The 70399-nt window shown below is 36.1% G+C and overlaps 6 protein-coding genes and 1 long non-coding RNA gene across 12 annotated transcripts in view; 3 read left to right on the top strand and 4 right to left on the bottom strand.

Moving 5' to 3' along the window:
* Window positions 1–24382: 24382 nt before the first annotated feature.
* Window positions 24383–27650, top strand: LOC130713612 (uncharacterized). Its single transcript, XM_057563389.1, has 2 exons — window positions 24383–24937; window positions 26160–27650. Exons 1-2 carry the CDS (start codon window positions 24624–24626, stop codon window positions 27448–27450), a joined length of 1605 nt encoding a protein of 534 aa, XP_057419372.1. The 5' UTR covers window positions 24383–24623; the 3' UTR covers window positions 27451–27650.
* Window positions 27651–29641: 1991 nt separating this feature from the next.
* On the top strand, window positions 29642–47714 carry LOC130710613 (DNA (cytosine-5)-methyltransferase CMT2-like). 2 transcript variants are annotated; one of them, XM_057559943.1, is made up of 25 exons: window positions 29642–30103; window positions 31011–31214; window positions 32625–32828; window positions 38027–38323; window positions 38550–38584; window positions 38700–38802; window positions 39790–39894; window positions 39976–40095; window positions 40244–40337; window positions 40812–40984; window positions 41098–41163; window positions 41255–41500; window positions 42366–42424; window positions 42503–42569; window positions 42658–42987; window positions 44328–44396; window positions 44487–44573; window positions 44822–44909; window positions 45294–45412; window positions 45489–45590; window positions 46282–46325; window positions 46400–46469; window positions 46541–46644; window positions 47026–47213; window positions 47335–47714. In XM_057559943.1, exons 1-25 carry the CDS (start codon window positions 29888–29890, stop codon window positions 47370–47372), a joined length of 3228 nt encoding a protein of 1075 aa, XP_057415926.1. In that variant the 5' UTR covers window positions 29642–29887; the 3' UTR covers window positions 47373–47714. The 2 variants fall into 2 exon arrangements, with proteins under 2 accessions (XP_057415926.1, XP_057415925.1); XM_057559942.1 differs by having other exon boundaries at window positions 40782–40984.
* Window positions 47715–52409: 4695 nt separating this feature from the next.
* LOC130715907 (uncharacterized) lies at window positions 52410–55161 on the bottom strand. Of its 4 annotated transcripts, XR_009011810.1 has the most exons (4): window positions 54472–55150; window positions 53660–53773; window positions 53165–53240; window positions 52410–52718 (listed from the first exon to the last, which is right to left on the bottom strand). XR_009011810.1 is itself a non-coding variant. In XM_057566058.1 (3 exons), exons 1-3 carry the CDS (start codon window positions 54819–54821, stop codon window positions 52671–52673), a joined length of 540 nt encoding a protein of 179 aa, XP_057422041.1. In that variant the 5' UTR covers window positions 54822–55161; the 3' UTR covers window positions 52410–52670. The 4 variants fall into 4 exon arrangements, 2 of the variants coding, with proteins under 2 accessions (XP_057422041.1, XP_057422042.1); XR_009011809.1 differs by having other exon boundaries at window positions 52410–53240; window positions 54472–55143; XM_057566058.1 differs by lacking the exon at window positions 53165–53240 and having other exon boundaries at window positions 54444–55161.
* A 721-nt stretch (window positions 55162–55882) lies between these two features.
* LOC130712115 (uncharacterized) lies at window positions 55883–56752 on the bottom strand. The gene is made up of 3 exons (XR_009010856.1): window positions 56630–56752; window positions 56231–56413; window positions 55883–55937 (listed from the first exon to the last, which is right to left on the bottom strand). It is a non-coding gene; the product is annotated as an uncharacterized LOC130712115 (long non-coding RNA).
* A 94-nt stretch (window positions 56753–56846) lies between these two features.
* On the bottom strand, window positions 56847–58406 carry LOC130712506 (replication protein A 70 kDa DNA-binding subunit A-like). The gene is made up of 7 exons (XM_057562339.1): window positions 58257–58406; window positions 57916–58183; window positions 57732–57828; window positions 57510–57634; window positions 57324–57408; window positions 57090–57222; window positions 56847–57005 (listed from the first exon to the last, which is right to left on the bottom strand). Exons 1-7 carry the CDS (start codon window positions 58404–58406, stop codon window positions 56847–56849), a joined length of 1017 nt encoding a protein of 338 aa, XP_057418322.1.
* Window positions 58407–58662: 256 nt separating this feature from the next.
* On the bottom strand, window positions 58663–64192 carry LOC130712505 (uncharacterized). Its single transcript, XM_057562338.1, has 5 exons — window positions 63766–64192; window positions 62733–63177; window positions 61698–62632; window positions 60528–61607; window positions 58663–60326 (listed from the first exon to the last, which is right to left on the bottom strand). The coding sequence occupies exons 1-5, from the start codon at window positions 64190–64192 to the stop codon at window positions 58663–58665; spliced, it is 4551 nt and encodes a 1516-aa protein (XP_057418321.1).
* A 3245-nt stretch (window positions 64193–67437) lies between these two features.
* Window positions 67438–70399, top strand: part of LOC130711594 (uncharacterized) — a 5590-nt gene continuing 2628 nt past the window's right edge. The window contains exons 1-6 of one of the 2 annotated variants that reach the window (XM_057561274.1): window positions 67438–67830; window positions 67900–67965; window positions 68412–68592; window positions 69066–69262; window positions 69403–69453; window positions 70221–70312. In XM_057561274.1, the coding sequence (XP_057417257.1) occupies window positions 67543–67830; window positions 67900–67965; window positions 68412–68592; window positions 69066–69262; window positions 69403–69453; window positions 70221–70312 (875 nt within the window). In that variant the 5' untranslated portion in view covers window positions 67438–67542. Of the gene's footprint in view, window positions 67831–67899; window positions 68017–68411; window positions 68593–69065; window positions 69263–69402; window positions 69454–70220; window positions 70313–70399 lie in introns of both variants that reach the window. The other variant, XM_057561275.1, reaches the window with a different exon arrangement.

Raw genomic sequence — 70399 nt, 5'->3', positions numbered from 1 at the left:
GCCTCAGTCTGTCCGCCACCTACCTTGTTCAGCCTAGCAGTCTGATATTACAAGATTGTCACTCCAACGGATAAAACCCTAGCAACGGCTACATCACAAGTCTTGGAGTATATAAAGGCTGAAGAAAGAAGAAAGAGACTAAGAAAGTTTGCTGAAATCATTCAACTCATACGAACCAATTTCTTAGCATTATTTCTTCACTGTTCTTAAACATCTGAGTTTACTATTAGCTTTTTAGAAGCACTCATTGTAAACCCGAAACCTTGTACACTACATTGTAAAGTTCCTCAGGAGACCAAGGTTGGTCGGATCTTGAGAGGACTGAATCAAGGTTGATTCAGTGTTTAGCTAGTCTTAAGAGGATCGGTAGATCAGCTTCTTAAGATGATACTAGTGAGAAAATCAGTGTATTGATAGTCACTTAGCAGGTAGCAAAGTGTAGTTGTAACACTCATTGATTTTAGTGAATTGCCTTCATCAGAAGAAGGAAGAAATCACCTTCACAGGTGGACTGGATTAGCTTGAGCTTTTATCTCAAGTGAACCAGGATAAAATACTTGCGTGCTTTACTTCTTATCCTTCAGCACTTTGTTTTTATCCTTGAGTTTTGAAAAAGTTCTAAAAGTATACCCTTTATTCAAAAACTCTATTCAAACCCCCCTTCTAGTGTTTTTCGCACCTTCATCCTTTTTATGTATCTTTTCGTTGTTTCAATACTCTCTTGAATGCATGCAAGTGCTTGGATTTCTTCTTGCACAACGGTAGATAGTAAGGATTAGGGAACCATGAGATTGAATTGATTTGTTTACTATCACTTAGGTATAAGGGTGGAAACTTATTGTGTTAGGCTTAGCAACTGAACTTGAATGATTTACTCGATTAAGGTATTAGCAAGTAGAGGTAGCTATAGCATCATAGAAAGGGTTCTAAAGTTCATATAAGGATTTAGTTGTAAGAAACATAATTAGACTAAGTGAAACTTTGCCCAGGGTACTTCTTTTTTCTGAATTACAATTCTAGCTTTTGATCACAAGTGTGTTTTACACAACAAAAACTCAAAATTATTTTGTTTTCTTTTTATAATTATAAACACTAAACTCATAGAACAATTTGATAAACAACTATCCCTGTGATTCGATATCTTTGTATTACTTCGGGCAATATGTATGCTTCCGGATTTGCTATCATCCTTTCAAGACTCAATCATAGTATCACATCGAGTATTGTTATATCAGTAGAAATTATGGTTTAAATATCAATTTAGCTAGTTTTCTACTAGAAGGACAATTCAAATTTTGAAGTGAATTTTTTTTTCTAGGTTTTCAATAAGGAAAAGTAAACAACGAAAAAAATGAACCAAGTGAAAGTGAAGAATAACAAAGAAAGACATGCTAACAATATGATCTCATAACCTAATCCTGTGGTCATACATATCTCAATCACCTATGAGTTATTTCCAATTACTCGTGGTGCCGAATCTAGTTATACACTTACTAATCTTTTAGCTAAGTAAAACTACCAATTGAAAGTAAAAGAGTCAATCCCTTAACCCAAAATACTCAATTCAAGCCAATCACAACTAGACATTGCTCTTATCCCTAAGATAGCAAAAATCTCAATTAACTCATTTCAAAAATCCTAACCCAAAACCATTTTCCAACAAGACATGGATTTGATAGAAAAAAGTAAAACCACTTGTAATTAGCTACAATAAATATTGGGAAATAGAATCATGAATATGAAAGGAAAACTCATAAATAAACTGAATCATAATTATTATATATTCATACAATCAACAAAGTCACTCCCTACCACATGAGTTTAAACTACACATATATACTGGAGGGATATACTGGAGGGATAAGTAGAAGTAGAAATCAAGGAAGTCATATTCATGATTTGAGAAGACATCTCGAGCTCTAACAAAGCTCCATTGCATACATTCCACTTCCCAAGAGCCTCCAATAGGTTTGTCCTAGCATCACAAAATAAAATAAAATAAAAAAGAGAAGAAGAAAGTGAAAAGAATTCCTAAACTCCATGTTTTGTTGTCTTAAAATCGAGGCCATTGCTACTTTAGACACGATCACACCCAACAATTAATGTGTTTGCACCAATTCTAACATCATTGAGCTCCCGTTGTAAGATGGTTCGTACAAATTCGTTAATCGTTGGATTGAGCTGAAATTTAAATATGTTGTTCTCAACACATAGATTTTCAATCTAAACGGTTGGTTTGTCAAAAAAATGTTTGTGCGCAATGAGTAAACCCACACAAGAAGTAGTCATGTCCCTATAGTGAAACTTGTAAATAAAAAAAAACACATGAAAAATTCTAAAGAAAATCAAGAAATCCTAAAATAAACTATACATGCACAAATGCATAAACTTAGACTAAAAATCTTGACTCCTTCATAAAAAAGCTTTAAAATTAAAAAAATAACCTCCTAACCTATCATAAAAATCCATGAAAAACACCATAAAAATTCAGCTCAATACACCCTTATATTAAGACGACAACTTGTCCTCAAGTATAAACACTCAATTCAAGCTCTGTCAGCAACCCATAAGAACCACTAATCTACAGGTATGGTTGTGAATAATTTTTAGGGTGCCACTCCATTTGGCAGCATCCACTAATTCAGAACTTAATTTGAAAGCCATATTTCGACCCGGACATAGCAATATTTTAAAAATTTAATGAATGACTCAAAGTAAAAACATGACGCCCACAATTTAGTTCACAACATTTAGGGCTCCTTTGGTACACTGTATTCTGCATGATACTATAAGCTTATACAATACATTATGAGTTTATTCATTGCTCAGTGCTAAAATTGTATTGTATAGGTTATCCATCAATCCAATTCTATAAATTAAAATGATATATTTATTAACTCAGCATATAGATGATGGATAAGGTGGGGTGGTAGCGTGTGCTTTGGGGTATGTCTGGTGGCTTCGAGGGCTTGTTTTCCTCTCTAGTGTTTTCTGGCTTTGGGGGTTGCCTTCTTTAGTTTGGGTTGTTTTTTGTATTATTGACTTTTTGATCCCTTTTGATGAAGGTTTTAAATCATTTGACTATATCCTCATTAATATAATTTTCCTTTTGAAAAAAAAAAAATAGATGATGGATAAGGCCTGATAAGATTGTGTTGTATAAGCTACATGAAATTATTTAATCCACTACCATAACCACCACTATCGTTGCCGCCATTGCCACAACCACCGCCACCACTGCCACTATAGTCGCTGCCACCACCACCACCGACGATGACCGTTAGTAAGTAATAAGCATTTTTCTTGTGGTGTTAAGTGTATTAGAATTGGAAGACCTAACTCAATCCAAAAGCTAACTCAATAGTTAAGGGTTGCTCTACCATTTATAAATGTTATTCGTCATATTGTTAGCCAATGTGGGACGTCTAATACATTCCCTCATGACCAGGGCTGGACATCTAGAGCGTGAAATTTGCAGCACTGGACATCTGTAGGGTGCCCAAATATGGGAGGTCTCCACCAACAAACAGATTCAGGATAGACTTTTATACCATGTTAAAATTTAGAGGCCTAACTCAACCCAAAAGTTAGCTCTAGAGTTGAGGGTTGTTCTATCCTTTATAAAGGTTATCTATGACATATCTCTAACCAATACGAGACTTCTAATAAAATAAAAAACAATTGGCTCGTATATCATTGCTTAAAAAATTTGATCTTACTTTTAAAAATATAATTGATTTTATTTTAAGTGATTTTTTTGAAAAGTATAAATTTATTTATGTTTGTTTGTAAATATAATAAGTTCTTTTAAATTTATTGAATAAAAAAAATCAAATCTAGAGACATTTTATCATGTAAAATATTAAAAGAGTGTTATGTTTTATTCCTTTCGTTATACCATTTTCTACGAAACCAGAGTGTCATGTTCCGTGAACCTTATGTTATGTTTCATTCCATCTCACTACAAAAAAAACGCTATTTAGTGGGGTTTTTTTTTGCATTTAGCGGGGGTTTTCAACCCCCGCGAGTTACTTAGCGGGGGTTTTGAAAAATCCCGAAGTTACACTCCCCACAAATTATTAGCGGGATTTTTTAGCAAACCCTAGTACCTGCATATGGATTTAGCGGGGGTTTTAAACCTCCCTTATCCGCAAGCTTTTTTTTAACGGGGGTTTTCAACCTCCCTTAGTTGCAAGAGATTATTTATAGTTTTAAACCTCCCTTAAACCTTCTTGGCTACTAGAGGTTATTCTAGGAACATTTTTAACCTCATTTAATTGTTGAATACACAGTTATTGAATATTTAAATGCACATAATATGAATTAATAAAGCTCTATTGCAAATAACTAATGTAATGTGATATAGTTTAAAGATTCAAATCCAAACAAACATCCATAGTGAGAAACTTAAGTTGCAATATCCAAAATACAAAACACTAAATAAAATAGCACTACATGTTGCTAGCATTGTATGACCCGCTTGTTAAGTTCAAACGTGTTACAACGTGTTTCAATCTTATTTTGATCCTAACAATTTTTATAAATACCTTTCTATACTAAAATCTAATTCCAGATGTTAATGACATTTTTCAGGAAATATATATTATAAGGTCGCATGCTTCAACGAATATGCCTAAGCCTTATAAGGAAAAAGAAGTTTACACAAGAAATGATCGCATCGTCCAGTAAACACGGAAGACACTTATTCTGTATCGTTCTATGCCACGTCATACCTCAGAATTTCAGAAGAAGTCTTTGAGCGGGAAAGTCAAAATTGTTTCTCAACTATTTGCCCCATGCTTTAGTCAGAAGGAAACTAATCTGGTCACGTGCAAACTGATTTATCTTTGAAGAGAGAAATCTCGATGACCAATGAAGAGGAAAAAGGACAACACGTCAACATCACTTTTCCAAAATGTCTCTCTTCTGCAAAGTAGCCCAAAGCTATCACCACCTACTAGCTGACAAAGTACACCTTTTTGGCTAAAGGATAGTTTTGAACAGCAGCATGCATTTAATGAAGCTACCAACCGGAGATTTGAATCAATGGTTAGATGACACAACGGCTACGAACAACGGCCAGATTTTGTGTCTCAACGGCTACACAACTAGCAAGGTCATATATAAAGGACATATCTGAAGATTGAAGAAATAGAACAAGAGAAAAATTCATTGCGAGAAAAGAAAGAACTCAGAGCAGTTAATCAAAACATTCTTCAAAGCATTAAAAGCTCACAGCAGATTTCCTAAGAGTCAAATCCGATCTCATACCTCTGCTAAATCAAGAGAGAATACCAAACCTTAAAAGAGTCAAACCTCTTCCCTTACTTCTCTCTTAGATTCTGAACTCCTGTGTGTTCCAACGTCTTTTCAGAACCCAAAACACTTGAGAGTTCCAGTGCCATAAATTGTCTACACCAACTCTTTTGAGAAGAGATTTCTTGTAGAGCCAAACAATCTTGTTGATTGTAGGAGGAGTCCTGTACAATACTTGGAGAAGTCCGTGATAATACTAGGAGGAGTCCTGTACAATACTTGGAGAAGTCCGTGATAATACTAGGAGGAGTCCTGTACAATACTTGGAGAAGTCCGTGATAATACTTGGAGAAGTCCTGTCTAATACTTGTATTGGAGAAGTCCTTGATACTTGCTAGTGAAAATCTTGGTGGTGGCCAAGTACTGGACGTAGCCCAATCGTTTAGGGTGAACCGGTATAAATTCCTGTGTGCTGATCGTTCTGCTTTATTTACTTACTTCCGCTGCACTAAACAGTTTTTGAAAAGTCACCAGAACAATTTTCTTAAGAACTTATCTTCTTTTCATAAACTAAAGTTTTAACAAGTAATTTTTAAGAACACAATTCAAACCCCCCTTTCTTGTGTTACTTATTTACATATCAATTGGTATCAGAGCTTAGGCTCTAGAACTAACATCTTAACAGGTGTAGAGTAAAGATCCATGGCAGAAGATCAAGCTATCGCTACGGGCTCATCCACCAACAAGCCTCCTTTCTTTGATGGAACCGAATATCCCTACTGGAAGACGCACATGCAACTTTTCATAGAATCCTCAAGCTACAAGTTGTGGGATATCATTGAAAATGGCAACATCGTCCATAAAGATGACGCTGGTGAACCCATCAAGAAAGATCAGCTGACAGAAGCTCAACGCAAAGACTATCAACTCAATTCAAAGGCAAAACTATTTCTCTTATGTGCCTTAAGCAAAGCTCAGTTGGACAAAGTTGATGGACTCGCAACTGCCAAAGAAGTATGGGAAGCTCTAGGGCTTGCCTATGAAGGTACAACAAATGTACGTCAAGCCAAAGTAAGTTTACTAGTGGCTGAATATGAAACCTTCAAAATGAAGGAAAATGAAACCATTGATGAAATGTTCGCAAGATTTCAAACCATTATCAATGGTCTTCGAAATCTCGATCGCACATACGCACACATTGATCAAATCACAAAAATACTGAGGTGCCTTCCTAAAAGATGGAGACCCAAAGTTACTGCTATCCAAGAAGCAAGAGATCTTAGCACACTAAAACTTGAAGATCTTCTGGGATCTCTGAAGGTTCATGAGATTGAACTTTCTCAAGATGAAAGTCTAAAGAAGCAGAAAAGCATCGCCTTCAAAGCTAACATCTCCAAAAACAGTCAGACGACAGAAATGTCTGATGAAGAAGATTCCTCAGAAGAACTGTCCGATGATGAGCAAGCACTGTTCAACAGGAAGTTCAAAAAGATGTGGATCAAACAACAAAGAGGAAAAGGCCTGAAGAAGGACAACAAAAGAGAATCAAGTCAGAAAAAGAAATCCTTTCCACACAAAGGTGAAAGCACCTCAACTGCAGACAAAAGCAACATTACATGTTTCGAATGCAAAAAGCCAGGTCACATCAAACCAGACTGTCCTAGACTAGCTAAAAAGCCTGTCAGGAAACCATTCTACAAGAAGAAGAAAGCTCTAGTAACTGGCTGGGATGATTCTGAAAACAACTCTGAAGATGACGAGGAAGAAGAAGATGAAGAATCTCTATTCGCTCTCATGGCTTCAGTAGATGGATCAGATGACGATGAAGATGATGAGGTAAGATCTGAAAATCTTGAAGAAGAGTTTAATGAACTGCTTGAACATTCTTACACTTTATCTGAAAAATACAAGAACCTGAAGAAACAGTTTTCCAAGTTGCAAAAAGAACATGAGAAAGTTTTAAAAGAAAAAGATTCCATTATTCTTGAAAATGAGTTTTTAAAGAAACAAGACTCCACAATGGAAGTATCTGCTTTAAAGAAAAGAATCAAAGTTTTGATTGATGATTTATCTACTTTCACAATAGGGCATGACAACTTAGTTAAACTATGTGGAAACAGTAGAGACTTATATGATAAAAGTGGTCTGGGTTTTGACAGCAGTGAACTGTCTAATGAAACTATGTCTGATATATCGTTTACTTCTTCTATTGATAGTGAATCTAAATTTGTTGTGAACTGTTCAATAGAAAGGGAAGGAAAGAAAATCTTCTATGAGAAGAAGATTCCTCCCAAGCGTGCAACTAACCCTATAGGACCCAAGAAAATCTGGGTACCTAAGAAATCAATAATTCCTGTTGCAGATTTACTTAACAGAACGAAGGAAACGCCAACAATGGTACCTGGACAGTGGATGCTCGCGTCATATGACGGGAGAAAAGTCTATGTTCCCCAAGATTCGAGTTAGATCTGATGGTGGATGTGTAACCTTTGGTGGAAATCAAAAAGGATTCATTGTTGGAGAAGGTACTGTTGGTAAGGAACCTCTTCCAGTAATTAATAATGTCTTATTAGTTGAAGGGTTAAAACATAATCTACTTAGCATAAGTCAATTATGTGATAGTGGGTTCACTGTTTCTTTTAATAAAGTGAAGTGTAGTGTTACTGATTCCGATGACAAAATCATCTTTGAAGCTCAGAGACAAGGGAATCTATATAAGACGAACTTGGAAAACCTAGCAAATCAAAATGTAACTTGTCTAGTATCATCAGAGGATAATACATGGCTTTGGCATAGGAAGCTAGGGCATGAAGGTGTGAAAAACGACTAGAAAGGGGGGGTTTGAATAACGTTTTCAGTACAAAACTACCACCTTAAAGATTTTAACAAATCTTTTCGAGAACTAAGTGCAAAAGATAGAGAGAAGAGAAAAGCACACAAGTATTTTATCCTGGTTCACTTGATAAATCCCTCAAGCTAATCCAGTCCACCCGTTAAGGTGATTTCTTCCTTCTTAGAATGAAGGCAATCCACTAATCAGATAATTGTTACAACTGCACTTGAAACCTACAAGTGACTAACAATACACTGACTTAGCTATCACTAAGATTCACTCTCTTAGTCTTCTCTAGGATCCGATCAACCTTGATCTCCTAAAGGAATCACCACTAAGATTCACTCTCTTAGTCTTCTTAAGGATACTGACCTACCCGGTCCCTTAAGGAAAATCAAACAACTGTTTGAGGTTGGTGTTTACAAAGGTTTGCTTCTAAATAAGCTGAGTGTAAACCAAATAAGAATAGATGAAGAAAGTAGAGGCTTGAATCTTCTCTTGTATTGCAGCTCTTTGTTTTCTCTCGCTCTTCTCGCTCTCTTAGTCTTTCTTCTTTTCTTCAGCCTTTTATAGTCCAAGGTGCAAAGGATATTTCTGTTGAGAGAATATGACCGTTGGAGGGCATTTCTGGAACTTCCAGAACCTGCTGTGGCTGAACCTTGGTAGGTAGGCATTTCAGAATAGTACACTGCTCTTGTACTTCTCGATAGAGACCTTTGCCTTTAACCATTGACCTCTGATCAGAGTTATGCTTCGTGTTGGAACTTGTGAAGCTTGGTGATCAGAGTCAGAGGGATGCTTGGATCCTCTGACCTTCGTAACTTCTGCTTCTGGACCTTCAGAGCTTCTGAACCTTCAGAGCCTCTGGTCCCTCAGAGCTTCTGGTCTTCAGATCTTCTGATCCTCAGATCTTCTGATCCTCTGATCTTCTGATCCTCTGATCTTCAGATCCTCTGATCCTCAGATCCTCTGATCTTCAGATCCTCTGATCTTCTGAACTTCTGACGAATATATCTTCTGGTGTCAGAATCAGAACCTGTTTGTCAAAACACTCAAGACAAACATTAGAGTATCATAGTTGTTCATCCACAAATAAATACTTGTTATCATCAAAACATAGAGTTGTACCACATGACCAAATCTTGATCTAACAATCTCCCCCTTTTTGATGATGACAAAACCATGTATTTTGATGAACAACTCTAAACAAATAAACTGAATACACTCAGAGTATAAGGTATCAGAGTTAAAACTTATCCTGATGTGTATAGTTTATCTTGCTCCTTCTGAATCCAAGACTCGTGCTTGATTCTGAGCTAAGCTCCCCCTGAATCTAATACTTAATATCAACGTTAGTAATATCTAGATTCTGAGCTTAATAAAATAGGAGTTGTCAAGATACTATAAGTTCTCCCCCTTTTTGTCATAAGCAAAAAGAATGAAGGTGGAGAGAAAAAAAAAATAAAAAAAAAAATAAGAGCATAAGACGAAATACTCCCCCTCAGAAGGAATACCAAGGGATACTTGGCTTCTGATTAGCATATCTTCTGATGAGAGCAGAAGTGTGGTTCTGGTGACATCTCCGTTCTGGACAAAATTTCATCTTTAGATACTTCAGAATGAGAAGCTAGGAGCCTACTCTTCTTCTGATGACGCAAGTCAGAAGTTGTAGTAGCATCTTCTGATGTTGTTGCTTCTGGTTCGTCAAGTTCTGAGTCTTTGTTACTTTCTGAACCGGTCATGCTCATCTCTACAAGCTTTTTCAGCTAGCTTTGACTTGTCAGAGTCAAGCTTATCATTAATTCTAACATGAATAGCGTTCAGAATATCAACAGAGGGGTTCATATCAAAAACCAATGATTCCTTGACCAAATCTTGCTCTACTGATGCCTCCAAGATCAACTTCACCTTCAGGTTCAAGTTTTGGATCTTGGGACATATGCCTTTCTCCCGTCATGTGTTGCTTGCATCCACTGTCCAGGTTCCACGGTTGGAGTTTCGATGGACCTATTGAAGATATCTGCAACATATATAATCTTATCCCTAGGTACCCACTTTCTGGGTCCTTTCTTGTTAGTTAGCCCAGAAGTTCTGACAACTTTGGGTCTTTCAACAGGATAATATAAAGGAATTTTAGCATGATATTTTGACATAGAGAAAGTTCCTTTTATAAGAGGAGGTTTAGCAGCTTCAGCAGGTACAGGGTCAGGCAATATGGTACTAGAGGGAACAAAGCATTCATACAAAGATTTAGCTTTAGGCACAGAGGGCTCATTTCTAATTGGTTTAGAATAGCCAATGCCATGCATTCCATTTCTGCTTACGCCATAGATCATAGAAGCCATTAAGCTTCTATCTACGCTTTTAGCTAGGAATCTTTGAAAAGATTTTTCATACTTAGATTCATGCTTACTATCAGAGGCATCGCAGGCAATAACTTCTTCTAACTTAGCAATTTGATTCTTAAGCACAGAGTTAGAATTAACTAAAGCATGGTTATCATTTTTCAAATCAGATATGATTTTCTCATGTTCAGAAGAAGTTTCAGAGGCAGCAGAGAAATTCTTTTTCAACCTTTTATGCTTAGTCAAGAGAGAGCTATATTTATCCATAATTTCAGACAAAGCATCTTTAAGTTCAGAAGTTGAGAAAGAATCAAATACCTCATTTTCATCGTCAGAGTCTGGATCTCCTTCTGATTCTGAGTCAGAGTCAACAGCTTCCTTTGACTCTGCTCCTTTGTCTTTGACAATAGCCACGAGTCCTTGGACTTTACCATCAGAGTCAACATCCTCTGATTCTGATTCATCAAAAGTCACCATCAGACTTTTCTTTGGTTTGAAATGCTTCTTTGACTTTTCGTCCTTTGATGAACCTTTGTATTTGCTCTGCCTGTGCTTCCAGATGCAGTTGAGCTTTCTGGATATAAGAGTCAGCTCATCTTCATCAGAATCTTCAGAGGCTTCTTCAGATTCTTCTGTTCCAGCTTGGAGAGTCTTAGCCTTTTCAGATTTGGATTTCAAGGCAATAGACTTCTTCTTGTGATCTTGATGTTCAGCACGCTTTAATTCATGACACTTCAGTATGCTTATGAGTTCTTCCAAACTCATCTGCTCAACATCTCTAGTTAGCTCCAAGGAAGTTATCAAAGGCATCCAGCTTTCAGGAAGACCTCTAAGGATCCTCATGACATGATCCGCAGTGGTGTAGCTGTTGCTGAGGGGTCTTATTCCAGCTACGAGCAACTGAAATCTGGAAAACATATCCTCAATGGATTCGTCAGGTTCCATTTGGAAGGATTCATACTGCTTGATTAGAGACAACGCTTTTGTCTCTTTCACTTTCTTGTTTCCTTCATGAGACATCTGCAAGGATTCAAAGATGCCCTTGGCGGAATCACGATCAGTAATTTTCTCATATTCTTCATATGAAATGGCACTTTGCAGAATAGATCTTGATCTGTGATGATCTCTGAATTCCTTCTTTTGATCTTCACTCATCTTCTTCCTTGGGATCTTTACACCATGTTCATCGACAGGAGGGGTGTAGCCATAAACAACAAAATCCCAAAGATCAGGATCAAAGCCAAGAAAGAAGCTTTTGATTCTATCTTTCCAAAAATCAAATCTCTGACCATCAAAGATAGGTGGTCTTGCACTGTATTGATATTTGCTTGTAGTAGTGGTGGAATCCATGAGTTTTTCACACTGGCCCGGATCTACTGAACACTGTTAAGTGTGGTAATCAGAACTTGCGCTCTGATACCAATTGAAGGTGTGAAAAACGACTAGAAGGGGGGGGTTGAATAGCGTTTTCAATATAAAAACTTTCCCCTTAAGATTTAAAGTAAATCTTTTCAGTTTCTCTAAGATAGATGGTGCAGCGGATAAAGATAGAGAGAAGAGAAAAGCACACAAGTATTTTATCCTGGTTCACTTGATAAATCCCTCAAGCTAATCCAGTCCACCCGTTAAGGTGATTTCTTCCTTCTTAGAATGAAGGCAATCCACTAATCAGATAATTGTTACAACTGCACTTGAAACCTACAAGTGACTAACAATACACTGACTTAGCTATCACTAAGATTCACTCTCTTAGTCTTCTCTAGGATCCGATCAACCTTGATCTCCTAAAGGAATCACCACTAAGATTCACTCTCTTAGTCTTCTTAAGGATACTGACCTACCCGGTCCCTTAAGGAAAATCAAACAACTGTTTGAGGTTGGTGTTTACAAAGGTTTGCTTCTAAATAAGCTGAGTGTAAACCAAATAAGAATAGATGAAGAAAGTAGAGGCTTGAATCTTCTCTTGTATTGCAGCTCTTTGTTTTCTCTCGCTCTTCTCGCTCTCTTAGTCTTTCTTCTTTTCTTCAGCCTTTTATAGTCCAAGGTGCAAAGGATATTTCTGTTGAGAGAATATGACCGTTGGAGGGCATTTCTGGAACTTCCAGAACCTGCTGTGGCTGAACCTTGGTAGGTAGGCATTTCAGAATAGTACACTGCTCTTGTACTTCTCGATAGAGACCTTTGCCTTTAACCATTGACCTCTGATCAGAGTTATGCTTCGTGTTGGAACTTGTGAAGCTTGGTGATCAGAGTCAGAGGGATGCTTGGATCCTCTGACCTTCGTAACTTCTGCTTCTGGACCTTCAGAGCTTCTGAACCTTCAGAGCCTCTGGTCCCTCAGAGCTTCTGGTCTTCAGATCTTCTGATCCTCTGATCTTCAGATCCTCTGATCCTCAGATCCTCTGATCTTCAGATCCTCTGATCTTCTGAACTTCTGACGAATATATCTTCTGGTGTCAGAATCAGAACCTGTTTGTCAAAACACTCAAGACAAACATTAGAGTATCATAGTTGTTCATCCACAAATAAATACTTGTTATCATCAAAACATAGAGTTGTACCACATGACCAAATCTTGATCTAACAGGGCATGCATCCTTAAGGACCATTACTAAAATCATAAGTAATGACTTAGTACGTGGTTTGCCAAAACTATCTATTAAATCTGATGCTACATGTTCTGCATGTACTCAAAGCAAACAGCATCGTACCTCCTGTCGTGCTAAAAACTTTGTCAGTACTAGCAAACCTCTGGACCTCTTACATATGGATTTGTTTGGTCCCACTAGGATAGCTAGTGTTTCTGGAAAAAGATTTTGTTTTGTCATTATCGATGACTACACAAGATTCTGTTGGGTCTACTTCCTAAGAAGCAAGGATGAAACATTCCAAGCATTCAAGATCTTCAGCAAAAGAGTTCAAAATGAAAAGGGCTACTGCATCACAGCCATTCGCAGTGACAGAGGAGGAGAGTTTGTGAATGAAGATTTTGAAAAATTCTGTGCACAAGAAGGTATCAGCCATCAGTTCTCAGCTCCAAGGACACCACAGCAAAACGGTGTAGCTGAACGAAAGAACAGATCACTTCAAGATATGGCAAGGACAATGCTCAGTGAAACTTCCCTACCAAAGTATTTCTGGGCTGAAGCTATTGAAACTGCATGCTACATTCAGAATAGAATATCTATGCGACCCATGTTGAAAAAGACTCCATATGAACTATGGAAAGATAGAAAGCCAACTGTATCGTACTTTCATCCATTTGGATGCAAGTGTTACATTCTCAACACCAAGGACAACATCGGAAAATTTGACAATAAGTCTGATCAAGGAATTCTCCTTGGATATTCTTCTCACTCCAAAGCCTATAGAGTTTACAACTCAAGAACAAAAGTTGTTGAAGAATCTATCAATGTCAAGTTCGATGATAGTTCAATCAAGGCCGTTGATCGTTTAGAAAGAGATTTTCTCAATCTAGACCTATCAGATCATGATGAAGCAGATGACGACACAACAAGAGCTCAACCATCAGAATCAGTTCATGAAGATCAATCTCCGTCACCTCTTGGTACTATTCCTGAACAGTCTGACCAAGTCATGACTTCAAGCGGAATCTCACTTCCAAAGGAGTGGAAGTACAGAAGTGATCATCCACCAGAGCAAATCATTGGAAGTGTATCAGAAAGAGTAAAGACCAGATCAGCATTCAGAGAAGAATCAAACAGCGCATTCATCTCAGAGATTGAACCAAAGAACGTTGAAGAGGCTCTACAAGATGAAGGATGGATTCTGGCTATGCAAGAAGAACTAAATCAATTTGAAAGAAGTCAAGTATGGACCCCAGTTCCAAGACCAACTGGAAAATCTATCATTGGTACTAAATGGGTCTTCAGAAACAAGATGGATGAAAATGGGAAAGTCACTAGAAACAAAGCGAGACTAGTAGCACAAGGTTACAACCAACAAGAAGGAATTGACTACACTGAAACGTTCGCACCAGTTGCAAGAATTGAAGCAATAAGGATACTCCTAGCTTTTGCATGTCAACATTCCATCAAGCTATATCAAATGGATGTCAAAAGCGCCTTTCTGAACGGAGTAATTGAAGAGGAAGTCTATGTGAAGCAACCTCCAGGCTTTGAAGAACCATCCACTCCAGACTACGTGTACAGGTTGAAGAAAGCTCTGTACGGTTTAAAACAAGCCCCAAGGGCTTGGTATGATCGTCTAAGCAACTTTCTCATGAAGAATGGTTTTTCAAGAGGAAAGATTGACAACACCCTCTTCAGGAAGCAATTGAAGGACGACTACATCCTTGTACAATTGTATGTTGATGATATCATCTTCGGTGCAACTAGCGATAAACTGTGTAAAGAATTTTCCACTCTCATGCAAAGTGAATTTGAAATGAGTATGATGGGAGAACTGAAATTCTTTCTGGGACTTCAAATCAAGCAAGAGAAAGACAAGATCTTCATACATCAGTCCAAGTACATAAAGGATATGCTCAAGAAATACAACATGCACAAGTCAAATGAGATGAGTACTCCTATGTATCCCAACACTGTTCTGGACAAAAGTGATGAAAGCTCACCAGTTGACCCAACATCGTACAGAGGGATGATTGGTTCACTTCTTTATTTAACGTCCAGCAGACCAGACATAATGTTCAGTGTTTGTCTATGTGCAAGGTTTCAGGTAAACCCACAGCAATCTCATCTTAGTGCTGTTAAGCGAATCTTTAGATATTTAATTGGTACTGCTAATCTTGGTCTATTATATGAGAAAGGTGAAGATTTCAGGTTGAAAGGATTTTGTGATGCGGATTATGCTGGTGATCGAGTTGAACGGAAAAGCACTAGTTGAGGATGTCACTTTCTGGGAAACTGTTTAGTATCCTGGACAAGTAAACGTCAAAGCACTATTTCCTTATCCACTGCTGAAGCTGAATATGTGGCAGCAAGTTCTTGTTGTACACAACTCCTATGGATAAAGCATCAACTTGAGGATTACAACATTCATGAAAACAAGATACCTCTTTTATGTGATAACACAAGTGCCATCAATATTGCCAAGAATCCAGTTCAGCATTCAAGAACAAAGCACATTGAGATCAAACATCATTTCATTAGAGACCTTGTGGCAAAGGGAAACATTGATATATCTCATATACACACAGAAGATCAACTTGCTGACATACTCACGAAACCTCTTTTAGAAGGCAGATTCTCAGATCTAAGAACAAGGATAAATATGCTCTCTGCTCAATAAAAGGTATGGAAACAAAGGTTTCTATTTTGCAGGTTTCGTTCTTCGAAGAACATCCGCACTGTTCTGTCTCCTCACTGTTCAACCAGTAGATCAAATCGTTCAACAACTCTCTGTTCAATGAAGTTGCTCTCAGGAAATCTATATCGTTTGGTTAACAGCTGGCAAAGACATTGTTTAGTTCAATGCATCATTACTCTTGCACGTGCTACAACAGTGAACTTTGAAAGGTCCCATCACATTAAATGCGAAGCAGTTATCTCTCTTACTTTTAACGCGCGTGGTCTCAACTGCTCAATTGTTTAATAGTTTCTCACTCATGAAAAGAAAACCGCCATCTGCACACCATCCAAAACTGCCATTCCTTATTCCAAATCAAATATATCCAAAAGATTTCCTTCTTTCTCTTTCACCTCACTTCATTTGACACTTACTCTCTCTCTCTCTCTTCCAAGTAAAGAAACCCTAAGCCTTCTCTGAAACTTCCTCTCATTCCCAAATGGCCGGAGTTCTTGCTACCTCTTCCAAAGCCCCTTCCGAATCTAAGGCCCAATCCAAGAAAGGTGGTAAAACACCTTACTCTGCTGAAGAAATGGAGATCATCCAGAGGAGATCAGAGAGGATCAACCGCCAACGCTCTGTTCAACTCAAGGAGGTTGGAGCCGTGAAAACTGAGAAACTGGGTGACAACTCTCTTGTGTCCCCAAGGTACTTTGATCTGAAGGTGTTTGCCTTCGTGAAGATGGCTGGGCTTGCAGACTTACTTCATCAGGACTGGGAGACGGTGTACACCATGGCTCAGCGAGAAGTGTATGTGCCTTTGGTAAAGGAATTTTATGACTGTGCTGTTGTGATAAATCACAGACAAGTCATTAAGTCCAAAGTAAATGACAAGATCATCTTAGTGACTCTCAACGACATGGCTGAAGCACTGAATGTGAAGTTGGAAGTTGGTGAAAAATATTCCCCAAATTGGTTTGCGAAAGTTGATGACTGGAAGTGCATTTGGAAGAACCAAGAGGAACCACTGACTGTGGAAGTGGGCAATCTCATTGATGATGTCAAGTTCAACAATGCTGTGATTAGCAAGGTTGTCTTGCCAAAGGATGGTGCAAGAAATTATGTAAATGCGCACGCAAGGTACGCATTGTACAAGATCTTGAAAAGAGTGAAAATTAACCCTGCACACTTGATGTGGAACTACTTGATAAACTATCTGGAGAAAAGCCAAGGATACCTTCCTTTTGGCTCGCTGCTGACTGTCATTTTCGAAAAGAAAGGTGTTATCAAAGAGTTTCTGGAATCAAAGGATCGCTTGAATGAAGATGTGATCTTTCCTTCACCGATCAGACTGGGAGATGTGAGCAAAATGCACATTCCCTTTGATGCCTCTGAAGTTCCTGAAGAATACTTGCCCAGAACAAGGAAAAACACCAAAGGAAAAGAAAAGGTATCTGCTGAACAGACTGTCCAGACAAGGAAGAAAAATCTGACAGAACTGTCCGATGTGTCAAAGAAGGAACCGTCCAAGAGAACTGTTCCTGCATCTCTCCGCATCGCACCGTTCCCTGAGGACGAGGTAGAACAGTCTGTTAGAATCAAGATTGTGAAGAGTGGTGAACCATTGCAGTCTCAATCCAACCCCATCGCTTCAAGAACCAGATCAGGAAAAGGTTCTCCGCCTGTCAAGAAGGCTGAACCCAAAAAGCTAAAGAGATTGAGGAAGCAATTAGAAGAATCTCAAGTTACTGTTGAACCACAACCTGCATATCAGAAAAGGAAGATTCTCTCTGCTGAACCTGAGGAGCCCTTCTTTGATGAGGACATTTCTCTTCACACAAGGTTAGCAAACTCTCTCTTACCTTATCAAGAATTTCCTTCTGAAATGTCCAACAAAGAATTTCTGGATTCACTGTATGTTGACAATACTCAAACACCACACTCCTCTCCAACACATTCACAACACCACACTGAACCATTGCCAAAACTCCCACCAAACACAAACCTCAATGAACCCTTGACTGAAACAACAAATGAACCCCTCACATCTCAACCAAACCCTACCATGAACACTGCTTTCATCTCTGACCAAACTGTCTTTGCACAAGAGAATGCCTCTGCATTCCAACTTGTTCAATCTTTGCCTAAGTCATTGATTGCTGATGAGCATATGACTTCTACTCCCAAACCGTTCACGGAAGCAAGCACTAAGAAGGCAAGCAGATCCGGTACTGTTCTCTATTTTTCTCAAGCAAGAAAGAGGCGCCTTCAGACGCAAGTGTCCTCTGCTATCCAACGCAGACGCACCTTGAGGACTACCAAGGGATCGTTCAAAAGCTACCTGAACCTTCTGGCAAGAAAGATTGACAAGTCTTCAAGCAATCAGCTCACCGCCACATGGAAACGACAAGAGGATGACAACTACTTGTTCCAACTTCACGCTTGCAAAGTTCCTGATCCAGAGTTCTGGAAATTGAGTGTCCCTGAGGGATATGTTGGTACTCTGCCATATTCTCTCATGAATCGGACCTCCGCGCTCTCACTGAAATTTGGAACTTGGGTGTTTGTACTCCTACCCACTCACATTCCTGAAGTTGTTTCTCATCCTACGAAAGCCAACGCTGACAAAGGAAAGGAGAAGATGCTTGAAGAGGCAGATGATACAGAGTCACAACTGAACAGTTCTGCTGATGAAGATGAATCTGAGGGACTTCAAGCTGATTTCAAGACTGAAGGTGGAAGCTCAAGTGCTCAAGTCTTGGCGACTCAATTTGTCACCAGAGAAGACTTTGAAGACCACCGTGACCACATCAACCAGCAGTTCATGACTCTTGCTCAGAAAATCGATCAGCTGCTGACACGCTTTGGCTAATGGCCAACTCTCTATCCTGAACAATTCGCTTTTACTTTTATGTTTTCAGACAATTGTTCACTGATTATGCATATCTTTATCGTTCCATCATGCTTATCGTTTTATAACTAACGTTTGCCATGTTTACTATGCATATTATACCTTTCTACTATATTCTTTTCCCTTTCTTTTTAATAATGCCAAAGGGGGAGAAAATAGGAATTAGAAAAGTTTAAGATCAAGTTAACACCAAAGTTTTATACAACTCAGGGGGAGTAATATGATTTGAATAAGTTTTTTTTAACTTTTATATTACCCAATTTAGGGGGAGCATAAATTCTTTTTACTCTTGATCATTATCCTTTTCAATAAAAATTGTCATTATCAAAAAGGGGGAGATTGTTAAGTTCAAACGTGTTACAACGTGTTTCAATCTTATTTTGATCCTAACAATTTTTATAAATACCTTTCTATACTAAAATCTAATTCCAGATGTTAATGACATTTTTCAGGAAATATATATTATAAGGTCGCATGCTTCAACGAATATGCCTAAGCCTTATAAGGAAAAAGAAGTTTACACAAGAAATGATCGCATCGTCCAGTAAACACGGAAGACACTTATTCTGTATCGTTCTATGCCACGTCATACCTCAGAATTTCAGAAGAAGTCTTTGAGCGGGAAAGTCAAAATTGTTTCTCAACTATTTGCCCCATGCTTTAGTCAGAAGGAAACTAATCTGGTCACGTGCAAACTGATTTATCTTTGAAGAGAGAAATCTCGATGACCAATGAAGAGGAAAAAGGACAACACGTCAACATCACTTTTCCAAAATGTCTCTCTTCTGCAAAGTAGCCCAAAGCTATCACCACCTACTAGCTGACAAAGTACACCTTTTTGGCTAAAGGATAGTTTTGAACAGCAGCATGCATTTAATGAAGCTACCAACCGGAGATTTGAATCAATGGTTAGATGACACTCACAACGGCTACGAACAACGGCCAGATTTTGTGTCTCAACGGCTACACAACTAGCAAGGTCATATATAAAGGACATATCTGAAGATTGAAGAAATAGAACAAGAGAAAAATTCATTGCGAGAAAAGAAAGAACTCAGAGCAGTTAATCAAAACATTCTTCAAAGCATTAAAAGCTCACAGCAGATTTCCTAAGAGTCAAATCCGATCTCATACCTCTGCTAAATCAAGAGAGAATACCAAACCTTAAAAGAGTCAAACCTCTTCCCTTACTTCTCTCTTAGATTCTGAACTCCTGTGTGTTCCAACGTCTTTTCAGAACCCAAAACACTTGAGAGTTCCAGTGCCATAAATTGTCTACACCAACTCTTTTGAGAAGAGATTTCTTGTAGAGCCAAATAATCTTGTTGATTGTAGGAGGAGTCCTGTACAATACTTGGAGAAGTCCGTGATAATACTAGGAGGAGTCCTGTACAATACTTGGAGAAGTCCGTGATAATACTAGGAGGAGTCCTGTACAATACTTGGAGAAGTCCGTGATAATACTAGGAGGAGTCCTGTACAATACTTGGAGAAGTCCGTGATAATACTAGGAGGAGTCCTGTACAATACTTGGAGAAGTCCGTGATAATACTTGGAGAAGTCCTGTCTAATACTTGTATTGGAGAAGTCCTTGATACTTGCTAGTGAAAATCTTGGTGGTGGCCAAGTACTGGACGTAGCCCAATCGTTTAGGGTGAACCAGTATAAATTCCTGTGTGCTGATCGTTCTGCTTTATTTACTTACTTCCGCTGCACTAAACAGTTTTTGAAAAGTCACCAGAACAATTTTCTTAAGAACTTATCTTCTTTTCATAAACTAAAGTTTTAACAAGTAATTTTTAAGAACACAATTCAAACCCCCCCTTTCTTGTGTTACTTATTTACATATCACCGCTTTCATCCGAATGTATGTCGGATGTACTTCCAGTATCATTTACCTGAAATAATAAATTCAAATATTTAGTAGATGATAAAAATACTTATAAGAAGAGTGATAAAAAGAAATACACTAATTAGCATTACATATAAGACAACAAGACACTCTAACAAGTTTTACAAAAGTTCATGCTTAACTGCTTATACTTAACCTGCATAAATATGTTGTGTTCCTAGGCATATGAGGCTGTGTGAGCATACATCTCATTTTCAATTTTGCTGCTAATTCACAAGAACAACAAGCTTACATAAACCAGCTTCAGTTTCTTAACCTTTGATATTGGTCCTTCTGAAATATGTCACAGTCCTTTCTAAGGTTTTCCAGATCCTCAGGCAACAAAGACTTGATTGTTCCACTCATTAGATAAAGTCTTAATACACAGTTACCATTGGTCCTCTACAATATCTAAATCATAACATGCTTAATCTGTCTCTACATGATTTGATTGATCTTTTGGGTTAATTTAAATTCAGCAAAATAAAATGATGGAACCAATCACTGACAGTTACCATTCAGACACAAACCAACAACAAAAAATCAGTTATTGATTTCTATTCTAACTAATGAAAAACTCCTTAAATGTACTTACTTATAGCACAATGTTTCTAGTTTCTACAATTGATTATGAAGAAAGATAAGCTGATTAAACATGCAGATTAATGTTAATTTTGAGAAAAAAGAAGCATTTAAATGCCAAAAGTCACTCACTATCCTGAACAACCGCAAATTAGTGGTTGTTTGGAAATTCAGAATTGGCTCTGGACTGGACCCCACCCTGTTGTGTCAAAACAGAAGTAGAGAAAAAGATAAGGCGTCACGAGAGAGAGAGAGAGAGAGAGAGAGAGAGAGAGAGGGAGGGAGGGAGAAAGGGATAGGACATTAGATGAAAAGAAGTTAGTTTCATGCACAAAAGGGAATTTTGACAGACTTCTGATATGTATTACTAGTTGTAATTTTGACAGACTTCTCAGTGCAAATCCATTCAAACAAGCATGCCAAACTAAAATCATAAATAAAGCTTAAGAATTTAAAATCACATACATGTGATTCAGGAGCAAAGAATTGAGCCATTTCTTCAGGGATCTTAAAATAGCTGATATAAAATGTGGGATTTATATTGTATGAAGAAAGTGAAACTTCTCATACAAAAACTGTCATTTTGATTCATCCAAGATATACATTGTTGTTAAACAGCATAAAAAGGAGATAATCAAACAGCATGTTACATTCTCACAGTGTAAAATGGGGAAACCAAAAGCTACAAACATATAGGACACTAAGATGAACAGTAAGGGAGACAAGACAAACATAGGAGCAGGACTTTTCTTTAAACACACAGACTTGAATGCGATGCATTTCTGTTAAAATAATAGGAGTGACTCAGATCCTTGGGTGAAATTAATTTCTATGAGCTCTCCTCTAAAGTCTTGGAAGAATCCTTATGACTGCTGGAAATTAATGTAGAATGAAAGAGACATGAAATATAACTTTTTTCATTTGGGGGTATTTGTGTTGGGGGTTGGGAGGATCAACAAGTTTAAGATGCCTTGGAGCCAACAAGGCAGGAGAAGATAGCTAGAAGATTCAATATCATTTGTTTTCTCTTTGACTTTTGTTGCATTATATTCTCTTATTCCCCTTGCTATCTGATCTTGCATATCTCAATATGTATTTTCATTCATGATATGCTTTTAATGATATGTAATAGTGAAGCGAACAGCACAATTAAAGGACAAGTTACTCAAACAAAATCATGATATGTTGGATTATAAAAAGCAAGAAAATATAAAAAGCACCAATGATTCAAAGCACAGGAAGATAAAGAAACAGCCATCAGCAATGCTGTCAAACAAACAATGACCAATATATAAAACTCTGCACATCAGCACATTCAAAGCACATTCAACAAAACAACAAAATTCACTCTCAGCAACCACAATGTAACATTAATTTATGCTTTTACACTTAAGATCAATGATTCAAATCACTTGTTCAACGCCAAATCTGAATTTTATCTAAGAAGCTATCCAAAGATACAACTCTGCACATCATCATATTCAAAACACATTCAACACAACAACAAAAATTCACTCTCAGCAATAGCATCCACCATATAACATTCGAATTGCAGTCACGGTCAAGTCACAAACTGAGATAGTAAACATTCATGAAAAAATATTACCAATGTGGCCATAATTATGATCACTAAGACCTCAAAATTCTCTACCTATCCTAGAGGATCAACATGAAAAAAATAACAATAAAGAAATAAGTCAAAGCTTCTTCCTCACTTGGCCAATTAAAGGATATCCAATTGGGCAAAGGGAGAATTACTTCTAAACAAAGTATCAACAACCTTAAATTGATCAACAGTACAAAAAAATAGCTAGATAAGCACTTTCCACCCTCCTGTTCTTTTAATTGATTCTTTGACAACAAAATGAAGGCAATGGTTCTGCAACACATCGTATTAACTCCTCACATGACCCTTGTTAACCTTCTACGCCTTGACATGACAAGAAATCAGAGAAACAGATCCTGTATATCTCATAAGTATCCTTCCAAGAGCATCCCTCAACTACATATAGAATATCTGGAGTTTCACATCTGCATAAAGATCAATTCTACTATACACAAAAACCTGTTCAAGTGCACACTTAATCAACAAACCCAAGAGGAACAAACTCCTCAAACCAGTAACAACTACCCACTTAATCTGACTTGCAAACCAGACCCAATTTCCCAAATCAACTAATGAAAACCTAATTTAGAAATCTGAATAGGTTAATTAAGAAAAAATCGGTACCAGAGAATGCAGCATGCGACGGAGTAGAAGTTGTTGAGTCTCTGAGCGATGGATCCATGAGAAAATGGCAGAGAGAACTGCGAATGAAGAAGAAGAAACCGTTAGTCAGCTTTTGAAGCAAAGAAAAGCAAAGGTGAAAAAGAGATCAAATCGGTGGAAAACAAGGTCATACCGACGGTGGAGGAGACTGTTGCTACGGCGGTGTGCGGTGGTTGAAATCTGTGGAGGTTGAAATCGGTGGAAATCAAGTTGCAATCGGTGGAAATCGGTGGAAAACGAGATCAATAGGTTCAAAACGAGAACAAATCGGTGGAAATCGCTTGAAATCGTGAGCTTCCATGGCGAACGAGAACGAGAACGAGACTGAGAAGTGAGAGTTCTGAGAGTGAGAGTGCGAGAGTGAGAGCGTTAATGAATAAAAAAATTGCGGGGGTTATTAAAACCCCCCTTAACTATTAAAAATTACCCACATTTACGGAGGTTATCAAAACCCCCGCTAAATAACCCCCACTAAATAGCGTTTTTTTTGTAGTGTCTTAAAAACATGTCTAACAGGGAAGAGAACCTGTAAGTTCAGTTCTGTTTTGTTCTCACTTGTCTACCAAACACTATTTTGAATCCACTATACTTGAGTGAGATAGAAAGAAACGAGAGATACATGTGAGTGATAAAAAATACAAATAGATTGAAAAAAAAAAGAATAAAAAAGAGATAAGAGAGAAAGTGAACGGTAAATAAATCGTTGTCATTTCCCTTAATATTAAGTTATATTGCTGATCCTATGTCATTTTAAATACCTAATTAACCTAACATCTTTCTTATTCAAAGGTTATGTATTCGTTTAAAAAAATCCATGATCTAAGTAAATCCTTGTATACATATTCTTTTGGTGCATGATATATATGTTTTTATAAGTTTTTCATAAAGCCATATCAAATTCATGCCAATATTTTTTTCAACGAGTTATATTTTATTCTGTTTTGTCCTGTCCACTTCCTATTTTATTTGGTTGCATTGCATCCCCTCCTATGCTACTCATATAAACACAGATGTGAGAACGATTATTCCAATACATACTTTGACAGAACAAAGTTCACCAGCTTGCACCCTCGAAAGTTTCGTTAACCCAGCTGTGATTTGCACGGTGTCAACCAGCAGTTAATTCCTCTGTCACCTTTCACTCACCATTCTTAAACACCTCTCTTCTCACTCATCTCCCCATTAACTCTCCGATTTTGTTCTAGCTAACATCTCTATAATTTCTTCTTTATTTTCATCCCAAAATCACTCACTACACCACCACCTTGATGAAGCAAGCCACTGTTGAAGTTGATGGTGGCCAAGAGCCTGCTTCATCATCTTCTGCTGTACAAGGCTTGAAAATTTACCCACCCAAAGAGTCTAGTTATGATGACTATGAAGGAATAGGAGAGAAACCATCAAGGTTTGAGGTTTGGGGATGGTATCTCTATGAGTTTTGCTCCTACTTTGTTCAGACTGTTATCATCCCTGTTCTGTTTCCTCTCATAATCAGTCAGCTACAGCAGCTTCATATAGACCCAGTTCAGGAGTGGCACATCAACCACCCTGGCATGACTTGTGGAGAAAAGCAAATTCAACTGTAAGTACATGCTTTCTTGTTTCCTTTTTGTTCATAATTTGGGTTGTTTAACTTTTTATTAGTATATTCATTGGGACCATATGTGATTCCTCTGTGTATTCTATGCTGCAGCATTTGCATGAATTTTTTTAAAATTAGTTTATGTGTTTTGGTGATTCAAGAAAGTTTGAATGGCCATGAGTTTGTTGAAAGTTGGTAGAAAAATGCTGGAGGACTATTTCCGATACAATCTCTCATTATAGTTAAAATATACACGGACTTTACTAAATATTGAGTAGTATTCACTCAATCTTAGAAGTCAGTTTTAGCTTGTTTGAAGTATGACTACTAGTTTTGTATTCTTCTCAATCAATTTTAAGATTCAAACATTACAAACATAAACTTCTCATGAGAATTGAATCCGACTTTAGAATCAATTTGTATAAGAATTTACAAACATGTACAATACAATTCAGGTGATATCACTTGGTCAAAGGATGCATGTTGAAAGGAAACTATTAACAAAATATTGCTACAATTTCTAATGAAAAATGGAAAGGGTGCACAAAAAACAGGTATCCATGAATCCATGATCATATAGTATTAGTATGTAATCATGAAAAGCCGTGTTTTTTTTTGTGGTGATTGCTGTTTACTCTTGTTCTATAGTGAAGATTCCTCCTCATATTGACAGTATTTTATGCATGTTTGGTTAAAAAAATTCTGGCCCGTGAACGTGAAAATGTAGAGTCTCGATGTAAGTCAAGAGATAGGTGTTGTCAAATTGGGAGTGATATGTACAGTCTTGAACACAAACCATTTTATCTTTTCACCATGTGGAATCAAAAATCGCAACAAAAGTAAATGTGAATAAGTATCACCGATATTCAGTGCTTCAAGCCTACAGGCTACAAGTATCGTTTCTCCATTGCACTTATAAAACACATCTCATACAAAATTAACTTTTTGCATGGTTTCTTTCAATAAAATTATGGGATTTGTCTAATAAAACTTACTTAAACCCACTTTTAATACTTTTACACTGTTTAATTGAAATTCAAGAGGGTCTCACTAATTTTAAAATGAGATCCATATTTTTAATAGATACATGAATTTCAACAAATCAATAAGAGAGTTTTGAAACGAGTTAATAAATCAGTATTGCTTGCATTTTCCTTGCAAGCACAACATGCTTTGGATGAAACTCATTTTTAACATGTATGTGCAAATGGTTCAATTGCAGACACAGCACACTCACAAAACGTACCATATCAGTGAGTGGTTCACACTTCTCCTCCCTGGAATGGACCTCAATCGGATGGGCTACTGGTCTAGTCCTTGCCATTCCATCCCTCACCTTCATCTCCTTCCACCTCGACGGGATCCTCCAAAACCTCATCACCGCCGCAGCCACCGGTGTCGGAGCATTCTTCTGCCTCCCAGCAGGCTTCTTCAAAACCACCAAGATCTTCATCCCCTACATCGCCGCCATAGTCCTCGCCAGCACAGTCGCCACCGCTTCCCACACGCGCCACCTCGGCCTCATGATCCGCGCCCAACTATCAGGGCCAATCAACAGAACTCAATTCATCAAAAGACAAGGTGTCTCTAGCAAGCACTCTCTTCATGCCACTGCTGCTGGTACTTTAGGTGCAGCCATTGTTTCATCCTTCATTTACCACATGCTTAGAGAGCCCCCTGATCGTGATTTCATCAGTCTCTGGATTGTTTCAATCTTCAGTGGTTTGATTTGGCTAGTGGGGGTGTTACATGCTGTCACTTCTCCAAACAGAGGATCCCCTGTTTTCAACTCTGTTTCATCAACTTTCCACCCTTGCTCTGTTTTCAAACACCCTCATGCAGTTGGAGGGCTAATTGGAGTTTTCATCTCATCCTTTGCCACAATGTGCATTTTCACAGGAGGAGTTCTCTTTGTAGTAGGTCCTCTATGTGTGAAGTCAGTGCATTTGCTTTTTTTCTGGTTGGTTTATTTCCTTTTTCCACTGTTTTCCATGCCACTCTTGCAACCCTTTCAGCAGCTGATTAAGGCAGATTCTGTGAAGATGAATCTCATGGGGTTCCTTCTATCACTCTTGTCTTCTGGATTTGGATTCTACTTCTGGAACAGTCACTGGAAATGGGGTCACATTATGATGTTTGGTGCAATTCAGAGCACTGGAACAGGGCTTTTGCATGCATTTGGAAGGGTTTTGGTGCTTGAATGTGCTCCACATGGGAAGGAAGGTGCTTTCTCTGTTTGGTATGCTTGGATGAGAGCTGCTGGGTTGTGTGTCGGGTTCACGGTTGCTGCGGTGGTTCCGGGACATATCAGAACTTCTTTTGGAGCTGCATTTTGTGCTGCAATTGTTGGGTGTGTTGTTCTTCTTTTTGGAAATGTGAGTGGTGTTGAGGGTGCTGTTGCTGCAGGGCATGTCATGGGGGATAATGAGAGAGGCACCAATGGCCTTGGCTTAGATTCCAAAGAATCTGTCAGTGTTTGTTTGAAAGATGAAACTCTTGAATTAAATAAGTAAATCAATGTTGCATACTATGTATTCTATGCCTTTTTCATTCTTTGTAAATGATGTTTATGATGATTCTTTCCAAGACTAAACTCTAATATACATATAATGGAAAGACTTTAAGAAGCAGACTAGTATAATAGGCATTGTTCCCTTTCCCATCCAAATCATACTGGCATTGCAGTAAGTCTAGGTGATTCCACCTTCTGTTAAAATTAAACCACCCCTTTTATATCCCACATTGATATAGGAGCACATGATATTTCTTCATATTCAGCCGCGTCGAGCTTTATTATGCTTTCCTTGGCACTTCTGATCACCTCTTTTTGCATCAACTTCCATTCAATAAGCACCATATTAGCCAAGCCAGCAACAAGGACATAGCATGTTGGTAAGAATCCAAAGGCATCCCAAAAGGAATCCAAATCCACATGTATAAAATTCAGATTATTGGAGGGGTTTGTAATGGTTTAGGTCAAAAGCTTTACAACTTCAGGCTGATAGGTCAAAAGCTTTACAAATTACAACCTCACGTTAATGAATAATGATAATCACTTGTAATTAAATTTCGCACTTTATATCCTTTCGAAGCTTTGCCACATTTTCTATGAATGAATGAATTACTCAAAATTTGTTATAATCTTGCTCTTGATGGAGTTGTAGTCCTATTCAACTAGGTTCTCTAATTTCTTTTCTCAATTGCAATATTTTTCATGGTTTGATTTCTTTAGGTTTTGTATGCATCACATTACAAAGAATGATTCAAATATTAATTATTTAATGATAAGGCAACACGGGTATGGGGTTAAAGATGAAGCGGTGAGAAGGGAAAAATGAGTATGGCCAAGGGAACACGTCTTAGTTCTAAACATCATTTTGTCCGTCGAATGACTAAAATCAAACCCACTTATAAAATCAAGGATTAATTTGACCAATAACCCTTATATTTTTCTCTCAACTTCTTTCTTCTATTAAATATCACGTTTATTATTTTTCTCACTAAAAATGTCTAAATTTGGGATCTTAAAATAAAATTTAGATCTTGTTGGATCCCACCATTGGAGGTAGGGGTGGAAAATAAGCCAGGCGGTCTAACAGAGGCTCGTGGCTTGGGTCGTCAAAGGTTTGACTTGACTTGACTCATTTATTAAAACTGTTGGACTTATGCTTTTTAAAAGTCTTAATTAACTAAAAAGGTTTCTAAGCTATCATAAAAGCTCATTTAGCTTGATAGACCGACTTATTTATCTATTATTTTTATTAATATTATAAATACGCTTAATATAATAAGAATTTTGAATGTGGTGCTTCTCTTTCATTGTTATGGATTTATTTGGGATTAAGACGTATTAGTATTGATTTTATTTATATTTTTAAGACTTACGACATATTGTTATTAAATGATTTGTTCATGTTTAATTTTAGTTGTGTTTGTTTTAAATAATTGAGTTTTGTTTTTTGAAATGCAATGATATACAAATTTTTTATATGAAAAGAAAATGCAATAACATATAAAAATGCATATTAGCCCCCCGACCTATTGATCTTCTCTATATAAAATTGTATGCTAAATAAGCTTTTAAATAGACTTGTAGGTCAAACCAAACTTTATAGTAGGTCAGACTAGACCTTAAAATTCGACTTGTTAACAAGCCACAGACCAGACTTGGATCACGAAAACAAAATGCATGCCAGACTTGAGTCGCGCAAAGCTTGACTTGGTTTGGCCCCCTAATTTGAGATATTCTATATGACATTAGATCTTAGCAAAAACTAAAGATTCATTCCTTAGCTCAACAACATTCAAAAGTGAGATATTAAGTAAAATAATCTATGTTTGTCTCTCATTCAATATCAAAATCAATAATTAAATTAAATTAAATAGTACGTGGAAATAAATGATATAAATATATTAAGTATTGTGAGTCAAATTAAAAGTAAAGTAAAATTTTAAACTATTGGAGCGAAATGTGAGTCAAGATCTTATAAATACCTTAAATTTTTTATGAACGGTCTCTCAAAAAGTGAGTTAAATCCTAAAATAAGATTTGTTTGTTGGTGCATAACTCCATGAGCATACCAATGATATTCCAATTTTGACAGTTTAACTTTTTTTAGAAAAAACTAAATCCGACGAGAATCTGCAAAATAAAAAAGTTGTCAGTGAGTAAGTGAGTCAATGCCCCACAGTTTCTTCTGTAATTAAGTGTTGCGTTGAAGAGTTAGATCCATCCGCTCCGCAGTTAAAACCCAACACGCCAGCCTCGTGCTTTTCACTTTACAATTCACTCTCTCTCTCACTCTCTCCTCTTCTCTGTGCTGTCCTACATTTCAATTGAAAACCGAAGCCAATTGAAATTCAACAGTGCTCACTCTGAAACCTCCACAACATTCTTCATCATCATCATCATCATCCATTCATCGTCATGATGAGATGAGATGAGATGCGATGATGAGATCTCCAAAAACCAAATCCAAATCTGAAATCAGCTTAGCCCTCACTGTGAGGACGCATGCAGCGGAGCTCCGGCGGTCTCCGAGGATGAATTCTGCTCCGGCCGCCGCCAATGTGAGGAAAAGGAAGGGGAAGGTGGCGGAGATTACAATGTCGTCGGAGGGTAAGCCTTCCAGATTCGCAGCAGCTTCTCGTGCTATTGTTGTTCAGGTCTGTCATTCTCGAAATTCTCACCGCGATGTTTCTTTCATTTCTCTCTCTAATTTTTCCGTTTTTTATTTTTTTTATTTTATTGATCATCGTCTCAATTGTCTTGTTTTTTACATATTAGTAATATTTTTTTATAATGTTGTTAGAATTATTATCTCGATTACAGTATTATTTGTGTGCATGCAAATTACAGCAATTTTTTTTTTTGGTATAGTTTCCGTTTTAATACTGCTGTTTTATTTAGTGAAAACGCATGATCTTTTTATGATTTTGGTAGTAAAAGTGAATCTGGGGATTTAAGGGTGAATGCAGGATAGTAGTTGAGTCCACATTAATTGGCTAAAATCTCTGTGCTGGGTGCTAGTATCTCTTTTTTTTTTGTCAGAAAGGAGAGTTAAATGGTTGGGCTTTTTAGGAAGTTAAAAATTAATTTTTTTTGTAATAATTATTTCACGGAAAAAACGGTGGACTTACTCCTACTTATATACATTGAATCAAACAAGAATAATGTGTTGGTCTATGAGAGTACAAACTCGAATCCCGGGGGTAGAGTACAAACTCAAATCCCGGTAAAGATATTTGTTGGGACTTGGGAGAGACATGCAACCGTTTCCTGAACGCAGTGTTATTAAACTCTAACCGGTGATCGACTCAATCGGGATACTGGGTTGATGGGTCAATGGTCAAACCAGTGAGTAACTGGTTGAATCGGCTGACTCGGTATATGTTATGTAATTATAAAAAATTAAAAAAAAAAACTAGTACAAATGGAATTCAACACTCACTTTTGAAACCTCAACATTCTTCATCATCATCCATCCATCCTGATGATGAGATGATATCTCCCAAAACCGAATCCAAATCTGAAAGTTTAACTCACATTGTGTATCTGTTTTGGTAAATGCAGCTCAGGAACAGGTTCAACGAAGGTGAGTCTTCTTCTGCTCCTCTGAGGATGATGCATGCAGAGGAGCTCCGGCGGTCTCCGAGGCTGAATTCTGCTCTGGTCGACGCCAATGTGAGGAAGAGGAAGGGGAAGGTGGCGGAGATTACAATGTCAGAGGGTAAGCCTTCCAGATTCGCAACAGCTTCTCGTGATATTGTTGTTCAGGTCCGTCATTCTTGAAATTCTCACCGTGATGTACTTTCTTTCATTTCTCTCTTAAATTTTTCCGTTATTTTTTTATACACGACTCAATTGTTTTACATATTCATAGGGAAATAAAGATGTTCTCGCTCTGTTTTTTCTATTTTATTTTATAATGTTGTTAGAAATATTATCTCTCTATTACAGTAATATGCATGCAAATTACATATATATTTTTTAGGTATGGTTTCCGTTTTAATAATGGTGTTTTATTTATTGAAAACTCATGATCTCTTTTATGATTTTGGTAGTAAAAGTGAATCTGGGGATTTAATGGTGAATGTAGGATAGCAGTTGAGTCCACATTAATTGGCTAAAATATCTGTGCTGGGTGCTGGTATCTCTTTTTTATTGTCAGAAAGGAGAGTTAAATGGTTGGGCTTTAGTAGGGATGGCAATGGGTCGGGTAGGGTGCGGGTTTTGCCAAACCCAAACCCAAACCCGAAATCAAAAACCCACACCCGCACCCGCACCCGAACCCGAAATGGGTGGTGAACTTAAACCCACACCCGAACCCATTGGGTTTCGGGTTCACCCGACCCGTACCCACACCCGCACACAACCTCAAACAAACAGTTGAACTCGGAAACCCGACCTGAAAAAGACTGTGAAGAGAGCTATATTATGTAATGTAACATTGTAATTGTCATGTTACTGTTAAATTAATATGCAAGATGCTGCATATATTGTACTGCACAAGCAGAATACTTAGGTTTCACTTATACAGATCCGGGTTCGGGTGCGGGTTTGGCCAAACCCAAACCCGAACCCGAAAGTGATCGGGTAAAACCCGAACCCGAACCCGAACCCATTTAACTCGGGTTTTCACCCAAGAAATCGGGTCGGGTCGGGTCGGGTGCCCATGGGTTCGGGCTTCTCTGCCATCCCTAGGCTTTAGGAAGTTAAAATTAAATCTTTTATGTAATAATTATTTCACGGAAAAAAACGATGGACTTACTCCTACTTACACACATTGAAGATTGAATCAACCAAGAATAATGTGTTGGTTTACGAGAATACAAACTTGAATCCCGGTAGAGTACAAACTCAAATCCCAGTAAAGATATTTGTTGGGAGAGACATGCAACCGTTTCCTGAACGCAATGTTATTAAACTCGAACCGGTGATCAACTCGATCGGGAAACTGTGTCGATGGGTCATTGGTCGAACCAGTGAGTCACTGGTTGAATCGGTTGACTCGGTATATGTTAAATAATTATAAAATATTAAAAAAAAAACTAGTACAAATGGAAATCAACACTCACTTTGAAACCTCAACAGTCTTCATCATCATCCATCCATCGTGATGATGAGATGAGATCTCCCAAAACTGAAAGTTTAACACACATTGTGTATCTGTTTTGGTAAATGCAGCTCAGGAACACGTTCAACGAAGGTGAGTGTTCTTCTGCTCCTCCGAGGATGACGCATGCAGCGGAGCTCCGGCGGTCTCCGAGGCTGATTTCCACTCCGGTCGTCGCCAATGTGAGGAAAAGGAAGGGGAAGGTGGCAGAGATGAAAATGTCGGAGGGTAAGCCCTCCAGATTCGCAACAGCTTCTCGTGGTATTGTTGTCCAGGTCAGTCATTCTCGAAATTCTCACAGTGATGTACTTTCTTTCATTTCTCTCCTAAATTTTTCTGTTTTTTTTTTATCATCGTCTCAATTGTTTTACATATTCATAGGAAAATAAAGATGTTCTCTCTCTATTTTTTTATTTTATTTTATAATGTTGTTAGAATTATTATCTCTTTTTTTTTTTTTGAAAGTTAGAATTATTATCTCTCTATTACAATATTATGCATGCAAATTACAGATTTTTTTTTGGTATGGTTTCCGTTTATTTAGTGAAAACGCATGATCTCTTTTATGATTTTGGTAGTAAAAGTGAATCCTGGGGATTTAAGGGTGAATGCAGGATAGTAGTTGAGTCCACATTAATTGGCTAAAATCTCTGCTGGGTGCTAGTATCTCTTTTTTTTTTGTCAGAAAGGAGAATTAAATGGTTGGGGTTTAGGAAGTTAAAAATTTAATCTTTTTATGTAATAATTTTAGCTTTAGGAAGTTAAAAATGAAATCTTTTTATGTAATAATTATTTCATGGAAAAAATGGTGGACTTACTCCTACTTACACACATTGAATCAACCAAGAATGATGTGTTGGTCTATGAGAGTTGAAACTCCAATTTCGGTAAAGATATTTGTTGGGAGAGACATGCAACCGTTTCCTGAACGGGTGGCTACATCTGTCAAAGACAAAAAGAACACGTCGAATCAATTTATGTGGAATTTTTGTTAACAAATCCAAAAAAAAAAATGTTAACAAATCTAGCCATTAAATTTGTTTAGATTATATTGGGCAATTATATATTTATCAAACTTTAAATGAGTTTAATAGATATGCACTATTCAATCACACTATGCCAATGATGAACAATTAGATTTTTTTTTAATTTTAATCAAAATAAAAATATATTTTATGATTTGTCGGAAATCAATTTGATGTGACATTGCATACCTCTTTAATTCATTTTAAATATGTCAAAAATTCATTCTCATTGAATTTTTTTTTTTGAACTATTCTCATTGAATTTGTAAGTGTACATTTGATGTTTAAAAAATATATTTTATATTTAAGAAAAATATCGTGATTAAATATTAACCAGATTTCTATTTATATGAAGTTTTCTGTTCTTTGTTTACCTGATGAAGTTTTTCAATTCAACATTCATGAAAAGCTATATCATGCACGAAGTATATCAAGATTTACTCTTGGGTTAGACCAATTTGTCAATTATGGTGTGACTTCTTCCCCATATTAAATCATCTAATTGAACTGGTTCTGAATTAATAAAAGATTTGAAATTTTATATTCAAGACAAAACCCCAGCTCCTAGTTCAATATTAGTTTGATACAAGATCTGAGATGGAGATTAGAATACAAAAGAAAGAAAACAACTATTTGAGAGAGACCTGGGCTTGTTTGGTATCTAAAACCTGTTTTTAGAAATTTTTAATGAAAACTGTTTTTCAAGAAAAAAACTGTTCGAATGAGATGTTTTTCCACATTAAAAAAAACTGTAATTTGAAAAATAAAAACAAACAAAAAAACATTTTTAGTTGTTCTGATATTTTAGTTTATAAAACTGAAAATGAGAACTATTTTCAAAAAGGTGGTGTTTCAGTTTTAAAAATAGAAAACAGTTTTAAAAAACCGTAATCACAGGTCTTAGGCTTGTTTGATCTCTTCTCAGTTTTCTAAACTTAAAAACATTTCTGTAGAAACAACTTGATAGGGAAACTTAAAAAGGAGTTAAAGTGTGGAGTGTATTTGAGAAGAATGAAACAAATAGAAGCTCAATAAGTTGGTTAGACAGTTACATTAGCTGTCCAGTTAGCGAGGGAGTTAAGGCTTATAAAAAGGATGATTGTAAGTAGAGATGGGTCCGAAGGAGTTTTTCTGGAAATGAGATTCTCTCATTGTAGAAATGGGGCTTCCCCTGTATAGCAGGATTTATCCTCTGGTTTCTATACTAGAAATAAAGATTTCTGAGTTCTATTCTCTGTATTCTCTCTATGATCATTGCTGTTTGCTGTATAATTGCATTGTTCTATTCTGTTTTAAAACCTCTTTTTCCAAAGAAGAAAAGAGAAAAATGTTTGAACTATGTTTTTGAAAGCTGAAAGATCGATGACTTGAAAACTAAAAATAGAAACACTCAACACCTGAGATTTCAATTTTAAAAATGGGAAAATAAAATCGGTCTTTAATAACAGTTTTTGGAAACTGTTCTTATTAAACAATTTTTTTCATTTCTGTTTTTAAAATGTTAAAATTATTTTACGAAAGAGCAATCAAATTGTGGGTGCAACAGTTAAAGCAAATATACTTAAAAGGGACTAGCTTGTTCGACTATAAACTCTCAGGGTCTGTATCAATGGCTTGGCGGGGGATAATTAAGGCTAGAGACGCATTACGAGAAGGTTTCTCCTTTATGCTTCAAAAGGGTAATACTTTGTTATGGTACGAAAATTGGTCAGGATTGGGAGACCTCTGCCACTGTGTCCCCTTTGTTCATATCAGTGATGTGGACCTGAAGGTAAAAGATGTTTGGGAGGAGGGCTGGCGGTGGGATCGATTTGGACTGTTCTCCCGCAAGAGGTCCAAGCTCAGCTTGCAACAATCGATGGGCCAACCGGAACGGAGTTCCTGGATGCGTGGCGTTGGAACCAATGCCCTGATGGGTGTTATAAGGTTTCATCAGGCTATGCTTGGCTTCGAGATCAGCTTCAAGTTGGGTTCGAGCACCAGGTCTGGAAAAAATTGTGGAAGGCTCATGTACCTGAAAAGTGCAAATTTCTCATATGGTTGTGCTTGCATCACTCCCTTCCTGTGAACGAGTATCGTTTCAGCTGCAGCTTGTCAACGACCCCAGCATGCTCTAGGTGCTCTCATCAGAATGAAGATGCCCTTCATTGTTTGCGCGATTGCCCGCACTCAAATGAAGTTTGGCTACGCTCGGGCTGTGATTTATCCCCTACATTCTTCACTTCCACGTTGTGGCCTTGGCTTGAAGCTATGCTTAATAGCGCCACGGCGACATCCCTCGTACATGTGCTTTGGTGGATATGGCGGTGGCGAAATAACATGGTGATGGGTGACGAGGTTTGGACCATGGAACTAGTGCAGCGCCAAATCATGAATTCCAGGCCAGACCCTAGCTGGTGGTTGCATACGGTTGTTGCATCGAATGCTAGGGTGACTTTCAATCCCCCTCCTGCGGGTTATCTAGCGATGCACGTGGATGGCAGCTTCAGTCAGCAATCGTCTCTCATGAGTTGCGGGGGACTCTTTAGAGATCATACTGGAGCGTGGGTGATTGGGTTCGCTAGTTACGAAGGTTGTGGTGAAGTTTTCCTAGCAGAATTACTGGCGCTTATCCGTGGCTTGTCTCTGGCTTGGAATCAAGGATTCCGCAAGCTCGTTTGCACGTCAGATTGCCGTGAGGTGGTACAAGCTTTGAATGGTTCAAGATCTCTTAATCTGTATTCACATACAGCTTATTTGGCTGAAGCTCAGAGCCTCCTGCATCAAGATTGGGAGGTGTCCCTTCAGCATGTTCCTAGGGAACATAATCGTCCTGCGGATGCCTTAGCTAAGCTCGGTTTGCGGCAGCGTCTGGACTTCACTACTTGGTATTCTCCGCCGGATGAGATCGCTCCTCTAGTGGGGTGTGGCTAGTCTTAGTTTTGTTCTTTTGTTTGTCTTGTACTTTCCTAATTACCAAAAAAAAACAAGCCCTTAGAGTGCCTCACTACCTCTCACCTTCCTGATTTATTCCAATCCCCCTTTATTACAAACTATTGCGTACTGAATAGTTACAAACTCCTCATCTATATTTGTTTGGGTAGTATCCTCCACGGGAGTGGAGCTGATTTTGTTTGAGTCGGGAGCATCCATATCTAGTCGAGCCAACTCTCTCGGCGGAGTTTTTTTTTTCCATACATTCAACTTGAATCCGAGACTTAAGGGAAATCAAACATGTCGTACTTGGCAGTTACTATTAATAATGACATCATGTGTATTTAATTTTCTCTTCCACTCTTCCTCTTCCTACTTTAAACTCTCAATACTCAAGGTGAAGACTGGGAAGTTGTCTTGAATAATAGTAGCAGATTCCCAAGAGTTTTCACATTCTGGAAGGTCGTGCCATGCAATAAACTGCACAACTCTTACTAGGCTTTCACGAATATCCAAAACGGCTGCTAATCGGACCTAAAGTTCCAATTCTTCAGACAACATTGATGTAGGTGGTTAACCTTCTTAGAGATCTGAAATGAGCTGTGAACGGGGGCTTAGCTTCTCATTGGGTAGCTTAGCCAATGGTTTAAGCTTGTCAGGCTGCAATTCGAGAAGAACCCAGTCTCCCTCAAAAAATTGAACTTCATGCCTATGCTTGTTTGCTTGAGCCTGCATCTGATCTTGAGCTTTTAGCAAATTGGTCCTCAACTCAGGGGATGTAGTATCCTTTACTAATTGATAAGAATCATGGGAGAACCATTGACAAAAATAGTTGTTGAAATTGAAGAGCTCAAGACCTTATAAACCTTGCATCATAATCCCATGCATCCAATGTGAGACTCAGGTCTCGTATACTTTGCAATTGGGTCCTAGCAATATCCCCTCACATTCTCAAACCGCGCACCCACGTTGTCTAGCTGTGCATGGACCCTTTGACTAGTCCTGAGCGAAGACTACGATACTAGTGCCACCATCCGCACCGCTCATTTGCGGCTTAGAGACATGTTTGAAGGTTTTGATACCAATTGATAAGAACTTTGGTAGAACCATACTATAGAAGCTAGTCAGTTGTAGTTTGAGAGTGCAATGTCTTATAAACCCCACACCATGATCCATACTACCAATTTGGGACTCAAGTAGCCAAGTCTCATACCATACGATTGGATCCTAACATAATCTTTTTCCCATAAGTACATTTACCTCACCTATTATTAAACTATTATCATCATTAAAGTATATTTGATTCTTTATGTGTTTTTGTTTTATTTTAGTTCCTATCTCCTCAACGTAAACTGCTTATACTGCTGTTTTGCTGTACCTGTGTTCTCATTGTCTGTGTATCTGTATCTTGTTTAGTTCCTATGTCTATGTATCTTGTTTTGTTACTAGTTTTATATGCAATAGCAAATTGACACAATTTACTGCATTATTGACACACCTTATATGATTTCGTTTATATTTCATGGGTTGAACAGCATTCCGAAGTTGATGCAATCTCAGGAAACTCTTCTCCGAGAAATGACGATACAAAATGCTTGCGATGGTTTTCAGAGGCAAATGAAACCACCCCGTCCTGGGTTGAAAATGAGGGAACAAGATCTGATTACTTTTCCTTGTCTAAGTTAGATGACAACCTACCAATAAAGAAATGCAAAACATCTTCTGCTTTAACAGACAAAAGTATGAATAACAAAAACATTTCTTCCTTCTTTGGTGATCCAATACCTGATGATGAAGCTCAGAAAAGATGGGGGTGGCGTTACGAATTGAAGGTTGTTCACTTGATAATTTTAGTATGCTTTTCATACTATTTGAACCTCAATATGCTGCGTTCAAAGCAGAAATGAAATATTAACCATTTTTGTTTAACATAACATGCTGGTCTTGACTGCCTTATATTTTTTTAAGGAATAAGAAGTTTTATATTTTCCTTTTTAACTCAAAATGCATTGTGTTCTATATACTTCTTCATCTGGTTTTTCCACTGAATCTTTGCAGGACAAAAAATGTAAAAATCAACAGTTCAAAATAAAGTAAGTATCAACTTATTTATACTAATATATAGTGCTGTTTAACTCTTCATCAGCTGATAGTACATTATCTTATTTCTTCACTATATATTCATTTTTGACATTGCTGATTTCATAGTGAGGATGAAGAAGATGAGATAATTGTAAATGTCAAATGCCATTATGCTCAAGCTAACATTGGGAATTGCATTTTTACTCTTGGCGATTGTGCATTTATTGAAGTAAGTTCACAGTTCAGAAAACACATTTTTTTGTGTTCATTTGTGTCCTATACAAAGTTTGTTGTAGTTGAATTGTGTAATATTAATTTAGTAGTCTGACCAGAATAACTTTAATTTATTGACTTTTAGTTTGGATTAGTCACATCAATTTATTTCTTTAATTAAGATATATTTTATTTTGATGTAATCCTCCTCCTGTGCTTCCATATTTTTCCACAACATTGCATTTATAATCTTGAGCTTGTGCAACAACAATTTATGGGAGATAAATTTCAATTTTCTAACTCTTAATTTAGGCTATAGGGCTATACATGTAGCCCGATGGACGTCCTTTACTTCTACCCCGATTTCTAAGCAGTGTGGACTACTTAGAGACTGTCATGTGTAAGTAATGTAATGAACAATTTCATTTTTGCTGATGGTTGAAAGGCTCTATTTGAAGCTATAGGAAAGTTCTGGATTTGAAATTTCCGGATGTGACCACTTCCAAACGAAGTGAATAAGTATCAGGGGGTGGCTGCACATTTTTCCATTTTTATATTTCTTGTTAGAAGCTTTTTACTTAATTGATGATGGATGAGATAAAGGATTGTTTGCTAAGGATGCTTTTAGTGTTTTGTGTGTTCTTATCCAAGTTATGTGCCATGTTAATTGCTAGAAACTTATAAAGTGTGTGCCTGATAAATGAATGTTACATATTATTGACATTGATTTCCCGCACATCAAATGGATGATTTGAAAACTAAGTATTGAAACCATCATCATCATCATAATTCGTGCTAAATTTTCTAATTCATCTATCTCATCAGTAAGGGTGTAGGGAGTTTCCTTTTAACTTGTTTTATGAATAGTCACGTTAATCTTTATACTGTTCATTGTAGAGCTTGTGAGTAACATCTGGATGGATTTCAGTGACTTCTGTGAACCTCTAAAACTCATTTGAACATATGAGACTAGTTTTACTTATATTCTAAATCATTCTTACAGGGTGAAGATGGGCAAAAACATGTTGGCAAGATTGTTGAGTTTTTTCAAACAACTGATAGCCAAAATTATTTCCGAGTCCAATGGTTTTACAGAATTCAAGATACAGTGAGTACCGAGTATTTTGTGATATTTATCTAGACATGTTGAAGGATGTCATTGTAACTGTTGCTTCTGATTTATATTCAGGTCATCCAAGATGAAGGTGATTTTCACGACAAGAGGCGTTTATTCTATTCATCAATAATGAACGATAACTTAATAGAATGCATACTAGCAAAAGTCAATGTTACACATATAAAACCTAGGGTATGGAAAATCTCAGTTAAGATCTTTCTTAATTGGTTTGCACACAATTTCGTCAGATGATGACTGCAATATTTCTGTTGTCAATTGTGAGATTTATATTTGTCTTTGTATGTACTAATGTCCAAATTTTTGGTGTGACTTCTTGCAGGTTAATATGAATTTGACTTCTAATTCACCATCTGACTTTTATTATGATATGGAATACTGTGTGGATTACTCAACATTTCGCAACATACCAACAGGTGTGTCATGTGGAACCCAGGCTGCTTTTTTGTCATCTGTTTCTATACCATTTTTTCAAATAATCACGGAGGGAAAGTGAATAGGAAGCTGGGGTTCCTTAAAACTTGTATCAAATTTGTTTTTAGGGAATATCTTCTGTAAGCATGCTTCTCACAGCTATGTCGATTCTTTCATGCATGCAAGAATTCATTTTTTTTTTGCAGTGATCTCCAGTTTTGGCTGAAAAAATTCATGTATTCGCTTGTCATATTGGTATAACTCTCTTCTAAGTTTTTATCTTTGGTTCTTAATTGGTCAATGTGCGTATCCTTGAACAGTTTTATTAGAAACAAAGTGCAATTTGGGTCATCACTTTTTTTAAAAATACTGCAAGTTGAAATATTCAGATGTGTCCTGTTTAGTTAAGATATATATATCTAAAAAGTGTCTGTATGTTGCCTTAGATAATCCTGCTAATATTACTGAGTTGTCAGCACCTGCTACCCATGAGAGTCTCTCAACAGAAGCTTCTTCAATAACCAAGAGTCCCCCCAGTTCTGAGTTGCACAAGACAGAATTAGAATTACTAGATCTCTATTCTGGCTGTGGTGGCATGTCAACTGGACTTTGCTTTGGGGCCAAAACTTCGTCAGTTAACCTTGTTGCGGTACTATACTATAAATGAAATCCTTATCTCTACTGATATTATTCCTATCCATCAATTGCATTTGATATCATCTATAATAAATTGATCTTACTTCCGGTTGCTTGTTTGCTCAGAGATGGGCTGTTGATAGTGACAGGTCTGCAAGTGAAAGCTTGAGACTAAACCATTCTGCTACATATGTTAGTACTGACTTACCCTCTTATACACAAAAAGATATTTGATGATAACTTCTCGATTTCTGTGATAAGTTTTTCTTTCTTTATTTTATAGGTTAGAAATGAATCTGCTGAGGACTTTCTGGAACTAGTGAAGGAGTGGGAAAAGCTATGCAAACGGTATAATGTCAGTGGCGCACAAAGAAAACTTCCATCACGGTCTAATAGCTCAGCAGAAAAGAAACAAGTGAATTCTCAGGCTCATGATACTGCTTCTGATGATGAAATTGAAGTTTCTAGGTTAGTTGACATATGCTATAGTGACCCAAATGAGACAGGGAAACGTGGTCTATATTTCAAGGTAACGAATTCAGTGTCAACTTTTGGTTATTGGTTTTCTTTTCCCAATTGAAACATTATTCTTTATATGATAATTTTGTGGGTATATTTGCTTACTAGGGTTGCATTTGAACAAAGTCATAGTCATGTGAGCCTCAAATGACTTGTTCTTGCAATTTCATCAAGTTGACATGTCTCTAATTATATAATTCTCTGATTAGAGAGACAATTTTATGGGTCATAAAAAGGCTTGGTTTTTGCCTTCATTAATAAAAGAGAAGACTAAGAAAAGTTGAGTAAGATTGAGATGAAGACATAGGTCTTAGAATTTGGACTGGGTTTAGCTCAATCCCAAAATCTAGGTCATCAGGTGAGGATCGCCAAATTTGGCCACATCTTTAGTCTATGAAGCACATGCACTGGGCACGACATTGATATTGATAGACACTTGTAATGTCCAAAGTATAGGACATTGGGATACTGGGATATTTGTGTCTGAACAGTGAACACACATATATTCATACATATGTTGTGTATATATGGGGAGCGTATTCGTTAAGAGCATGAGGGAAATTCTAATGTACTAATTGTATGAACTATTTTGTTTTCTGCATTATTTTATTCTCATTTCATGATTTTATTTAGTTTATACTTCAGGTCAATATAGTCCCATCCAACTTAACTCAGTCCTACTTAGCCTTGCATATCGTCATGTTTCTTTAGGTCTAATGATTGGGTTTGGATCGAAAGAATTTACTCAATAAAAAATTAGAACCCAGTGAAAGGCCTGCATAATCTGCCCTAACCCATTTCATGAACACCCCTATTCTGTAATAATTTCAGGTTCATAAATTGGTGATGATTATGTTGTCATAGTTGTTTCATAGGTGCGTTGGAAGGGTCACGGTGCAAGTGAAGATTCATGGGAACCAATTGAAAACTTAAGGTATATCTCTTGATTCTTTTTAGTATGATTAATGATAATGACTATTCTTGGTTCATCAGTACTTTCTTGGTTATGTAGAAAGTGTAAGGAAAGCATCCAGGATTTTGTGAGAAAAGGGGTGAAATCAAAAATATTGCCTCGTCCTGTAAGTAGTATTATTGATAAAGCAGACTTGGTAAAATCCCAAGGGACTTTTGTATTTTAAATAGAACTGTTGCTTGAAATTATTGCAGGGTGAGGTTGATGTTATTTGTGGGGGTCCTCCTTGTCAAGGAATTAGTGGATATAATCGCCATAGAAACACTGCATCACCACTGGAGGATGAAAGAAATCGTCAGATTGTAGTTTTTATGGACATCGTGAAACTTTTGAAGCCTAAGTATGTTTTAATGGAGAATGTGGTTGACATATTAAAATTTGACAAGGGTTCACTTGGACGGTATGCATTAAGCCGTTTAGTACATATGAAGTACCAAGCAAGACTGGGAATACTCGCTGCTGGGTGTTTTGGTCTACCACAATTTCGATTGCGTGTTTTCGTGTGGGGTGCTCACCCTAGTGAGGTCAGTTTCATAATTTGGTATTAACTAAAGTTGATAAATTTTGAATAGAATACAAATACATCTCTCTCTTTTAAGCATCCTGTTTAGATATTAATATAAGGTAAGTTTTTTTATTAGATTTGAGATATGTTTTGATAAGATTAGTTATCTATTTACTTATTGCCTGCTCTCCTTCTTAGACCTCAGAAGCTTTGGTAGGTGTTGAATCTGAGAAATATTTCTTGTGTATTTCATCAATATGATTTGTACAACTTATAGATACAACAGAAAGATAATTCCTAGATCAAACTCTATCCTTATTTTAAAGGGGTAAATTGTAATACTAGTCTAAAATAGAAAAACCATATAGCAAACTCAGTCCTTAATTTTATGGGATTATGCTAATCTAAATAACAAACTTAATAACAAATACACCACTCGCCCACAAGCTGGAGCATAAATTTCTATATGTTATTCTAGGACCCTGTAGAGACTTTGGTTAACACATCTGCAAGGTGATCCTTAGAATGCACATAGGAAGTCTTATTTATGCTTGAGAGGATCTTCTCTCTGGTGAAAATTTGGATTTGAGGAAAGATACAAAGCTGACTGATTTTCACAAGCAAGCTCCATGGGTCCTATCTCACAAAACTTCAACTCCTGAAGCAAGAGCTTTAACCATAACAATTCACATGTAGCATTAGACATGTTAGGAACCAGAAAAATAGCAAAGTGTAGTAAACTAGAAATATGATAGATGTGCACTGAATCCTCTGGAGAATACCCAGAAGCAGTGTTGCAGGGAAATTACAGGGAAAAAGTAGAAAGAAAACAGAAAAGATAGCAGAGGCAAATTAGAGAGTGCCTCTATTCTCTCCCAAGTCCAAGCCTAATTCCAATTCAAGCCTACCCCTCTCTCACACAATACTTGCTTATATAATCCCCAATCTCTCTCTCTCTTTCCCACTACCTGCACAGCTCATGCCACCTCAGCAGGTGGTTACACCTCTCGTGAGAATTGATTTGGTGCATTGCACCTCTTCCTCTTACTTCTATGGACTCTAGTAGTATTGGGCCTATCCCTAACAATTGGGTTCCTATCAAGACATAACACGATACTATGCTTCTGAGTAACTGGACAGAAAGTCTAGAAATATACGATTGATCCCCTAAACTGAACTGCAATCTTTCTTCATTGAAGAGTTTCCAATCATTCTCAGGTAGGGACACGCCACTAAAAACATTGCTATAGCTTTCATCGAACCCTATGTCTCGTCTTCAAATTCTTGTATGAAGAAGTAAATTTGTTAAGTTTCTACCTAAAAAAACAATTACTTTATTCTCTTATGACTCTCTAACAGGTTCTACCTCAATTTCCATTGCCAACACATGATGTTATTGTTAAATACTGGCCTCCACTGGAGTTTGAGGTATTGATCCTGATCCTCACTCTTCATTGTAAAAAGATTTCTATCAGAGCTCCTTGGTGGTTTTCACTAGTTTTTGGCTTTTATTTGCAGCGAAATGTTGTTGCTTATGACGAGGATCAACCTCGTGAAGTAGAGAAAGCTATTGTTATTCAAGATGCCATCTCTGATCTTCCTGCTGTACTATTATACTTTTGCTTCATTTTATATGTTTGGAAAAGGGTCCTTTAAAGTGAACTTGTTTCTAACGTGAGCAAGTAATATTATATTTGCCCTTCATTTAACTTAAAGCGCATTTTGATCTTAAGTTCTTAACTAATGAAATTCAGGGGTGAATAAATTCTTGCTTACTTTAGGCACATTTTCTTTTAGAGGAGCTTTAGGTCTTCAGCTGTTCAGCATGATTTTAACATAATTCAATATTACAGGTCACAAACTTTGAAACTCGGGACCAAATGTCATATTGTAATCCTCCGGAAACAGAATTTCAAAGATATATACGGTCAACAGAATATGGTAATTACCCCTTTTCAAGTTTACATGATTTGTGACCACTCATTAGATCATGCTCATGACAATTTTTCGTGTTAAATGTAATACTTCTTTATGCCGATTGACTCTTCATTCATTTGTAATATCAAAACAGAAAAAACAATGCATTTTAGTTTGTTCCAGATTAAATTTATTTAGTTTAGTTGAAATTATCTCAATGGCTAGTCTTCCTTTGCTTCATTTTATCAAAGTCCACTAGTCTTCCTTTGCTTCATTTTATCTAAGTCCACTTCATTGGCATTTGTGTCTGCAAGTAATTTCTTTTTATTGTCCTCTTATGTATTCTGGCAAATCTTTGGACTGAATATTATCTCATCTGTTTGTTTCATCGTTATTCTTTTTGGGTAGAAATGACTGGGTCAACATTGAATGAAACATCAGAGAAAATACCTTTACTATATGATCACAGGCCCTGCTTGTTGTTTGAAGATGATTACCTACGTGTTTGTCAAATTCCAAAACAAAAGGTTGTATTCTTGATTAAGCTCATTTATCACGTTTATCTTCCATTCCTTGTTAACCCTTGGTTCAATTTTTCTATAGGGAGCGAACTTCCGTGATCTGCCTGGTGTAGTTGTAGGAGCTGACAATGTGGTTAGGCGACATCCAACAGAGAATCCTGTGCTACCATCTGGAAAGCCATTGGTAAGTCTTTCTGTTGGCATTATTTGAATAGGAGGTCTTTCTTTAATTTACATTCAATGTCTGTTGCTATATGACTAAAATCCTAAGGAGATTGATGATTTCTTATCATCCCTTATACTTAAGACAATTCGCTTACTGCTGAATTAGTATTAGTTTTCATGTCCCCAATCAAATTCCAGATTTATATATTGAGAAAATAAATGTTGCTTGTTAATTATCATGTGGGGCATTCAGTAAGGAAATTACATAAGGTATGCAACCTTTTTACAGTTTTCTTTTTCCTTGGATATTGGCTTTGTTATGTTCCATGATATTTAATTTTTTTGGTAGCAAAACAATTAGCTTAATCAAAACTTATCATATTCATTTTCTCAATATCTTTGCTATACATTGGTTTCATGCTTGAGAGTGAACTTAGCCTTTACATGTCTACTATATTGGTATTATCATTAATATTGCTTTTGTGTGGAAATGTGAAAGAAGGGTATGAAGAGATTGATAGTTCAACATGTCATGATTATATAATTCAAACCAATATGACCACTTAAAACTAAGATGTTCTTTTGATGTTTATAGTCACTCCAAAGAGTTGAAAGTTACAGGATTTTGAATGAGAGGTTATCTGTTTGGATTTATGCTTAGAACAGCATGAACTTAATTAATCTTGTTCCACTGTTCTATTTGGTCTCAGGTCCCAGATTACGCCTTAACATTTGAGCAGGGGAAGTCTAAGAGGTGACTTTTTCATTGAATAACCTTTTTTTTTTCATATACATTTCAATGACATTATTTAATATATCTACACGCAGGCCATTTGCACGGCTGTGGTGGGATGAAACAGTTCCTACTGCATTAACCACCCCAAGTTGTCATCACCAGGTATTATCTTAATCTTTGATTTGTTGTAGAAATCATGTAAGTTGATTTCTTATAATTTGAATGTCTTGTAGGCAATACTACATCCAGTGCAGGATCGTGTCCTCACTGTACGAGAATTTGCAAGGCTGCAAGGGTTTCCTGATTACTATAGATTTAGTGGGACAGTGAAAGAGAGGTACTAAAAAATTATTTAAATTAGGCTTAACTTCTTAAGTATGTTTTTGATAGCTAATACTACTCAAAATTTTGTTTGCTTCTAAAATTTAGGTTTTGTTTTGTGTCCTTTATTTTGAAAAGATTAGTACTTTTAATCCTTGCTATTATCATAGATTCATTAGATGCAGACATGTCACATAACAGTGAGTTGGGTATCTGTTTGACATGATAGATTTATGATCATGAGAGAAATCAAAAGTGCTCACCTCTAAAATCACCTTCTGAAACATCGTAATAATATCCACACACTGAGCATATTATTATCGTAACTGTTTCCTGTCTTTTCTAAGTTTCTCTGCAGTTAATTGGTGCATTTTTTCTCTTATGATATAATTTGCAGGTACTGTCAAATTGGAAATGCAGTTGCTGTTTCTGTTTCCCGGGCTTTAGGTCATTCCCTAGGAATTGCATATAGAAAGCTCAGTGGAAATGAGCCACTAATGACCCTCCCGCCCAAGTTCTCTCTCTCTAATTATCATCAGTTATCAAATGATCATCTTGGCCAGAATTTGGATCCTCTGGAGCAAGGTTCTCTACAGCTCCCTCCTGCACAATTATAGCCATTGATCTTCGTAATCAATACTATGATTAATTTAAATTAAAATTAATTTATTAAATTAAAAAGTTTATGGTGATTTATTGGTTGCAGAGACCGGAGGGAATCTGAATTCGAATGGAGCTGACTAGCATTCATCCTATTATTTTCCATTGATTTCATGATAAGCGGCATTGATATTGAACTCCTTGCTGAGCAATTTTGGCATTGAGTAAACATTCATCATCAACTGAATCGAGATGAATGTACAATCTCATTTATTTGCACAGCTGAGCTCCTGTGCAACTTGATAACTATATTTAAGATGTAACTTTAGATGTTGTCTTGTGATATGCTTGCTTTCCCAGTGGAAATGAAAATTCTTTCCCTGCCCATTTCATGCAAGTAGACACTTTATGTGAAATATGACATGAATGATGTGAAAAATCCCATTTACCTTGGGAGGCGGCAATAATTTATCTTCGTTTCGATAAGTTGTATTTTCAAAAAAAATTGCTACCGATTGCATTTTCAACTTCCTTGTATGTGGTGGCCATGGTCATATTGGTGAGCTTTCAAAGTTGGCTAGCATGACACTCGTGATCTGCAAAGACATTCCAGAGCAATGTGTAGTCAGTATGTGTTGATTAAGAAAAATCAACTCGGTTATCGACCGATTGAAATCAACTAATGACCAACAAAATCAATCTTTTGACGAAGAGTTTGTTCCTCTATGGGTCCTAAGACATTTTAAAGATGTTTGATTGTAGTTTTTCAGTTTTTAAAATCTGTATTTAAAAAAAATTGAAACCTGTTTTTCAAGAAAAAACTGTTTGAATTAGATGTTTTCAGACATTAAAAAAAAATTGTAATATGAAAATTAAAACTGAAATACAATTTTTGTTTGGTAAATTATGTGGTGCCCAGAATTTTTTTTTGGTGTGGTACTCGCATTAAGTAATTTAATTGATTATTATAATGTTATTCAAGATAAATACTACATTTTTATATTTTACTTCACTTGGGCAATTAACTTTATCTCATAAAATTCATAATGAAAAATGGACGAGTGGTGGAAACGAATGATGGTAATGGAGATGCGCGTAAAATGATCATAATTGATGAATGAACAAAGCTCAGAAAACACAACTCGCATATCTCATGTCTCTAAGAATGGAATACTGCATAACTATAATAGAACAAAATCAAAATTTTAATCGATACATGAGTTTTTTTTATTGAACTAAGTCATTTTGAGTACCACACTTTAATTTGTCTTAAGGTACCACATCAAGCACCATTTTTTTAGCTGTTTTAGTATTTTAGTTTAGAAAACTGAAATAGATAACATTTTTCGAAAACAAACAAATTTTTCAATTTTTCAATTTTTAAAAAACTGAAAATAGTTTTAAAAAATGGTAATCACTATAGTCAAACGAGTTTAAAGTGATGTGATTCAAATGCAAAATTTATTACAAAAGTGATAATGTGATTTTTTTTATTTGATTACTTTTATTAGAACTTTTAGAAGTGTAACGAGGATCATGCATATTTTTGGAAGTGTGACTATAAGAATGAGTATTACGCATATCTTTTTAATTATATTGATATAATGATGAGGAAATTGACAACATTCACACCCCTCCTCAAAGAGATTAAAAAGAGACAGAAAAATCAGTGACGGATCCAGAAATTTGATGTTGTGAGGGCAATGTATATATATAAATTCGTAAAAAAAATTAATATATACTATTAGAAATGAGGACATTTTTTTACCAACGGAACACAAGTGAGTGCATTTTTTACCAAAGGGTCCATAAAAAAACACATTCTTTTACTACTCAAGTGATGGTATTTAGCAATGTAGAACACAAGTGATGACACTTTTTACTAAAGAGACTATCAAAAATCACATATTTTGACTACTCAATTTTTATTCTATTGATTTTTCTCAAAATTAAGTGATTGCACATGCCCTCATAACCTTCTACCTAGATCCGTCGTTGGAAAAAACCCCTAATGCCTAAGAGAAACAACCCAAAGTACACTGCCAACCCCGAAAGCCCACGCGGCAGAACTAGGAACACAGCAACCAACACCGGCAGATCAACCCAAAAAACCCCCCATCAAAGAGCAAGCCTAGACCGCAAGAGAGACAAAACCAAGAGGGGAAAACAAGAAAAATGGCAGCACACCAACACCTATGAAAACCAACCAGTTTTTGATGTGTAAGCTGTGTTAGTGTGATTTCTTTTTCCTTTGGAGAATTTAAGAGTTCCACTCTTTATGACCATAGATCTGTCCGTGGGCATTTGCAAGGAACACATTTTCACTTCTTCTGAAGTGATCGTATGCTAAATCGGTTGACTCTGATACTTTTACCTTGCCCTTGACTCTGAATATTTATGCGCTCTGATATTCACATATTATCTATGTCATAAATTCTCACTCTGAACTCTTTTATTATTTAGCTCAGAATCTAGATATTACTAATGTTCTCATTAAGTCTTAGATTCAGGGGGAGCTAAGCTCATAATCAAGCTGTGACTTGGATTCAGAATGAGCAACATAAACCATTCACCTCAGGATAAGTTTATCTCTATTCTCTAAACTCTGAGTGAATTCCGTTTATTGTTTAAGAATTGTTTTTAGTAATAATTTGTATGATATATTTTTATACTTGATTTAGATAAAGTTAAAATTAAGAGGCAATAAAGTTGAATCTTGCAAGTGGGGTTACACCTTTAGTGTAAAAGCTACTTTTGAGAGAAAAATGGTAAATATAGTGGAAATTATTTCGCGCATGGTGATAGAATCATAATAAAGTGATAAGAACTTCGTTTTAAAAAATCAATAAAGTAGCAGTAGTTTCAGACAAAGTAGCGCAGGGATCTGGTGCGCGTTGGATAATGCTTGTACTATTTGTGTCACTCCCTCGAGTGTGGATGCTCTTGATTGACCAAGATGTTAGTGCAATCGTTTCACCCTTACACGTGCTCCACCCACGCAATCACCCTCACCCTGAATATAACCCCACGCCAACGCCATGACACCTCACCCCTCACCAAGCCAACAATTTACTAACCCCCACTTACTCAATGTCTAAATTAATGAACCCTTATGCTTTGTTTGGTTGCATAGAGATGGAGAAGAGATTGAGGGAAGAGAGAGAGATAGGAGAGAGATGGAGTATGTATGGTTGTTTGGTTTGAAATTACTGTAGGTGAGAGAGAGATAGAGGGTGGGAAAAACCCACTTTTTAACCTCTTCGCAAAACGCGAAGAGATTCACGTGCAGGTGCTATTTTTTTTTTCCGATTTGAGTGAAGATAGTGGCGGTTCGAAACCGCCACTATTATTTATTTTTTCCTTTTCTTGGCCGTTAGTGGCGGTTCTAAACCGCCACTATCTGCATTGTTGACTTTTTCGTTTTAAAAAATGTTTTTTAATCAAAAGTGTTATTTTTTCTCTCTCTTCCACCTCATTATTTCTCATCTCTCTCTTCTTTATCTCTACCACACCAAACAACCTATAAATCCACTATATTTCTCACATATTTCTCTCTACTCAATTTCTCTCTTCTCTACTTTCTCTACTCTATCTCTCTCTTCTCTACCAAACAGAGCCTTATGGATCCTAGCGCTTACAAGCGTAACGCTCATTAGCTTCACGAGAAAAAGGCTGACGCTAAAACTTAATTGAAAAGAAAGACTAAAATTTACAACAAAAATATAAAGTTGGAGAACCAAGATCAAAATAAGAGAACAAAAAATGCAGTTAGTTCTAAAACAACAATAATACGTATATCATCATTCACCACCAAATAGTGCATACCTTCTGTCAAAAAAAAAAAAAATAGTGCATACCTTGACACATTTATTTTTTCAACAATGATATACTAGTGTTTTTACCCGTGCGCTGCACGACGAAGTTTACTACAATATTTGATACACAATAAATATTTTGATTATAGAAAATTTAATATACTAAAAATCAAAGAAGAATCATAATAAAGATGTAGATATTAAAAAAGCGGCACTCAATTATAATGTTCTGCACGTATACACCGATTTCACCAATATAAAGATTTCGAAAAAAGAAGAAGAATTAAGTGGCCAAGTTTTACAATTCTACGCATGTAGTGTATAAATAATTTTTGCCATGAAGATGCAATTACATATATTTGAATATATTAGGTTGGGGACTTACAAAATGAAACCAAAATACACACACATATATACTCATAAATTTATTTTAAAATTATGAACAGTGCACTTAAATTATTTGAAAATGAATTTTTCTATTAGGTTTAACATGAAAGTGTTTTCATGTAGAATATCCTCATTTGTGCATGGTGGATTTTTCTCATATATATTAATAATTTTTTTATTTTTGCAAGGCATAATTTTAGTATCAAATTTCCATAATTTTTATATATATTCACTCTTAAATTATTAAAAATAATAAATATAAACACTAAAGTGATTTATTGTAAACATTGGTTATTGTGTTATATTTTTGAATAACTAATTTTAATCTAATCATATTCATTTAGATATTTATAAGATATTTTATTCTTGTGTAACATATTTTTACTTAACATTAGTTCTAATAGTATAAATTTATCATAAATTTATTTATAATTTTATATAATTAGTTATTATTAAAAAATAATAACTTTGAAATGCTTATTTCTTCTAAAAATAAAAATCTGAATAAACTGATTGATCAATGTTCATTCCCGTGCTTTGAACAAAAATAGAAATATTTTGAATTTCGAATTTAAAATTTCTAAAGGGAGAAGACGAAAGAACATACTAATGTAAATTTAATAAGATAGACAGTGGGAGAGTGTTGGTGAGAGAAGAGAAGAGAGACTAAGACTGAATAAAATAATGAAAAATATTAGAAAGGTGACAGGTAATAAGGAGACTAAAGTTAATAACTTGATATATAATTTAATGTTAATGAGCATTTGTAATTCTTAGCTAGAACTGATAACTGTGAAATTAATTCAGCTGTCATAAGGAGACTCAAATTTTTGGTACTTGATTTTCAGTCTGATTAAAGCTATTTAAAAACGAAGTTAATGCTCAGGCGTAATGATATTAATCAAGACATAGAATAATGGGGTAGAATACTAATAGTGAGAGTTGTAATTATAGATTGATAGCAAAAGAGATGAAAACATGTATCAAAGACCCTGTATGGCTAATTTCATTGAAAAAGATTCATGTAGAGACGACACTGATTACATTGGTTCTCAAAGAAATGACCGAATTTAAATGATCCTACATTTTCATTGTAAAAAAAGAAAAAAAAAATACAACAATGGGTTATCTACCTCCTTCAATTTAATAACTAACTACTCTGAATCTAATATTTCAAATACTTCAAGTCTTTCCAACATTGCCATGAAAGTTCATAGTCTTGAAGTCATTCTCTGATTCATCAAGGCACATATGATTCTCTGTTAAAGCATTCATCATGGCAACAAACCTAAAAAAGCAATGAAAAGCAGCAGGTAAGCACCCCCCCTTTTAGTGATGATCTAAACAAAGCTACATTTCCAAAATATAAAATTACACACATCACTTAATTAAATTATGAAACCATAATCAATTGCCCAAATCAAAATAAAACGAAACTGGAACAAAACAAAAAATTATTCAAACAAAATACCTATTAGATAATGTCCATTCATGTAAAGAAAATAATTGTTGCAACTAAATTAAGTTGTAGTAAGCAAAAGCCATGACAGCAGATGCAGAATTGCAGATTGAGTACAATAAATACAATATCCAATAATCTTCAACTATTGAGATAGTAAAGCAAAATAAAAGAGATGATATGTAAGTAAAAATTCAATTTAAAACTTTCCAGTATAGATGCTCTTCTAAGAATCATTCCCATTGATTATGCATTAACAATATAAGTAACAAAACCTAAAAAAAGTATCAGACGTTGCATCAATGATAAGCCTAACAAATCTGCTTTCTCTGTCTACTCCTGTTCTGATCTCTGAAAAAGAAAAACAAAAATGGTTGAGAGAAGAAAACAAATATCTGATAAAGAGAGATTCGAATAGAGCAAATTATGAGCAGAATCTATAGCAATATTACCCAGCAGAAAATTATTACAAAATATGAAATCAAATGATTCTGTTTCAAAGCAGAAACATATATGTAAATTGAATTTCTGAAATAAGAAGCACATGCTATGTTTAAATCCAGAACTATGAAGTATATCTAATCAATATTTGGATTAGATTATGGTCTCATAATCAATGAATTTATTATCGAAAATTCAGTTAAAGTCAGTTACACCTGTTGATATGTTAATTATATGACTAAATCAGTACGCTTTACAGGATCAACACAATAATCTATTACAGAAATGAACAGTAAATTGTCATATATAAATCGTTCAAAGCAATGTACCTCCAACATCCTAGTGTGAATAGCTGAAACCATGAATGGATTAACTGGAAGAAATACTGCAGATGCTACCATCAGCAACTTTGGGTTTTCATTTCTGAGGGCCCTTGAAAGACACTGCAGAATGATTTTATATTCAAAGATGTTGTCAAGGTGATTTATTTACAGAAGGACCTAGAGTAACATCAAGCTAGGAAATAAAGAAAGATGTAACTTTTCTTAAAGATGAGACACTTGTCTTACATCACTGCAGCATATAAAGAAAAAAGAGAAAAGAAAGGTTTTCCCTTCAACTTCACAGTGTCACTGGCCTCTCAACCCAAGACTCATGTTGTAATAACTTGTTTTCATTTTAGCTTCAATTTCTTAGAGCAATTAAAAAGCAAGAATAAGAAAAAATAAATCTACAGTGGAAAAAGGTTATTCCCTTCAAATCTACAGTGAAAAAAAAGAGAGTTAATCAAGTGGCATTCAATGATAAAGAGCAAATTAGGATTATCTTAAACATCTCATACAATACCTATGGCATGACTCAAGATAATACCGGATTGGTCAAATGGATATGCATGTATTTGGCACATTTGGCCAAAAAGAACATTGTAGCACGACAGCGAAAGTTAAGCTCAAGAAACAATAACTCAAAAAATGCACCACATAATTTATTCATTTCAGAAAATTACTTCTACCCATATTATCATCATAGTGACCCAAAGAAATCATTTTTCTCCATGAATGTCTACACACACATTCAAGTTTTATTGAATCTTAAGAGACATTGAAGACATACGTTTGTAAAGGAATGAGTGATTATAAACCTGAGGGAATCCAAATGCAAAGAGATGAAGTAGATGCTTTGGAAACTTCTCCCCCAAATAAGCTTTTGCTGAACCCCTTCCATTTTAATTATTGCACTGCACAATTTATCATGTTTTCCTTCATCGCCTATGGTGGCGAAGGCTTCTAGTACTTTGTAATTGTAGGATTTGAGGTTGATTATCGAGAATGGAGCGTGCTTGCGATTGAGCGTTGAGGTCGTTGGTTTGAGACGGGTTCGAGGAAGAGAAATTGGGGGAAGAAGATGGATATTTATACCTGGGTTAAGTTTGGGGCAACGCCAACAACCAAGGTTGTAGGAGAGGGACGAAGCTGTCGATGGGGGGGACATGGTAGAAGGGTTTTGATATGGAGATGAGAGGAGATAACTGGATTTAAAATTTGTAAAATAGAGTTCTGACCGTGAAGCAGAAGGAAAAAAAATAGAGGAAGAACAAGACTTGAAAACATGATATTAAAGAGAGTGAGAGAATTTGCTTATCAGTAAGTAGGTGAGGAGATGCATTGGGAAATTTGAAATTTGAAAAGTACTTAGCTGTAAAACACCAAGTGAGTGAATCAAGGAGCTTGTTGAGGAAGGATTTGTAGTAAATGGGAAAAGTGGGCGGTTGATGGGGGCTGAATTAGTGAGGGAAGATAGTGGGAGAGAGAAAACATGAGGAAAAGGAAAGAAATCAAATGACGGAATTAATGAGGGAGATAGTGGGAGAGAGAGTAGGGAGGATGAATGAAGTAAAATATAATAAAATAATGAGAGGGAATAAAATATTACTGTTTATTTAGGTTTGGGGAATAAAATATTCCCAAATATTTGAGTGATTTTACGAGAATAAAATATAAGTACTAGTATGTAGCCCGTGCAATGCACGGGTAATTTCTTTATATTATTTTTATTTTAGTAATTTTTAAGTGATTTTACGAGAATAATAAATATTTAAAACCTGTCATAATATTTAGGAATGTATTTTAGTCACATCTCGAAGTTAAAAAAAATGGTAGAAGTAAAATCAAAATAGACACATGAATAATATTAAAATTGGTCATCCGAGTTTACTTAATACCAAACCAAACAATGTAATGAACTCTTTAAAACACAAGTTCTTATTTCACTTCTCTATCTTAACACGTTTTATCTCCTTAGTTGAGGAAGCTTGTGCTGGAGAGTTTTCCGCTATGTCAGAATAATCAAGATTTTGATGTGACATTCTTTTCATAGGAGTAACATTCTGTTGAGAATATGATTCAAGTTCATTTTCACTTGTAATAGAAATGTCACCCTGCAAGTACAAACCACATATTGTCAGTGTTTTTTTTTCAAATAATTATTATTCTGAAATGAAGTATATATGTTCAATCAATGAAAAAAAAAACTTACAGTATCATCAGATTTAGGCTTTTGAATAGATAGCTCACTATTTGCATCAATACTACCAATTTGCAACGAATCCTAAAAAAGAAAACCACATGTAAGGAGTAGAAGGCTATAAAATGACAGTTAGCGTTAATAATAACATTTAAGATAATATTTGGGTTGACTAAATTCGATTTCTATTTAGATGTTAGCCTTTATACAATGATCCTTGACATTGACCTTTTGAAGTAAGTCTGAGTTCTAAATTTTTCAGTTTTTCATTTGGTGTATATTAGTTTAATTGGAATTGAGTTTACATGTTCTAATTAAAATAATAATAACATTTAAGGACATTAAAAAAAGAATAACATGAAAGGACTAAGACATACCTGTACTGTGTCATCATTTGAGGTAAAAAGTTTGATCATATCAGGAGCATCAGTCACTGTGTACACAGAATAACTCTTCGCATATTTTCCATTCTTACTATCATCAGTTTTTATCTTGAATATGAAAGTTTTCCCAACAAAAATATCCAATGCAACAGGAGGCATACCCGGCAACTCATCAGCCTACATAAAACAAAACAATTCAGCATACAGAATTCTGGTTACCGTTACACATATTTTTAGCAACACTCATTGTTATACACAATGGAAAAAGGACCACAACAGTGTGTCCATTAAAAAGGTAGAACACACAATACACTCAAATCATAAAGTTCATGAATTGTAAACTTAATAAATCATAAGAACACAATAATATAAAACTAATTCATGATCTTAAACCTCATCTGCTTCCTTTTGAACAATTGCAGCTGACTTTTTGATCCACAAAGAAGCTTCTCGGTCCCATATCACAAATTCAGCACTATCGGTATCATCTCGCACATCAACTTGGACACGATACCTATTGTTTTTCAAGTGAATTAATTTGCAACTTTACAATATGGAATGTTGAATTAAGGAACATATAATCTGTTATTTTATTTGAAAATGAGTATTCTCACCTTGGAACGGCAAAAACAGTTCCTTTGCAGTTTTTACACTTGGCAATATTATTCTCATAGTCAATTTTCTTGGTGCATTTAGAGCACCCTGAATATGACCAGCCATAATTTGTCACCAGTTTATGAACTGTTCCTAGAACATTCCAAGTTCCAACCTATGACAATATTGAATTTATCACAATTACTTTAAACACAAGATGAAATATGTTAAATTTTAGATATCAAAAAAGCTGTTAAACCTCTCTTGTTGTTTTAAGATCTGCAATGGTCTTTCTATTAGTTAGGCTCAACCAATCTTCTTCAGGTGTTTGTTTAGAGCTTGCAGAAAGTTGTGTGGATTTAAGAGATAGAGCCCCATCTACAGGATATGTTCTATAATGAAGAAAAATGAGACAAATATTTTAACATGTAATGATGCATCTTTAAGATTAAATAAACTGAAAAACTTAAGGAAAATAATGTAGGTCAAGTACCTATTTTTCAACTCCTTCGCTTCCTCCCAATCAGGATTTATGTACAACTTAGTTCCGTACATGGAGTTGGATAACTCAAGGTTCCCTGCATAGCAATAGAGTATACATATTTTATCTTTAAACTTGGAAAATAATTGGAAAAAAATATATAACAATGTAGGCATAAGTACTTAGCAACAAACTCACCCTTCACATCTCGTATGATAGCGAGATGTAATGCAATAACCAAGCAATTATCTACACTTTTATCCAACTCTGAACATATATCTTCAGCATATCTCCCCCATAATGTGCAATTCATTCTAGATTTTCTGTGTCATGGCATATGCATTAAACAAAAGAATATTTAGTAAAATACAAACTATCATCTAAAAAATGAACATGAACACACTTCTTTTTAGAATTTACCTTTCATCTTCTAATTCAACTTCTATCTTTCTTGTTGGATTTCCACTTCGATGAACATACTTATCATTGTTAATATTCACCACTCTTGCAATGATGTCTATCAAGGAAAACATCAATGTTAATATTAGATATACATATATTAAATTACAGCGTAATTGAAAGTGAATTGAGAGGTTTACAGTACCTATAATCCAGTCTCTATTAATGGCTCCACTCCCAATATCGGTGAATGAAGCCCAATCGAATTTACTCTTGGGAATCTTTTCAGAGTTGACTTCCTTCATGGCTGTGGTATTCTGGAAAAACAGTCTGAAGTTGTGTCTAGTAACCTTATATCTTCCATTGTTCTTCGAAACTGTCAGGTTTCCAATCAGGTAACAATTTCCTTCAATGATGCTTGACCGATACTTGTTAATGTGTGAGTCATTAGCAGTTGCTTGAATTTTATCTCCCTGATTAAAGTTAATACCAGCTGAGTTAGTGCACAAAAATAGGATAAAGATAGATTAAAAATTAAATATAAACCTCTTCATCAATGAGCAGCATCTCGAGAGATTGGACTTCAGCATTATTTTCGAACTTCATGACTTCCCAAAGACTCATTACTCTGACTTGTAGCTTCAAAGTTGATATACTATCATTTATTTCCGAGATCATGTTCACCCTACGTGCCATGGTAATATCTGCAAAATCACAATTAGAACAAAAAAAACACAACGATAACAACAACTACATAACAATGTCATCTCAATCATATAAATTTTTTGAGCTTTAAAACTGAATTTATTAATTGAAGTCATATAAGGGAACACGTAATTTTCCCTACAATCAGAAGTGCATAAATGCATAAATATGACTAATAAGTGAATTCTAATCACGACTCAATGCTTTCTATAGAAAAGTTTACATTGGACTTGAAAAAAATAGATATCTAATGGACATTCTGGAATACTTCTTTCCATACAACATTGGTTGTCTTGCTGGATACTTCACCATCTTTATCGTGAGCTAATATCTTCAATCCCTTTCTGCTCTTTACTCGCGATACAGCAACATATAATTGTCCATGAATGAAAGGAGGTTTTGGAAGATATAACCCAACGTTATTCAATGATTGACCTTGACTTTTATTTATGGTCATTGCATAACACACGGCGATAGGAAATTGCCTTCTTTGAAGTTTAAATGGCCATTTGCTTTGGGACGGAACCATCAACATTCTAGTAATCCAGTGCTTTTTACCACTATATGCTCCTGTAATCACCTTGGCTTCAATAACAGTATCATACATCTGAGTCACTATTAACCTAGTCCCATTACAAAGACCTTGTGTCTGGTCTATATTTCTAAGTAACATGATAGGGACTCCTTCTTTGAGCTTCAACTCGTGATTTGGCAGTCCAGAGCTCTCCAAGCCATTTAAAAATTCAGACTGATTCAAATGTTGCAATGTATGATGTTGTCTTTGAGTAGGGCAAATTCTGTTTGCACTGTAATAAATTCTTTCTTCACCAGGAATCAAAGACAACATGTAATCATTGATCTTCCTCACAATGCGCAACGTAGGACAAAGGATAGCCCTATCTTCCAAATATTCCTTATCCTTGTAATATCTCATCAAGTCAGGATATGTGCTCTCAACAATAGCATGAATAGGGTCATCATAATTGTCTATCATCAAATCTTTTGGGATGTCAATTTCAGCTTCACCATGATTAGGACCACCAGCTAGACCATCACCTATCTTTAGGATCCACTCGCCAAATTCTCTTAACTGATCAACATCCTGCCCCATGGTGCTTGATTTCAATCTCATGTTCTTTGTTAGGGACAAAACATGACAACTATCCCATATGTAGGATGAATTAATTGTTGCAAAAATAACTTCGGAGCGCCCCCCTCCCGGGATAACCGGGAGAATTTGCCGAAAATCTCCACCAAACACAATAGTTTTTCCACCAAATACTTCGTTCAGACTATTCGAGTTGGAACTACTCATAATATCACGAAGAGACCTATCAAATGCTTCAAAGTAGTACTTATGCGTCATAGGAGCTTCATCCCAAATTATCAATTTAGCCACAATCATTAACTCAGCTAAGTCTGACCCTTGTTTGATTTTACATGTCGAATGTTGATCCACATCTATGGGAATGCCAAATCTTGAATGTGCAGTCTTTCCACCTGGGAGAAGGATCGCTGCAATTCCGCTAGAAGCCACAGTAAGAACAATATCACCTCTAGCACGCAAAGCAGTGGTGAGTGTTCTCCATACAAATGTCTTTCCGGTTCCTCCATAACCATTAAGGAAAAAAACACCACCCTTGTTTCCATCTACAACTTCCATGATTTTACTATAAGCTTTCATTTGCTCATCCGTGAGAGAAGAAATTAGACCTTGTAAATCAGATCTAAGCACTTTTACATCGTAACTCATTTCATTATGAATAAGAATATTCTCTTCCTCACGAACAAAGATTTCATCAGGACATGGCATTCCATGAAAATCTGCCAAACTTCTACTATGACCCTTGAGTATCTTTTCAATTTCCAATAAAGTCTTGGCACGTAGTTGTTCAACACTCAGTTCCAAACCTGTAATTTAAATAATAGAGTAATGACTTAAAACGTATCTTCAAATAATGAAGGTATTAAGCTTAATCTGAAAGTATAGAATGATACCTGGAAAATTTAAAACTTATCGTTCCCTTCTTAAAATTCCTTCAGAAAGATATTCCCATGTTTCGTTCCAAACATTGCACGGCATTGTCAAGCTATTTGCAATTAACATCTCACAAAACAATAACCTTAGACGATGTCCTGAGGATGTAAAAGAAGCATCTTTGATTGCTCGAACATATTGTCCATCATCTTCTAGAAATCCCAATTTGGCACATGCATCTCTATATGTTTCATGAACTACATTATCAATTGTTCGAATATCTGCAAAATTCTGAGGCCCTTTTACAACATTGAGCAATATTCTCATGTAAAAAAGCTCTCCACATGTAGGCTTTACATAATGCATTCTGCCAATGCTTCTACCGGACTTCCTTGGCTCCCATTTATTTGCCTTTTTATTAAGGACAAACATAGACGGAAATTCAGCATATGTTAGATTTTTCGCTTCAGGATACTTTTTATTTGCTTCTAGCCATGCGGTAAACATTGTTCCCTTAGATCCAGCTTTGTCTAAGACAACATCAAGAGGCTCATCATCCTCATATAACACACTTTGTTCACCAGGGAGATGAAATGATAATCTCTCAACAGTCGGCTCCCTATGCACAATCTCGAAGCCAAAAGTCCTCCAAACTGATTCACACGGTGATAAGTAACGACAATCATAATACATTTTGATCTCATCTACTTCCTTGTTCTTGTCATGTATCCCAGCTATAATACGGTCATGGCCCTTGCTTATGTACTTGAAAAGATACTTTATAGACCCTGATTGATTACACCATTCCACATTTATATGTGAGTCATATTTCAGCAACAATGTGGGATTATAAGGAACCACATATCGATTATCCAACTCTATGTTTCCTTTTTTGACGGTTCTCCCATCATTACGTCTTCTATACACCGGAAATCCTTCTTCATCAAGTGTAGTGCTTTCCACATAAGGCTTTGGAAAAAATTTGGAGCACTTCCCATCTTTCATGCATGGAGATTTTACATTATCTGAGCCACAAGGACCATGCATCATGGATGTCTTCACTCTTTCATAAAGTAGCGGTTGTTGATTGGGATCTGGTATTTCCGCACTAATTATTTTGTCAATATGAGAATGATTTGGAGACTTATTCCGAAGAAATAACAATATATGCGCGTGAGGGAGACCTCTCTTCTGAAATTCAATGGTATACACAACTGAAAGAAAATGAATGACAACATATTAGTCTGTAATTTAGTGAGTACCCAAACCATTTTGATATATTATAATGATGAGAGTTGACTTACCGGCAATCACGTCACCAAACAAAGTTCCGCTCTTTAATTCTTCCATTAGTTGTTGTAACTTTATTTTGAATACCCTAGTTACAACGTCAGGGCGATCTTCTGGCCTCAATCTTTTCTTCGTCAAGAATCTGTTAATCTCAACCCAGTTCTGGTTGCACGTAAAAGTTATGAATAAATCTGGATAGCCCAGCTTATGACAAATAGCCATTGCATCATAATAATGTTGATTCATATATCTCCTACCACCAATAAATGAAGATGGAAGCAAGATCCGGGTTCCAGAAGATGATGATTCAGTGATGCCATGATCAACAGCAGAGTTAACATCTTTATATGAACCAGCCCTAAATTTTTTTTGATTCCTTCTGTAGTAACACATTCTATGAGCCTCAATCATTGTGTAACCATCAACAATAAATTGTTGGAATAATTTTCCTACATGTAAAAGGGTTTCAGGTTCATTCTCCCTCGTTTGTAGTCTAAAAGCAAAAAACTCCCTTATAGTAACAGTGTTGTAGGCAGGTTTGGATATCCATTCTTCAAGATCAAGACCTCTATGTAAAACACCACTTCGATAACCATCCTCTCCATAAGCAAACAACAATGGGTACTGCAATGGAAGGTAGGCTGGATGAAGCTCACTAACAAACTTTAGTCTTCCATTTTTTTTCTGAACCACTATGTCTCTTCTATTAAAAGAAGTATCAAAATCTCCAACAATAAGGGCAGCTACCTCTGAAACAGTAGGCATATTGTAGGTTCTCCCATCAGATTGCCTGTCAAAGATTAACTTCAAGCTGAAATTTTCATCTTCATGTACATCAAAAACATCTCTTGCCATCCGAAATGCTTCAGCCCAAACATTATCCTTGTCAAGCATATCTTTCAACATTTGAATTATGTTGGAGTGCAACATAAATTCAGAGTCACTTGTCCTATAAATTATTAAAAAAGAGATGTTTCAAATGAATAAATAGGTTGAACTATATAGAATAGTGAAGTTGTATTTGAATATGCTATACATTTATATGATACCTGAATAATGCTCGTCTATTCTCAACTTCATTGGCTGTATCATATATGTATAATTGTGCAAATTTTGGACGATGACCTTCTGGAGGAGTTAGATCACCAATACTATGATAATTTTGGCCAGAAATTTTAAACACACGTGGACCACGACCGGTATTGACTTCCCTATCCACTTTAGCACCCATAGATGTGAAGTTGAAGGCTGCATTGTAAGCCCTGATATTTTCTCTGAAATGCTTACTCTGTTCCGTATCCTTATCAAAAAGAAGGTGACGCAATGTTAGTGGAGGATCCAACATAAGAGGCAATTGTACTTTTCCAGATGAGCAACATAGGCTGAATTCAGGCTCATCAGGTCTTTTTGCTTTAACAGTCCTTTCGTCATACCACATTAATGCTCCACAATATTCACACTTCCACGTAGGATCCCCTATATCCAAGTACTCAACTACAACAAATATGTGAAATTAGTAAAGAAGGGCACGACTAATATATATGAAGAAACTTCCTAAAAGATATGAACGTGATTGATACCTAAGGGAGGCAGCCCATTTCTCTTCCTCCATAAGATCACTCTTCTTCTTAGCCTTGCTTGCTTTTGCTCATTGTGTCTCATGTTGGCTTCATTGACATGTATTGAATCGGTTTGACTTGTCTCCATCGGCTGAGGTCGATTATTATGAATCCCAAAAGGGGTAGGTTGCTCTGCAATATTGGTTTGAGTTATAAATATTTATATTTAGCATGGTAAAATCTTTGTAATGCTAAATAATTAAGAAGATTTCTTACCCATTGTCGAATGATCTATTAGAAGGGTAGAATGGGAGACATTGGTGCTGGGAGATCCCATTTGTCGTTCTCGTCTTTTTTGGGATACTAATATTTTTCTTCTCAGTCGTGCCTCCCTATGTTTTTGTTGATTGTTATCCAAAGTAGTAGATTGCTCTGCAAGATTGGTGTCATGATATATTTTAAATATTTATCATGTACCTTATATTACTCATGTCCAATAACAAAAAATAGTTCATACTCATACCTCTAGACATATGACCATTTAGAGGTGTAGATTGAGTCAAATTTGAGACATGAGATTGGGTAGATTCCATGAACTCCAGAACAGGACTTGCAGCATCATCAAATGAGGACATTAAGTTTACAACACAATCATTGATGGCTCTACCATATATGTTCTCTTTGCCAACAAAGTTTCTCCCTACTATTGTACTCCCTTGCGCGTCTAGTGATCTTTTGCCATATCCGTTGTAGTCCTTATCACATGAAAAGCTAGTTTGAAGAATATTACTTTGTGAACCACTACATGGTGTAAGAACTTTATGTGCCTTATTTGGTCTTCTCTCGGCAAGTACCAATCTCCTTTTAAGCCTTCTAATTTTAGCACTCTCTTGTTCGGCAATATCGTGATGAGTTTTGTCATGTGATCCGTTTCCACTGCTAAAACTCATGGCTGTGTAGATATCCATAAATCATCATTTTTATAATGACACTCATTGATCATCATTTGATGGTTAACCATTAGGTACTTAAGTAAAGTTATATAATAGGTTAGTATTTCTAAAAAGTCAATATTGAAATTGCACGAACTCTATAGTAGAGTTCATGGGTATTACAACTAAACTTACTAAAAATTACAAAGATGAATATCATCAAGTTATAACATATTTGAGATAAATTTTCGAAATAAATATGGTATAAAAATTAGGAAGTAGTATCCATGCATTACTATAAGCATAGCTGGTTCCTCATGCAATAAGTGATAGTAAGAACAATAAATTTCACATCTTCTTTTATACATCAAAGCACTAAACAAATTGTGTAAAACTGTTAAAAAATATAAAAAAGATAATTAGCATAATGTATACTATATAGTTTTTCTTTAGGCCCCTTTTTTGTTTCGTTTGCAAAACATACAAATAGACATAGAAAGCAGGCACTTAAAACAATAGCAAGAAATGGAGAATATCATATTTGTCAAATCAAGTAAATATTTCAAGGGAATAGAGATAATGAATGGAGCTTACTCGGTTGAAGTCAACTCCACTCTATGAGCTTTTCTCTACGTCGCAGATAACAAAGAACGCAGCAAGCTTTTCTCTGTGCTACAACAAACAAAGCGAGGTAACCCATATTATAAAAGATATTAAAATTATGGATTGATGAGAACCAGAAAAAAGAAAATTCAGTTATAAAGATGATTTTGGCAAACATGACTTCTTAAAGTAAAAAAAGAAAAAGACATGCTTTGCTTGTAAAGAAGTGAATAAATATAAACAAAAGACATGTTTTCCTGATAAAGAAGAGAATAAATATGGCAAAGATTTACTTTGATTGTAAAGAAGAGAAAATTAATAAGCCACATTCAGCACTAAAAAGTATACACAGTTTGGGTTATAGTTCTGGTTATCACACTGATATGATGCCTTGGAGAAGGAAGCACTACATATTTCATTCAAATTATATTGCTTGTTTCGACTAACAGTAAAATTAACTTACATGTGTTGGACCAGATTTGTAAGTCTGCAAAATAGAATGTGCTTCTCAATTAAAATTGGCCAAGCAAATGAAAATTTAAACACTAAAGAATGAACCATACAAAAGTAACATTGAACTCTAAAGTAAAACTGGTGCTCACTGAGTCTCTTCAAAAGTAATATTGGTGCTGAACCTTAAAACTACTTATTATTATAACCAGCCTGCAATTTTGGGAAGTTAGGTCCTTTACAACACAGCCTTCAAGTTTGGAACTTTATAACACAGTAAAGCTTGGCAAAAGGTAAAACCCATAAACATTGAACTCTAAAGTAAAACTGGTGCTCACTGAGTCTCTTCAAAAGTAATATTGGTGCTGAACCTTAAAACTACTTATTATTATAACCAGCCTGCAATTTTGGGAAGTTAGGTCCTTTACAACACAGCCTTCAAGTTTGGAACTTTATAACACAGTAAAGCTTGGCAAACAGGTAAAACCCATAAATCCCCCTCAAACTTGGCATTGATATTCAGGTCATATAAGCAAATAAGCAAATAAAAAGCATGCATAAAGAACTAAACCACAATGCTTAGGCTACCTTGTTATATGGAACCTCAAGGAAGAATCTGATGTTGAAAAGGGCCTCCCCTCCAACTTGTCAAATCTGTACATGAAAGAAATTTGAATGGGAATTTGAAACCATAAAGATAATAGCTGATATCTTCTGCAAAAATAACAATTGGAAAAACACTTTCATACCTATGTGATGAAGAACTGCAGAATGATAGTAGGTAGCGGTAACCTAAGCAGATGAATTTGATACCCGTAAGTTTCGGCAGCGATAACCCTACGCACATGAATTTGAAAGCCGTAAATTTCTCCCAAAAAAAACACCAATTTTTTGTAGAGAGCGCTGTTTTTGGAAAATTGAAATTGAAATTGAAATTCAATTTCAAATCCATAATATGTGATTTTGGAGCAGATGTGAGGAGTGAGGAATAACAGATTTAGAAGGGAGAAATTTCAGGAGAGGAAGAGGAGTGAATGTCGAAAGTGAGAAGTGGACATAAGTGAAGCAGTTTTGTGCGCGTGAGGAACACGACTTAACAGTTGAAGAGAGAGAGTATATATTTTTGTGGAAAAGATGACGTGGAAATTTGTGGAGGAAGGTGTGGGTTTTGAGTGCCTCACTTTCCAGAGTGAGGTCTCAAAATTATTAGATAACAGGGTGGATTGATGATGATTGATGATGATACGAACCTCATTTTTTAAACATTTCATTTCCACATATTTTTGTTTTTATCTCTCTCCTCTTATCATCTATTACATTTCATACTTTATCTCTCTTACTGTTCACGAATGAACTTTCGGTTAGTAGACCGGTGAAAACGACTAAGTATATTGCTCAAGTGAGAAAAAGATCATCTTGATACATACAGAAGACCTCCTTTTATAGTGGGTGAGTCTCTAACCCTAGCTCTCATTCCTATTACATAGTCCATTGACCAAAACGGATGGATCGCGCTTTTCAGGGTGGGCTTCTTGACTTTCCCGTCGGTCATGCAGTGATTGCGAGTCTTCCGTGCTGTGATTGTGAGTCTTCCGTAATGTGATTGTGAGTCATCCGTAATCGAGGTTGTGAGTCATCCGTAATCGAGGTTGTGAGTCATCCGTAATCGAGGTTGTGAGTCATCCGTAGTTCAGGTTATGAGTCATCCGTAATTGAGGGGACCTGACTGTAGCATTGACTATGTCGTCATTCGCGGTTGAGTGAGTCTTTGGTCTAGTCAAAGCATCATGCCCGTGTTGCCCTACGGTATTTTTGGATGGATGGGCCTCTTGGAGTAACAATACCGGCTCGGTGTCAATGTTATGTCCGCGCAGCCCAGCCTTGAGACGACCCGGATGTGTCCCCTGAAATGGTCTGTCCAGCCTAATAATGGTGTCTCATCCGGTCCAAATCACGGAACGGTCCACTTACTTTTTATTTTCTTCATATTTTTTTCCTCATTCCACCTCTTTTTGAGGTGTGTAACTAACATTTTCCTTTTTTTTTTCCTTCCTTTACCTCTCTTTTATTCATATCACATATCATATCTATCCGTGTCTCTTCCCCTCTCTAGTATCTAGTAGACTACACCAATCTTTATTGATTGTAAAATTGATGGAGTGAAAGAAAAACTCAATATTTAAAGACATCATTTTGATACTACAAATTACAAACATAAACCCTAATAAGGGTTTAAAGTTTAAACCATTTCTACAAACTTGTGCGGTGAGATTCTGTTCTCTTCCACTCCATAGTTCCATTCCATTCCAGCAAAAATGGCTACCACGTACATGGCTCTAAGGACCACAGCAAAAACCCTTCTGGGCGTTGCTCACTCTCCCGTTCCACATTCTTGCCACCCTCTGAGTTTGATCAGAACCCTCCATTCCTTCGTTTCGCGACACCCAAGTTTCCATCACCCTTATTCTGGAACCTTCAGCTTCTTCTTCAGGGGCATGGCCTCAGCTTCAGCTCCAAACCACAATCTTGATGAAGCGGCTTCCCTCGCCCCCGATAATCGCGTTCCAGCTACCGTTATAACTGGTTTTCTTGGCTCCGGAAAGGTACCCTTTTATCAAATGCTTGTATTTGATTCCTTAATAGCACTGAATAATGAGTTTTCTGTAATGCAGACTACTCTTCTGAATCACATTCTCACATCCCAACATGGCAAGCGGATAGCTGTGATCGAAAACGAGGTATCGTGTTGTTGTGTATGGGCTGCCCATACAATTCCACAATAATTCTGGGTCAGTCTTATTCTTTATATTACAAGGAGTTCAATGTAATTAGAATATTAAATGATGGCCCTGTCAAGTTTAGCTGATAATTTTTAATTTCAGTAGTTGTACCATTTTTTTTTTTTTGAATTATAATTTGGCCTAGATAAAGCGTATGACATCATAGTATGGGTGCTTCTTCTAATGATATTGATTCAGGCAAAACTAGTCACTAGCTGTACACGTTTATGATATACTGCTTAAAGGTCATGTGTTTTATTGAAAAAATTACTACTCAATATGCTATTTATTTGGAGCAATTGTAAAGTAAAGGAAAGAATTTCAGCTCATAGAGTGTATTAGAGGATAAGCTGAGATAATGTGGGTAAACTGTTATTCATGAAAACATCTCGTGGTAAATGCAGTTTGGTGAGGTTGATATTGATGGATCACTGGTTGCTAGTCATTCTTCTGTGAGTGAAGACATTATCATGGTTAACAATGGCTGCCTATGCTGTACTGTGCGAGGAGATCTAGTTAAAATGCTACTGGAGCTGGCTAGAAAAAAACGAGACGTTATTGATCATATTGTTATTGAAACCACAGGTTTGTAAATTGCTGATGCTGTTCAAAGAACTTTTGCATTTGTGCATTTTGCAGTGGGTATGGAGGTGTTAGTGTGTGGATATTTACTTACGAGTTGAAACTAAACGGACTTGTGTAGTTACTCTTATTCTAGTGACAGGCTGAAATTCAATTAATAAGGTAGTTTTATATTATGAAAAGGGATTATATAAAATGAAGATGGATTGGCAAAGCACAATGGATCTTCATTATTCTTGCTGCCTTGATGCATCGATTTTACATCTGGTCATCTGGTGCTTTAAAATCATTTTGATATTCTCTTCTTTACTTTGTTCAGAAGCTTAGTGCTTCACATGTATGGATACATAATTGAGAGCATGATTAAAATGTGTGTTCTCTTGTTAACTGTATCTGTTGGGTGCACCGTGCATGAAAGTTGAAACACTTGAATAAGGCATATTACTTTAATATTCAATCTTTAAGCCTTTTTACAGGTCTGGCAAAGCCAGGCCCTGTTATTGAAACATTTTGCAGTGATGAACTGGTTTCTCAGTATGTGAAACTTGATGGAGTTGTAACTTTGGTTGACTGCAAGCATGCCATGCAACATTTAAATGAAGTAAAACCAAGATTTGTGGTTAATGAGGCAGTAGAACAAGTTGCATATGCTGACCGAATCATTTTGAACAAGGTAAGCTTCTGGTTTTAAGATTCTATCATGTCATGCTATTTCTGTGTGCACTTCAGCTTTGTTTTGCTTCCAGTATTGACTCCTAATATATGTTTTAGTCTGCATTTCTAGATTTTGATTATTTTCAAATGCCTTTGCAGATAGATTTGGTTTCTGAATCTGAGTTAAATGCACTAACTAAGAAAATTAAGGTATGTCTTTATTACTTATGGATCCTCTAGACATTGTTTTACATAATTGAACTGGGACTGTAATAGAATTTTATGCAGAAAAAAGATGGTGTGCGTCATGGTGGGTTCATGAAATGAAATGTGTCACGATATAGAGCCTGCCTTCTCCTAAATGATTCCATTTCTATGATTACAATTTTGATTGTTGAATGGATGTGGGTTCATAGTGAGATTCAATTAAATATTCTTAACCATGTTTTTCATGGTGATTAACAAATTACAAAAGTTCTTCTCTCCTGATTTTTTCTATACTGATTTAACAGACCTGTAGTTATGTCTTAAATCACTATTCTTGTTCTAGGCCAAAAGATATTGAACATGTAATAATTGTTACGATTGATGCTGTTATTATGAAATGATGTGTGTGTGTTACAAGTTACGACTGGCAGTGATACAAGCAATGACGAATCTTGAACAAGAAATTTGGGGGAGCCAAAAGAATATTCTTATATAAATTAGATATATAAGAGGAGTTTGATAAGTATACAGTGAAAGTGTAAATAATATTTAAACAGACATCCAATTAAACTTCGTTGATTTTCCATCATTATTAAATTTAAAATAAAAAACTAAATATGTAAAATGGAGAGATGTAATTGGAAGTTCGTTAAAACTATTTATATTGTTTTTTATCAGCTTCTATAGTATTGCATGTGGATGTACCTAGCCTGCTCCCCAAGATAAAATGATTATGGAATTAGTTTTTTATTTTTGTGAATTTTTGCCAGCACATCAATGGAATGGCACAAATTAAGCAAGCTAAATTTGGATCTGTTGACATAGACTTTGTTCTGGGGGTAGGAGGATATGATCTTCAGAGGTAATAGGCATTTACTTTGTATCTTTTAAAGTATTGCTACCTTGAGTTTTCTGTTTTAGCTATTGAAGTACTTCATACAATGGCATG

This window comes from Lotus japonicus, chromosome 4, assembly GCF_012489685.1.
Source record: "Lotus japonicus ecotype B-129 chromosome 4, LjGifu_v1.2".
Taxonomy (NCBI): Eukaryota; Viridiplantae; Streptophyta; class Magnoliopsida; order Fabales; family Fabaceae; genus Lotus; species Lotus japonicus.
The sequence above is the reverse complement of the archived record's forward strand: the minus strand, read 5'-3'. Positions and strand labels throughout refer to the sequence as shown.

What these genes read in the sequence shown, in the direction of transcription:
- LOC130713612 (XM_057563389.1), top strand. Translation starts at nt 24,624, where the DNA reads ATGAAGCAAGCCACTGTTGAAGTTGATGGTGGCCAAGAGCCTGCTTCA. An exon ending in GGAGAAAAGCAAATTCAACT is followed by an intron (nt 24,938 to 26,159) that starts GTAAGTACATGC and finishes GTTCAATTGCAG; the next exon opens with ACACAGCACACTCACAAAAC.
- LOC130710613 (XM_057559942.1), top strand. Translation starts at nt 29,888, where the DNA reads ATGATGAGATCTCCAAAAACCAAATCCAAATCTGAAATCAGCTTAGCC. An exon ending in GGTGGCGTTACGAATTGAAG is followed by an intron (nt 38,324 to 38,549) that starts GTTGTTCACTTG and finishes GAATCTTTGCAG; the next exon opens with GACAAAAAATGTAAAAATCA. An exon ending in GCGATTGTGCATTTATTGAA is followed by an intron (nt 38,803 to 39,789) that starts GTAAGTTCACAG and finishes TCATTCTTACAG; the next exon opens with GGTGAAGATGGGCAAAAACA.
- LOC130715907 (XM_057566058.1), bottom strand. Translation starts at nt 54,821, where the DNA reads ATGTCCCCCCCATCGACAGCTTCGTCCCTCTCCTACAACCTTGGTTGT. An exon ending in TCACTCATTCCTTTACAAAC is followed by an intron (nt 53,774 to 54,443) that starts GTATGTCTTCAA and finishes ATCATTCTGCAG; the next exon opens with TGTCTTTCAAGGGCCCTCAG. An exon ending in TTCACACTAGGATGTTGGAG is followed by an intron (nt 52,719 to 53,659) that starts GTACATTGCTTT and finishes TTGCTTTTTTAG; the next exon opens with GTTTGTTGCCATGATGAATG.
- LOC130712506 (XM_057562339.1), bottom strand. Translation starts at nt 58,406, where the DNA reads ATGGCACGTAGGGTGAACATGATCTCGGAAATAAATGATAGTATATCA. An exon ending in TGCTGCTCATTGATGAAGAG is followed by an intron (nt 58,184 to 58,256) that starts GTTTATATTTAA and finishes AACTTTAATCAG; the next exon opens with GGAGATAAAATTCAAGCAAC. An exon ending in TAATAGAGACTGGATTATAG is followed by an intron (nt 57,829 to 57,915) that starts GTACTGTAAACC and finishes TTTCCTTGATAG; the next exon opens with ACATCATTGCAAGAGTGGTG.
- LOC130712505 (XM_057562338.1), bottom strand. Translation starts at nt 64,192, where the DNA reads ATGAGTTTTAGCAGTGGAAACGGATCACATGACAAAACTCATCACGAT. An exon ending in AATAGACGAGCATTATTCAG is followed by an intron (nt 62,633 to 62,732) that starts GTATCATATAAA and finishes AATAATTTATAG; the next exon opens with GACAAGTGACTCTGAATTTA. An exon ending in TCGTCTAAGGTTATTGTTTT is followed by an intron (nt 60,327 to 60,527) that starts GTGAGATGTTAA and finishes TTTAAATTACAG; the next exon opens with GTTTGGAACTGAGTGTTGAA.